The 60,948-nt window shown below is 38.4% G+C and overlaps 1 protein-coding gene across 1 annotated transcript; it reads left to right on the forward strand.

Moving 5' to 3' along the window:
- Positions 1 to 35,676: 35,676 nt before the first annotated feature.
- Positions 35,677 to 56,905, forward strand: LOC138105901 (desmoglein-4-like). The gene is made up of 16 exons (XM_069005948.1): positions 35,677 to 35,724; positions 42,432 to 42,467; positions 42,838 to 42,966; positions 43,645 to 43,800; positions 43,950 to 44,097; positions 44,996 to 45,159; positions 45,410 to 45,544; positions 46,115 to 46,300; positions 46,477 to 46,736; positions 47,706 to 47,848; positions 47,996 to 48,214; positions 49,382 to 49,924; positions 52,037 to 52,185; positions 52,695 to 52,755; positions 54,195 to 54,403; positions 55,934 to 56,905. The coding sequence occupies exons 1-16, from the start codon at positions 35,677 to 35,679 to the stop codon at positions 56,903 to 56,905; spliced, it is 3,558 nt and encodes a 1,185-aa protein (XP_068862049.1).
- The last annotated feature ends 4,043 nt before the right edge of the window (positions 56,906 to 60,948 follow it).

Consider the following 60,948-nt stretch of genomic DNA (forward strand, 5'->3'; position numbering starts at 1 on the left):
TGGTAGCCGTTTTAACAAATGGGCTGCTAGTACTGAGAAATAAATTTTATGTTCTCTATAGAGTCCTTGCTCAAATAATTGAGCGAGTCTCCTCAATGTTCCAGCCGTATCATTAAAAAGACATCCAGGAGAAAAGACTGAACAGAGCACTGCAACAAGAAACAGGATTGTCTCTGTTTAGCTTCAACTTGGTGCCCAGGACAGAGTAATTGTCTCTACAAAAATGTCATTGTTTTTCTTTGCTAATCCTCTGTGTAGCTATGACAAGGACAGATGATTGCAATAAATCTTTTGTCTTTTCTTATTTCAGACTAGAGCAGCCTTGATCACAGTTAATGACTCATAAGCAAATAAAGGTAGAGGCCATCTTTAAAAAACGATCCCTGAAAGTGATTTTTAAAAAATGATGATAGTTGGTACACTCTTAAATGAGTTATTTTATTGTATGTGGTGTAATGTTTCACACATTTTGGTCATGATCAAAATAAATATTTTTAGTACGTTTCATCATAATGAAGTTAAAACATTGAGCCATCTCTACAGTATTGTGCTTTTGCCTATTCACTGAAATTGGTTTTAATTAGAGCTCAGCATGAGCTCAAGGTCTTGGAAACTCCTGTCTGCTTCTAGGTAACAAAATTACATTCACGTGTAATCTGCAGTTTGTCAAATATCTCATAAAATCTGTGAAATTGTTTTAGATGCTGTAGTGTGTCATACAAAATAGCTGAGCTTAGGTAGTGTCTTCTCTAAAATGTCTACCAGCCAAAAGGTAAACCAGCCTGACAGGTCTCTAGGGTGGGGACTTTTTGTGAATAATTAGCCTTGAGCAATGAAACTCCAGAGCCACACCTGGGCTGAATCTTTGATCTGTCTTTATACAGCTAGAACCAAGTTAGAGAGTTTATGCATTATCTTGATGTTGCAGGTGATAAAATCTTTACTCTTGCATACATACTGCAACAAATATACTTGTGTGTATATGTATACATGTATATCTATATATATATATATCATAAATATATATATTTATATAGTAAAAATGGATATTAAGGATCACTATTCAATTATGTTTTTTCATTGTTCATTCTGGTATGGCTTAATCACTTTTAGGATTTGTTATTTTTTCCTTTTTCATGTAAAAGATGAGACTCAATGACACATTCTCTCTTGATAGCATCAGAGCAATATGTACAACAATCAGTGTGCTGACAGAGCAGAATCTTTGCCTGACCTATTTAGTAGGCACAGTTGTCAAAGGCTGTAAAATAAAATAAATCAATCATTTACAACATAGTTTGTTTTTTTCACACATAATATCCATTTTTCATACAAGTTTTATTAAATAACAGAAAGAGTCAAATTGTCTCATGTGTCTGATCTAGCTGCATGTGGTCTTTATTGGACAGTCTACAAGAAGTGTGAACACAATGATAACCAGTTTGTCCTCCATTTTAATCCTTGATGCACTTCCAGCTCTACCTGTGGCTTTGGGCAAATCCTTGAACTTCTCTGTCTCTCTTACACGTGCAATAAGGACTATAATAATAATGAATTAATTGGTTATTTGTTTGCCATTCTGAGGATTGTTAGCTACATTCTTCTCTTGTTTATACTAATGTAATATCCCAAATGAATGAATTTGTTACTGTAATTCAGAAAAATTCAAACACAGATTGTAGCCTCGTGCTTAATGTTGCACATCTTTTATATCATTAGGTTCTGCAAATACAGATGGGAACTGCCCGTGTTTTGAAAACTGTCAAGAATAAAAGACTTTGCTTCTTCTGCCCTGTGTAGCTATAATTGCTTCTGATTAAAAAAAATAGTAACTGTGCATTCAGCTAATAAACTAGACTCAACACATTGTTGTGAGTGTTAAATCTTTGCTATCTGTAGTCCTTCAATAAAATCAACATGTGTCTGTATGGCTGGGCTGTTGAACTTGTTTTAGTCACACTCCTCACATAAATATTTAGATTTACTGAACTGATGTGGTTGATACCACTAAGAAGTAACCATCTGACTAGTGGACAAAACATCAGGAAAGTACCTCTGAATTGCAGTTCTTTCATATGTTATGGAGTGTTGAAGTCAGGCTAATTTGAACACTCAAAGAGAAATTCAAGATGAGGGCACTTTATTTTCATCTTGTTTTCAATATTGATATATTAAAAGAGTAATTTTGTTACATATTCTGACATTTTATTGAAATTAATCTATTTTAAAAGACAATACTTATGAGCTAGATTAATTCAGAATAATAAATAACCCTTCCCTTCTATATTTTGCAGAAGTTTTAATCAAGTAAGTGCTTCACAGGCAGGAAGAAACTGCCTTTTAGCAATGCTGTCTGAGTATTTTGTAATGACGTATTATAATGCCTCTGATGAAAATACACTAATGTCTTTCCTCATAGAAAAAAACATGGCATATATTCCTATTTTCAGGTAAAAATCATGAACATGCATGGGTTTCTCTTCAACTAAACTTTTACGTGGCTGTAGCAGAAACACAGCATGGTTTATTCTCTGATGTCAGCTATAGAGAGTTCCATACTAGGCTTAGGTTAAATGTCTAAAAAGCGATTAAAAGAATAATAATGCTGCTTTAACACATTAACTTTCACTTTTGTTTAATAGATAGTTTCTAAATTAATTTAATTGTTTTGTCCATTTGTATCTCAAAAAAAAAAAAAAAAAAAAAAAAAAAAACAAACAAAAGGGACTACTCTGATGACCAAAAAACCCTGATTTTCTGATCCCATTGATGACGGGACGCCCTGAATGGAAAACTTTCCCTATTTTTAGACTTCAAAAAAGCTGTGAATCCTTCTTCTTGCACCCTCTCCTTAGCAATGATGGCTCCACCAAATGGACTCTCAGGTTTGGGACTTGTCAAGTAAAAGTTGAGCCAGGAGGACCGCCCTGGGTGGGACCCTGGATTTACATTCTCTCATCACCCAGGTTTGTTTTTGTGCTCAGACTCGTGGCTGATTCTCTGAGAAAGTCCAACAAATCTCACATCTAAGGGAGGTTTTAGTCAAAACCTCAAATAGCATTGGTTAGCAATGTTTACAGTGCTGTGGTTTCAACTACAGGCTGAGTAAACAAATATTTAATGGGCAATAAAATTTTTAAGATCCTTGAAAAGCAGGGGAATGTGGTTTTGCTTGGCTGCATGCTGTGTCTCATGCTGAGATACCAAGCAAAATGTTCACTATGTGGTTTCTTTTTAGGACCGACGCAAGATGGTTTTGGTAAGCTGTTACGGGGCTAAAATTCACTTAATTTGGCATTTTAGTTCAGGACTCGTATACAAGCACTTTAAAAATTTTGCTAACAGCGTTGATGGCAGCAGAACTGGAGGACCAGGTGATTCTTCCAGCATGTAGCTCAGCAGTAGAGTGGTACCCAGTCTCCTCATTAGCCTTATTTCCAATCACACTGTACAGCTTTTCTTATAGTCCTCTGTCCTGCTGTGGGTGTGTGTGCTTCCCTATATCTCAAGTATGGTTTTAAAAGCTGTGACTCCAGCATGAACTTTTCACTTGCATGCTTAAAGAATCACTTTTCCTTTCCATTTTTCTTTCCCCCTCATTTGCCCTGTTCTGCCTAACCCCAGCCTACAACATTCTGTGTTAGTAAGACACATGCTCCAGTGAGAATCCTGAACAAAACACAATTCCTGCTTTGTTATGGGTTTGAGAATGATGGTGCCCATCTGCAAAAAATCCCAGTGGGAAACAATGAGAAACCTCCATAATCTATAAAGAACAAGATAACAGGTGTAAGAATTTCTTCTCCCCTCAGATTTCTCACAGAGTCAGCAAGACTGGGCCCACATTTGGCTGCTCTAATTCACGGTTGGGTGCATTAGCCAACATCCACTTTGGTTGACATTACCACGCTGGGCTGTGAACTGCCATGCCTGAGGAACTGGTTCACATCCACTTCTGTGACCCAAACACAATCAGAAAGGTGGGGCAGGCATCCCTAGTGCTATCCTTCTAAGATGTCTCAGCACCATTTTTTTTTTTTGTAGCAGATGGTGCTTGTAATTCTAGAAATGGCCAAAAAATAGACACCACAATAGGAGTGAGAAAATACGGGAAAAGAGATTAAGGTTTCAGGCTTCAATGTAAACTTTACCTTTTACTCTAAATAAAACAGAACTAGTTAAACAAGTTAAGCTGTTACTTTGTCCCAGCTGGGTTTTCTGTAAGAGTGTGAAATAAGATTCGCTTTAAAAAGGGCAGACTGTACCTCCCTCACCGTGATTAGCTAGGCCACACTTCATGGCTCTTCTTTACATATTCCCTTTGGTGTAATGCTGTGATCAGCTCTATAAAGAAGCAGGCAGAGCTGATTGTCAAGCTGTGCTGATGTCTGCAGATGGAGGCTTCTGAACACTCAGGTTTCACCTCTGTGGTGGTAAAAGCTATTCAAGCTTGCCAGCTGAAATATTTGTGATGTTTTATTTCCTTAGCTGGTTATCACCTTCAGACAGTAAATACAGCATGTTGGTCACCCGAGTTAGTTAAAATTAGAAATATTTTTATATTTGTTTGAAAGTGTGTCTTTTACATACGTATTTTGTATATAACAGCATACATGTGATATACAGGCAATATATGTGAATAAAAATCACAAATATTATTATAAATAAAAGATTTCCTGCATTGTTAAATACATGCCCACCTGAAAAAAAAAAAGAATCTGCTTCAATTGGTGAGCAAGAATGATTTATTCCAGAAGTATTTCATGCACTTTTTTATGAACAGGAAAGATTTCTTCCGGAAATATTTCTATGCAGTCAGGTGAACAAAAGGTTGTTGTTAATACCATTTTATTGGGCTATTTAAGACTGATAAGTAGATTGTATACTAACACTCCTCCCACTCCGTTCCTCAGGGTAAACTCAATCTCCAAGTTTTCACCAGGAAAGCACACAGATCCACAGCCAGATTTGTCCTAGCCCACCTGAGGTGCCAGAGCAGGGCTCGAGGTACATTAACTGCTCTATCACCTAATTGCTTAGTGTTGCTTAGTCCTAGGAGGAATGAAGTTTTACACTGAATGTGCAGAGGGCTAGAAACTCTGGAGAGAGGGCTAGGAAAAAACAGAGAGCACTCAGCAAAACACATAAAGCTGCTTCTCTTGTCAGTATGATTCCAGCTTCTCTAAAAGTTAAAGTTCACAGAGATAACAAGCAGTTATTTTTTGAAAGAACGGGTACTATAGATAGCAGAATGATCATATCCCTTCAGAAAACAAATAAAAATTCAGAGTTTCTACAAATGCAAAAATTATGATACTGTAACTTTTTTATTGTATTTGGGATTGTGCATGTAGTTCACAAGTGTGGATTTTTTTTCTTGATATAACAGACGCAGAAGCCCATCAAATTCCCTGTGCTTTTCTTGAAAGCTGGCAATTTAAACTGGCAATAAAAACATGATGAAATGCTTTATTCTCTTTCTGTTGCTAAGTAGATAATGGATGTAAAAACAAGCTCACAGTTGCAGTCCTTTGTGTAGCGTTCTCACTGCTTCATACATTTTTTCATGGTATAGTCAATGATAATATTAATTATTGAGCATATATGTTTGTTCTTTGGTATATAGAATCCTTTCAATACAATTTTTTGTTGTATTAGAGATTACTGGTCAAAGTTTTTTTACATAAACTTGAAAGTAATCAATTAAGCTTGCACTTACTGCAGGAAATCTGACAGTTTCTTTTATGTTTAGTTATTGCTTCCTTCCAGGTATTCAAAAGATAAACATGCCTGTCAAAAATTGATTTTAGTGTTTGTCTGGTTACAGTCCAATGGTATTTCAGTCCTTATCTGTTGTTTGATTACTCTTTATTAGCCTTTAAGAACAGTTGTTTCTCAGCTGAGTCTCCTGGGACAGTTTTGAGGCTTGAGGTGCTGTCTCTTATTTCCAGCCGTATTGCTAAATAAAAGATTTGTTCTCCAAGTGTGACAGCACATTCACTACAAACTGAAGCCAAAAATGGTAGGTGGCACAAACATGATCAAAGATGAAGCCCCTCAAGGGGTGACAAGTTATAGAATAGAATAGAATAGAATAGAATAGAATAGAATAGAATAGAATAGAATAGAATAGAATAGTTCAGCTGGAGGGGACCTACACTGATCATCTGGTCCAGCTGCCTGACCACTTCAGACCAAAAGATAAAGTGTGTTGTTAAGGTCATTGTCCCAATGTCTCTAACACACTGTCAGGTTTGGGACATCAACCACCTCCCCAGAAAGCCTGTTTCAGGGTTTGACTACCTTCTCAGTAAAGAAATACTTCCTGACATCCAGTCAGAACCTTCCCCGATGCAGCTTTGAACATTATCTGACAAGATCATAAACTCTTAATGTGTTGTATCATATATTTAATATTTCATTTAATTATGGTCAACAAAGATGGTTTATTCCCATGCAAGAAATTACTCTTAGGAAAGAGTTAATTACATGTAAGATTATATAACACATTTTATATGAACAATAGTGGCTATTTTTGACCTTACTTTTAGTATAATTACTCAGAATAATGCATAATAAACAATTCTGAGCCAACCAGGACCACTGTTGTTCACACTTACTTTATAATCATGATCACGTGGTATGTCGTTGGTCATAGTAGTCATAGTAGTTTTTCAGGCAAGAAATGCGTTGAAGAATAAAAAGGAAGTTGTCTCCAGAAAAATTTAACTCCTTTTGCAGTATTCCAAAATATTTTGATTGACACAAAATGACTTCCAGAATAAAGAGCTGTAGCTTAGGTAGTCATTTTTTTACTGTGTAAAGTGTGCAGAAAATAATTACAGTCATAGCCACTTGTAATATGAAATATATAATTGCTGCTTCTCACTTTATAAATGACTGTACAAGGAAAGACAGAGGAGAGAGTAATGGAGTAGAGAGTAACTACTTAATGGCACATTCAGTGAACAACTGTAAGAACAGTGGGCCTTGTTTCCTAGTTGTTTGCACCTTTTTTCATCTGCATTATACTGCTGATCTTTTTGAAACAGGTCTTGGTAGCACTGATAGTAATGATGTGAACTGAGAAACAAGCCTACTCACTATCCTTTAAAAACATTAATATGCATGATGGAACACACTGGATTGCATGCCAGTTAAGTAGAAAGTAACTTGTCAAGACTATTTTTGGGTGTTTTCTTGGACTGTGTTATTCAGTCAAACCTAAGCCACAGGCAGTATCTTGTTCTCTATTTAAAGTCTGCATGCCATAAGCTTCTGCAAAATCTCTGAAGTTCTCCAGAGCTCGTTGATATATTTCTTTGCTATTTACCATATTTACACCATATCAAATCACCACATGAAATCTGAAGAAGACAACTTGTCCTTTTCACTGTTTATGTTTTCCTTGTGTGTGTAACACTTTCATATAACCATTCCCCCAAAGATCATACAGAATCCAACTTAGATCTGAAACACTTGGTTGTCCTTTGTGCAGTTAAATTAAATCCAGGAGGAATGATTTAGTGATCCAAATCTACCTCCAGGCAGTTTTGCTGACCCTTATTTATCCTTTTTCTTCAAAAATCCAAACGAAAACAATATTATGTATAAACAGTAAATGTATTCCACCTTCAGAAAACTACAAAGACTGAAAACATTTTTTCCACTTTCTTTTCCTTCCTTTTTTTTTTCTTTTTTAGAGATATTCAGAGGCGTTGTACTTCTAAACAAGGCTACCAGGTACTGAAAAGAGCAAGGAATGCTCTGATCCCTGTGTAGTGGAATGCTATGAAACCCAAGCTGCAACATGCAAGCCGCTGTACAAATGCTAGCAGCGATTTACTAACGTGATTTCCACATACTCAGGTACTGCCACATTCAACCCACATCAACAGATGCAAATACCAAATACACACTCAAGTTTACTACTAGAAAACTTGTATCTATGGAAACAAATTCTTTTTAGTGCCACAACAGTAAGTTGGCCTTCAGTATTATTCAGCAATACATGCAGTTTTTAAATTTCAGAAAAGGTAATATGTAAAAAATATTCTGCCTTTGTATAAAAAAATACTTACTTTTACAAATATGAGTTGGACCATGGTTATCTAAGCAACAAATACGTAGAATAGGTTTTAAGTTTTTGAGGATCACAAGCTAAACCGGACCCAAGGCTTTCAACTGCTGAAGAAAAACAGCCTGTAGGAACAACACAATTATTATTATCCTGGTAACTCCAATATATAAACAGAAGCACTGTTTGTAAAACCTAGAACCAAACTTTCTAACCTCCTAATCTCTGATAAGGCTTTATTCATGTGGGATGTTTGTAAGATCCCTACACAAGAGATACAGGATTGATCAAAGGCCTGGGAAACTTGGCTATTGATAACAGTTTGACAGAACTTGTGTTGCTTAGTCCAAAGAAGAAAAGACCCAGAGGAGAAATCATAAGTTGTTCAAAATTACTGCAGGAAGAAGAGAGTAGAAGAGGAGGAAGGTAATTTCAGGACAAGTGAAGCTGTGAGAGGATCCATGGGAGTGTCTCTATATGAAGGCAAAGTGGTCTGAGACAAAACAGAGAAAGACTTTCTTCCATGATATTTATAAGTATCTCCCAGCCCCTCAACGTGGGTAATGGGCCTGCCCAGCTTTCTTTCCTTACCCTCACCTTGCTGGACCATCCCTCCCTAGCTGCCAGAGAACTGGAGTTTTCCAAGGGCACCACTGGCCCCACTTGACATGGCAACAGCTTCTAGTTGCTTTTCCTTGCTTTGTCCTTGCTAAAAATTTTTTATCCAGGCCAAAAATTATCTCTTGGTTTTGGAAAATGAAAAAATTTGCACAGTAACTACAAAATGTTCCTTCCTATTAGAAGATACTAGAAAGAAAATGGTCATTATTCCAAAGGTTTTATAGCTGATTGGATTCCTGTACCATTTCCACCTTCATTCACACTATTTTTCTTAAATTCAGTCATTAAAAAGAGTAAAAAACATGCTGTTACACCTGAGGTTCAGTACTGCCACAACAGAAGTTGCAGTCAAGTGATAAAGGAAAAGGCAATATTTGAAATCTTACACTGTAATTTATATTTGTTTCAGATTCAGAAGGGGAAATATTTGAAGGTGAGGTTGCATTTATGTATTTACCCCATCAAGGCTCTTCCCTCCCATATCTGTCTCATGGTTCTCTCAAGACAAAGTAGTTGATACCTGATAGCATCCTCCCTTTCTTTCCTGGATCCAGGAAAATTCCTACTGAAGTCACAAGAAAAAATCCCTCTGACTTGAGCATGAAGTTAAATTGGACTTTCTTGGGTTTGTGGTATAGTCTTGGACAAGACAGAAACCCTCTGTCCCATAATTAATGTAACTGCATGCTGCCTTTCAATACTCTAACAAGCCAAGTCACTAGTGCATTTGGAGTGTGCAGTTCTTTCACGCTGCATTTCAAGCAATTCAAAGCAAAGTCTTATTTTAGGTGACTATATATATTTATAAAGCTGTGATCATCAGATGTTAGAGGCATATAAAATCAGTAGGGTACACAAGGATATTCCAGAGTTGTCGGGGTTTTTTACTATATTATCTCGAAAATGGAGAACATACGATAGGGACTGATTAAAAAACAATAATCATTGTTTTCATGATATTTACATTTTTGTCCTTTATAATAACTTTAAAGTTATCATATATGGATGCCATGATACTGCTTTAAATTAAATTTCTAGAAACTGAAAGTAAGGAAGGATGAATTCTACTTTTGATAAAAGAAAAAATACCTTTCATAAGCTGTAAGCCTTTTCTTCTGATATTCACTGAGTTTTAGACAGAGAAGTTCCAATTTGTAAGAAGATTTATAGGAAAAATAAGTAATTTTATATACATATATATTTATGCACATTTTTTTTTCAGCTGAAAGACAGTTTAAGGTACAGGAAAGAACTGAGACAATACTTGCTTACTAACACAAGCTGAAGCTTTATGCTATAAAGAGCTTATTAATCAGATCAAATAGAATCAGGCTTGATGACCAAAAAGTATCTAATTGTTTTTACAATGTGGGCCAGGTCTGTTTGGTTAGGAGGATGTGAGAAAATTGGTTAAGGAAATATTTAATCCTGTTCCCAGGCACCCGAGGTAAGTATCATAACCAATCCCTGAAATTTAGGTAATGTGGGGAATTGTCTGAGACTCATCTGACTAAATCATGTTTTACTACAGCAACACAAACATATGAGCTTGGGCTTTTTAATAGTCAACAGAGATCTGGCCAATAGTTGATGGATATGTCTTATCCTAAACTCAATCCCTACATTTGGTCAGATTAATATTGCATTATGTGGCATTGATTGTATTTACTTCCACTGACTACAGATGGTGTCTAGGTGACCCTGGGTTACCTTGTGTGACTATCTCAGATGTAGACATCTACACCCCAGACATCAAAAATTACATAAATTAGTATTGGTTTTGATACTGCAAACAGTGTTTTTGTAAGGTTCACTTGTATATCAAACAGAGCTAATACAAGTGCACGAGCAAGGCAAAGTTTAAAATAGCCAGCTGATTAGGTTATTTCTTGAAATAGGAAAGACTTTGGGACAATCCTTTGTTCTTAATAATTCAAAATAAGGAATGAAATAAGCATATTTTACATTCTATCAAAGTCTACTAACTATGGGGCTACCATAGTTACTATTCTGATGTGAATGGTCTTGAAAAAAAAAAAAATTAATTCCCCTTTTCATTCCATCTGAATATCTCTAATAGTTCACAGGGATGGAAAAAATGTATTTTTCACATTTCAGTCCCACACCATTTTTCTGCTACAGTGTCTGCCTCCAAAGCATAATTGAACATCGAACACTTTAATCCAACTGGTAGAATGCATTCACAGAGTGGGGCTAATTTAAAAGGGGTTTTGATTTACTGTAATTTGCACATTCATATATCTTTTTGCTATCTGCTTAACATGGCACACCCTTACCCAGTCCCTTGGCACACTAATTAAACCAGCCTTAGATTGCCCTAGAACTTCTTACCCTTAGACAACAAAGGATAAATCCAGAGATGAACTATCAAATGAACAGGGAATTCCATAGGGATATATTTCATTATATTCAGTGGGGATATATATCAGGGGATTCAGTGGTTTACAGGCCTGGAAAATTAGCTAAACTAAGGTTACCACCAGAATTATTTCATTTTACAACTGCAGTTACCTTAAATTTACACAAAACTTAATTCCTGAAGGTGGCAGTATCCTGGCTAAACCTATACACAGACTTCAAAGCATGCAAAACCCTAGAATATGACCATGAAATTATAAGTGCTAGTTTAACAGTAGTGCCACATATGACCTTTTAACACATATAACTGGGAGTATGCTCTGTGCTAGCAGTTGGTTCAAGTATTTCCCATATTTTACTCTTAAGATGTAAAACTTAAAAAGAACATTTTTTCCACTTAGATGTCATTTAGCATTTCAAGCTGCTTGTCTTCATTAGCTAATGTAAGAAATGCATACAAGAAATTATGCATTTGGAATATTTTTTGCCTGGTTCTTGGTTTTGCAAAGGTTATTCTACATAACACAGGGAAAGTAAAAGCAGCCACAACACAGAAGTTTTGTCTTCTCTGTACACTTTAAAACCGTGTTCATAATGTGAAATGAACATTCTAGCAAGTCTCTATTTGTCTGCAAGGGGCTTTGTTTATTTTTGTTGGGTTTTTTTCCTCCACTTTATTCCTCGTAGTTACTACCTATGCCTGTGTAGACTGACTGGTTACAGAAAAATAAAGGATAAGGGTTTCACCCACCCATGTCCGTATATATACAGAGGCATGAATCAACCATTTTTACATAAGCAAATTTTTTTAATTGCCTTTAGTAACACACACAAGAGATCATCATGAAAACATGGGACAAAAGTTCCAATAAGCTTAAAGATTATGGGATAAACCTTTTCTTTGGCTAGACTCATATCAGAAAAAGCCTAGAAGAGTTACACATTGCTGTTGCAAAGTCTCTGGGATAGCCAGAGGGAAATTCACTCTGTCCCCAGAGGAAGACAAGTTCTACTTCACCCCCATCTACTCAGAAAAAACAGGCTTTTCAGAGAGGGTGAGTCCAGGCTTTCACACTTGGGTCAGCAGGGCAAACCACCCCATGCAGGATGGCATTGCTATGTCAAGGTAAAGCAATATGTAGGCACATTCCCTCATGCTTCCTCCTGGAAGAATTTACATCATTCCTTAGTAATGGCTGCACCTAAATTTTGCAAACTACCCCCTAGTTCTTCTTGGCCATTTTCTGGTATGCAAAGCATATTTTCCAGTCTGACAGGACCTTCTCCCTGCTGGAGCACAGGCTTTTGGTTGTCAGGTTCCTGGAGCAGAAACCTTCAGACAGTGTTCTGTATTTGGGTTTCTGCTCCAGGAACCTGACAGCTGAAGAGAGTGGCCTGGATTCCCTGCACTTCTCCCAGTGTGCTGCTCCCTCAGAGGCACCCAGCAGCCATCCAGCTCCATAAAGCACATACCATTTCATTAGAATAAAAAAGCACCTAGGAGAAAACGTCTTAAAAAATGTTGAAATAGTATGAATAATACTTAGCTTACCTGCTTATCATGGTTTTTTCCACATCAAAATCCTTTAGAGGGTTTGTCTCTGTCTTGCTCAGTCTTACATCTCTCAGTGATGAGATGGGTAAAATGCCTTTTCTGTCATGTCAGAAGCAAGATTCACCACATTTTCAGCTTCTCCATCTTCTAACACTTCCCAAACCTGACCAAACTAGTCTAAGCTAGTCCTACAGGGCAATACTTCAAAAGGATTTTTTTCTGCTTAATTTTAGTATTCTAATTTACCCTTATTATTTTTAGTTCCTGCAGAAAATATTCCCTGCATTAGCAGATAAGTGAGGAAGACTTTAACCATCAGCTCTGTAAAAATGTGTATATAACCTCAGTAAAGTCGGGATAGTTGCTATTGAATGTGCTCTGCAATATTAGTACAGGTGAAATGACACTGGCACTGTGGGAAGTTTGTGATACAGGATTTCACTCCAAAAATTTTTTTTATCAGTTCTCTCTGGCAAAAATGCAGCTGATAGAGATCCACTGCATTACCTCCAGCCCCAGTCAAGGTAAAATTCTGCCAAAGCAGAATTAGCTCATCCCTTGTGTGGTTTCACGACTGTCAGTATTATACCTGTGGTTTTGTTTTCACCTCGGCCACTCTGCCCTCCAGACGTGCTTGGAGATGGAGATATGAAGACAACATGTCGGAGTTTATAGCAAGGAAAACTGGAGTAGCTGAGTGGCATTACCTCAGCTGATTGTTACTGACCTGCCATTCTTAGTAATTACTAGCATAAAAATAATTATTTCAAGGAGAAATATTATATATAACAAAGAGCAAAATTAAACTGAGTGGAAATGAGGCCTGTGACTTCCTTCTGTTTCTGAAATAAGCTTAGACTTGTAGAAGAGCCCTGAGTGTAGCAGGGAGTATAGACTGGGCTGTGCCCACACACAGTAGGGTCAATCACTAGAACAGAATCCTTCCTCTGCACCCTTCTGCAGGGGCAGCTTGTCTGTGTCCTACCTCTGTGTCCACTCATGTCTGGTGACTGTCACACAAAGGGGGGAAGCCCAGCTCTCTACTCCTCCTTCCACTCCTTTCTCACTAAAGAGTGATAATTTCAGAAATCTATTTTCTCTCTACCTTGAGCTTTCACTGAGGCTATGAGTAGATAAGCCATAAATACTTTACAGACCATTCAGATCTAGCTGAGTGATATGAAAGTTTGTCAAGTTAGCTGCTTAAAGGCTTTTCCAATGATTGATTTAAATCCTTGCATTTTTAAATTAATTTGAAGTTTTGCCTCTTTCACATGCCAGATGAAACTCTGCCCCTGTACATGATTTGGTATGGGGCCATGTTTTGTGTTTGTGCTCATCATATTTTGATAAGTGGAAGTTAATCTAATTTATTGGAATAAAAAGTCAACACAATTGCACAATGAAGCTTTTCCAGCATTCAGAGGTTAAAAGATGTCCAAGGCTGTTTTAAAAAATGGTAAACGGAAATGTGCATGATATCTTAGTCACAAATAGAAAGCTTTACCTTTACACCTCGTTGTTGAATCTACAAAAAATATTCACAATATTTTTCTGACAATATGAAAGTGTCTGGAATTCATCACAGAGATTTTTTCCTGTTAAAATTATAAATAACACCTTATGAGGAAAGATACTGCAAGAATAATGTAACCTTCATATAAAAAAAATCTTTTTAATGCAGATGCTTGTGCTTGATGATCTAATAAACATAAACAGATACTTTCAATTTGTAAATATTTCCTTTTATTAATGTAGAAGTAACAAAGTGTACTGCAAATGTATTTCTGTTTTCAAAAGCATGTCTGTACTGCTATTATGGACTTAGAGAAAACCTCTGTATGAACTGCTTCAGTTGTATCTGAATCGCCAATATTAAGTAGATATTAGGCTTTCATGGGAACTGAGAGCTTCAGAAAATGGCTTTTAAATCAGGATGACTTGGCTTGGGAGTTTACAATGGCTCCTGTCCAAGCAGAAATATCCAAAAGAGCAAATTACACCTCCACACCCAGTTAGAAAGTCTTCAGGTATTAAGTTGTTTGTTAAGTAGAGTCATTGCGTTAGTAATTTTAGCTGTGTTTGTTCTTTGTGGAAGGCAACAGGCTCTTCCAGATAGTTTCAAAACACAGCAGGGCAAAACTTGATCTTATTAAAACTAAGTTTCTACATGAACTGTTGTTTCTCGCTTCACAGGTTTCCTCTGCTCTTCTCAGCCAAACTTATTGCTAATGTATCTCTCTCTGTAAAATATTTTTTCACTAACATTTGTTTCAGAAACTGCCTTAAAAGCCCTTGCTTCAGGGAAAACAAGCAAAATCACAATTTTCACAACAGACTCATTTGCTTATCTTTTTAGCCTTGTTACTTTATACTTCCCACAAATGGAAGAAAAACTGTACCTCTCTCTTGCAGAAAAGTCCTGTTTGTTTTTGGTTTTTTTAATTTAAAATTACAGGGTCAATAAATCTGATAAATTCTTTTTATGCTTCCTTAGATTTCTAAATAAAATGTATTACTTAAAGCTGTATCTCAGTTTGGGTAAATGAATACCATATTATAGAAGTATGCTAAGAATTTATTTTATTTTCTGAATAGGTTTGTCCTCAGAAAGCAAGGGTGACTTAATGATTACAATATTTAAAATTTGTTTCACTTGGCCTTTTGCTGTTGTACTGGGAAATTTCTCTTGGAGCTGTCATCTTTCCTCTGCATCAGCGATGAAACTTCCCAGCTAGTTTCAGTGAAGGGCAAGAGTTACCCTAACTCATGGAGCCGTAACTGAAGGTAGAGTTCAGTTCAAAGGCTGATATATATGCAACCTACAAGCCCAACTTGTTCCTCTGGCTGCATGGGACTCCTTGCAGGAGGAGGAAAAGCAGGATTGTGTTTTGCAGAGGGAAACAGTGCTTTAACTCTTACCGTATGAAACCACAACGCAACCCAAAGGAAGTCTGCTGTGCAGTCCCCGGTGAAGATAACCTTCCCAACAGAGAACTCCAGTGCAATGCCATGCACTCAGTCACCTGTGTATCTTCAGGGTGTCTGCAGACTACTGACATAACCTTGTGAGAGATGGAGCTGTGGCAACCAGACATGCAGGAATTGCAAGCACAACTCTTTCAAACTTCCTCTGCCTTGCATACCACTGCAGAATTGCCATGCAGGCTCCTTTCCCCTCACTAAGGAGCTCAGCTGTCCCTCAGGCTCAGTGATTACTGCTGACACCAGCCAGGGCAGTTTGAATTATGCCAGCTCTCAGGGGTGATTCATCCTTCTCTTGTACACGTCTCAAAACATGCTCAAAATCAGCATATTTCAACTCACACACATATGACTTCTAAGCCAGAAAAAATCCAGCTGCCATGGCTGTGGCTCATACGGTTGATTTCCAAGTTTAAGAGGCATGAATGCCTCCTTGTTGGCTGAATTTGTAATCTGCAAATGACAGGATAGGTTTTCTTTTGCCCTCTGTGGAATTTCTTGTAAATTCAGCTGCAGCATAGACACCAGAGCTTGTTTTGCAAGATATGCAGAAGTGAGCTGGTAGCATAACTAAACACAGCATAAGCCTTGAGGCTTCTTTTCCAGCCAGCTGTCAAAGCTTTGAAACTATCGTGTGTTTAAGGCACTGAAAGGACCACAGAGCATGAGCCTGATGGAATGCACGGTATTCGTTTATCTCTGGACATTTACATGTCCAGCTTGATGAATTAGAGCTATAAAGTGATGAAGTGAAAGATGAAAGAAGCTGAAAAGGAGTAAGAGCTTCTGCAGTTATAAAAACTGTTTGAAAACTTGTGTTCACCAAGGAAAATTTTGATTGAAAATACTTTAAGGGATGAACAATTGATCTTGTACCTGACCAGATTGAACCCTGATGGTGCTTGACTACAGTATGATTTCTAGCAACTGCTCTAGAAAAGGACAATATTTTCCATTGAATGGATAGTGTGAGCTCTGAAGCTGAATCATGAGTAGATGCCTGACACTGTGTCATAGGGGAAGGGTAACAGGAGAGGGAATGAGCCACAAGTACACCCTAACCACAGAATCTTCTCCTTTTTTAGATGTCAGCGTTAGCTCTGTGCCAAGTGTCCACAAAGTTTTGCAGATGACTAGGCAACAAATTTGCAGCTAATACTGTATGTAAACAGCCTGTATTACAAACTTCTTAAGAGCTAAGAGTGGTTTAATTATTTATGTATTTCCTTTGTATTTAGCCAAAATGGCAATCTGATGATGCAAGGTGACTGAAAAATCTGCTGAAGAATTCATTTAAACACTCAAAACCCAAAGTTTAGAAGTAGATCTGCCATGCCACTCACTTAAGTCATACAACATTGTTTCTGTTGTCACACCATTTGGAATAACTTCTGTAAGTGGAGAAATACATGTACTGTGTATTTCTTCAGAAGGATGGAAAGCCAGCTCACTGTAGGGCTTCAGCTGATGCTCTGTCTTGCCAAATGTCATCACCCTGTGCTCCCTCTGTCGTCATTGGGAGGAGATAAGTATCTCCAGCAAGTAATTGAGAATTTGGACGCTCTGATTCATCATCTACAGGAGACTTCCTCTCCAGTGGCTGCCCAGGGAGGCAACGCTCATATTTGCTTTACCCGGTTAAGTGTTTAAAGTTAAATGAGCTAAAGATTCCTCCAGACTAGCCAGGGAAACTCCAATGTTTTCTTCCATCTTAATTTCCTTTTCTGTCCTGGAAAGCAAGTAACACAGAAATTGTATTTAAAATATGTGCATTCCCTTCTGCAAATGAGACTGGCCACAGTATCTTTTTCTCAGAGAAAGAAACAGGTTTATTTTTCTTATTGTTATCCCCAACTGCACTAAGACTTTACCCCAAATATTTTGAGAATGGTTTGGGCCCACTCAGCTCCTTTCCTCTTATCCATAAATGTTATGCTCCTACAACTGGAGTTTCCACCCTTACTGATGGATTCTGTTTAGGAGGTGGAAGGAGAAAAAAAAAATTACTCCTACTCCTCCTCAGATATGCATATTGCCTTTCTGATTACTTCTTTCTGGGAGACATAGTTTCTCTAAGGGATCATTTTTCCAGTGCATGGTTGATTGCATGGGGAAGGGAGAAGGATGAGCAAAGCAGACTGTGGCCTGGAGTTCAGGGGATTTATGGTGGGTAGAAAGGGAGTGTTTGGATACCAAATCCAACATCCCCTCATCAATCACTCTTTGTCACTTACATCGATAACCAGTTACAAAGAGTTTTTGAATGACTGTTGCCTACCTCTTTTCTCTCTTCTCTTTAAGTCTGTTGTAGGTAGCATGTAATCAGCCATCTAGGTATTTAAATCTAATTGCATATTTTAGATTCAAAGACAAGGAAAACTGGGAGCTCTTGATTAAAAGATGGAGACTGCTTTTGCAAACAGAGACTGAGGAAAATGTCTTGCAGCTCATGACTTCCAGGAGGAACAGCGAGTTGCACCTGTTGCTGGTGTTACCACTTGTGACTGGGGGCACAAAAGTCCATAGATATTTTCATAGGCCATAATTATGTACATGAGTAGAAAATTTGGTCATTAGAGGATTCTCTAACTTCAGTAAACTAAACAAGAATCCAAAGCTGAAATCTGTATACTAGAAAAACACAAGCTGTAAATACAGTACCAATTTTTCAGATGGAAGTAAAATAAACATTAAACAAATAACCATGGGGAGCAATGGAATCTCCAGCATGCAAAAGCTTTGCATCAGGACCAGATATGTTCTGAATTATGTACTTTGTTTCTAATGCATGACAAGTAAAATTATTGTAATGGTCCCCTCTAGCCTTAAAACTATGAACTGCTTCCTCTGGTGCATCAACCTAACTCAGAAGGCCAAGGGGAGAACGAGTTTATTGCACCAGCCACTGCTCTTAAAACCACGCCCCAAAGGAAAGGTGCTTGCGAGGAAATTGGTGTGGTAGGTTAATGAAAGGCAACAGTGACCAGCACAGAGAGAGGATTCATTCATCCTCCTCTCTGAACAAGTGCGGTTTGCACCAGCTGGGGCAGGACGACCAGGAGAAGCATCTGGAAAATCACAACTGAGAGTGAAAACCAGGTTTTGAGAATGTTCTTCCATTGGTGTTGGTGGTCCAGCTCTCTAGTTTTGCATCCTATGTCTGTCCAAATGCCACCTTTTATGAAGGTGGTGCCTTTCTTCACCAGGAAAATGTTTCAAGTGCAAACTCAGCTCACGGCACCCACCACAAACTACTTATTTGCAGATTCCTCAAACTTTTCCATATAGCTTCCTCAAACTTTTCCATATAGCTTCCTCCTCCTCAAAAACTGGTTGAACATGCACTGTATACTTTTCTGAAGTAAGGAATAAAATCAGATGTGATTTAGAAAAAATTGAAGGTTTTGATGACCTCTCTTCAAATAATTTAAACTTTATGGTAAAAATGTTAATTTTTTTCCATAAAAAGAGAAACTCCAAGACTGTGCCATTTCTTATCTGAACTGCATCAGATAAGATTTTCCAGCCATTTCTGGTGATCAACAGCAAAGAATAGCTGACATAGTGTCCATAGTGGGAGCTGGTGGGTTTGGTAGGGCTTGTTTTTGAAGAATCGGCTTTTTATTCATGATAAATCATGATTGAATTTTAACAGGATTCTTAGAAACATTGTTCCTCCCTCTAATCTAGGGATTTGGTATAAGTGGAAAGAGCTGTGTTTACTAGAGGATGACAGTCTGCTTTTTGCTTTCTTAGCAATTTCCATGCCAAACTACCAACTGCGTCAGTGTCTTTCTCAGCCGTTTCCTAAATCCGGTTGTACCAGTAGAGTGAGGTTGACTTATTACCCTTCTTTTAGCTTTTTGACAGCTTTTAAGAAAAGGACTATTAGCTTATTGTTGAAGAATGGTTAGAAGATCAGGGACACAGGTCCCTGGAAGAGCTGTACAAGCAAACACCTTTTTAGCTTGACACAAGTAGGCCTCTTGCTAACTGCAGAAATCAGCAGGCCTTTGTAAGCCTCTTGCTAGCTGCAGAATAAGGAAATCGTGAGAACAGAAATCATGAGAATAAAGAAAGAAGGCAAGGACACAAACGCAGTGTTCTTGACAATCCTGTTATAGATAAACAGCAGGACGTGCTGACAAGATGTACTGACCATGAGAAATGAGGAGGAACCCTGAATTGCAACATTAGCAATATATGTAAAATGTAGCTTTTTACCCAGCATCAATAGACAATAGAGAAGTGACAAGTATGCATATTTGAGTGTATAAAAGCAAAGTCTTGATTTCAATAAACTGAAGCTTGCATTATCAATCACATTGATTGTCTGCATGTCTTCCCTCACCGGAGTCAACATCAGCTTATTTTAGAAGATCATGTGTTTCACACAGAGGGAACCAACAGCATTCATAATATACAAAGTTCTCCTATAAGCTTATTATAGGCACCTAGTCTCATTATCTGATATATTCAGCATTCCTTTATTCTGACAGGGTTGTTTTATAGATTCTTCACATTTCTGGTTTTATTTGCTGCTCCTTTCAAGTCTGAAATATCTGAGCAATTGCTTGGAGGGAAAAAAAACCCAAATATTTCTTTTAAAGGAAGATTCTATTGCACACCACACAAAAATTTTCATGTTTCCAGGGCCAGGACCTGGACTCAATGATCCTTGTGCAACCCTTCCAACTCAGGCTGTTGTGATTCTATGATTTCCCATTTTTATTACCATTATTAATAATATTGCTACTACTATAAAACAATTATACAACACTGTGTTTTTTACGAGCATGACTAAACCCAAATTCTTTTCCACAAAGAATAAAAAAGAGGTGTTAAAGATGCGCACGTGCCTGCAGGCAATGATCTTACTGGCATAATGGAGACCAGAGATGTGGTGAGATGGATCCTACGACTGTAGGAAAGGAAGGGAAGGGAAGGGAAGGGAAGGGAAGGGAAGGGAAGGGAAGGGAAGGGAAGGGAAGGGAAGGGAAGGGAAGGGAAGGGAAGGGAAGGGAAGGGAAGGGAAGGGAAGGGAAGGGAAGGGAAGGGAAGGGAAGGGAAGGGAAGGGAAGGGAAGGGAAGGGAAGGGAAGGGAAGGGAAGGGAAGGGAAGGGAAGGGAAGGGAAGGGAAGGGAAGGGAAGGGAAGGGAAGGGAAGGGAAGGGAAGGGAAGGGAAGGGAAGGGAAGGGAAGGGAAGGGAAGGGAAGGGAAGGGAAGGGAAGGGAAGGGAAGGGAAGGGAAGGGAAGGGAAGGGAAGGGAAGGGAAGGGAAGGGAAGGGAAGGGAAGGGAAGGGAAGGGAAGGGAAGGGAAGGATGGAGGTTCTTTAGGAAGGACAGGTAGGGAAGACAAGGAGAGGGTGTTGTGCTCTAAGTGAATGACCAGTTGGAGTGCATGGATCTCTGCTTGGGGATGGATTAAGAGCCACCAAAAGCTTAATGGTCAGGATTAAAAGGAGGGCAGGGGCAGGTGGTTTTATAGTGGGGGTCTGCTAACGACCATGGGACCAGAAAGATTGGTAGGTGAGACTCACTATGGACAGATAGGAGCACTCACAAGCCCTGGTGCTCATGGCGGGGCTTCAGCTGCCAGGATATCTGTTGGAGGGACAACATAGCAATTCAGGAGGCTCCTGGAATGCACCAATAGTAACTTCCTTCTCCAAGTGACAGACAAGCCAACAAAAAGCAGTGCTGTGCTGGACCTTGCTCTACAAACAGGGACGGGCTGGCAGGGAACGTGAAGCTCTGGGGCAGCCATGAATTGGTGGCATTTGAGATCCTCATAGCAGTGAGGAGGGTACACAGCAAGTTCCCTACCTTGCACTTCAGGCAGATTTTGGCATCTTCAGTCATCTGCTTCATAAAGCACCAGGGAATATAGTGTGGAGGAAAGAGAAGCTCCAAAACATTGGTTAATATTCAATGATAACCTCCTCTAAGCTCAGGAATAAGGAAGTCAGGCAAGAACACCAGAAGCCCTGTGTGGACGAACAAGGAGCTCCTGGACAAATTCAAACACAAGAAGGAAGTCTATGGTGGGTGGAAGGACAGATAGGTAGTCTGGGAGGAATAAAGAGAAAATTGTCCCAGCAGCCAGAGATCAGGTTAGGAAAGATAAACCCTTGAGAGAATTAAATTTGGCCAGGGACATAAAGGGCAACAAGAAAAGTTTCCATAGGTAAGTTGGTGATACACAGAAGACTAGGAAATATGTGGGTCCTCTCAACAAGGAAATGAGAGATCTGGTTACCTGAGATAAGAAGAAGACAGTTGTACCCAAGGACTTTTGGTTTCAATCTCCATCAGCAATTGTTCCCTCCACACCACCCAAGTCACTGAAAGTAAAGACAGGAACTGAGAAAATTAAGAACTGCCAGCTGTAGGAGAAGATCAGGTTCAAAAACAACTAAGGAACCTGAAGGTGCAGAAATCCGTGGAACTTGATGAGACACATCCCCAGGTCCTGAGGGAACTGGAAGTGGCTAAGTCACTATCCATCATATTTGAGAGGTTCTGGCAGTCCAGTGAAGTTGCCACTGATGGTAAAATGGGAAACATAACCCCAATTTTTAAAAAGATAACCAAGAAAGACCCAAGGAACTACAGGTCAGTCAGTCCTACCTCAGTGCCCAGCAACACTAAGGACCAGATGCTCCTGGAAACTGTGGTGAAGGAAATGAAAAATAAGAAGATGATTGATAACAGTCAACATGGCTTCACTAAGGGTAAATCATGCCTGACAAATTTGATGGTCTTCTGTTACCAGGTTACAAAGTTAGTGAATAAAGGAAGAGCAACTGATGTAATCCACCTGGACCTGTGCAAAGCATTTGACACTGTCTAGCACAACATCCTTGTCTCTAAACTGGAGAGACAGGGATGGATGGTCAGTTGGTCAATAATGAATTGGCTGAATGGTCACAAATCAAAAATTATGGTCAGCTGTGGCCTGATGTCTGCGTGGAGACCACTGATGAGTAGCATTACTCAGAGTTGATACTGGGAACAACACTGTTTAACATCTTTGTCAGTGTCGCGGGCAGTGGGATTGAGTGTACCATCAGCAAGTTTGCTGCTGATACCAAGCTGTGGGTGCAGTCAGCAGAGGGAAGTGATGCCTGCCTCTGGATGGCATCCAGAGGGACATGGACAGGCTTGAGAGGTGGGCCCATGTGCAACAAAGCAAAATGCAAGGTACTGCAAAGTGCAAGAACCTGGATCAGGGCAATTCCAAGCACAAACACAGGCTTGGCAGAGAATGAATTAAGAGCAGCCCTGAGGAGAATGACCTGGAGCTTTTAGTTGATAAGTTCAACATGAACCAGCAATGTGCGCTTGTAGCCCAGAAAGCCAACTGCAACCTGAACTGGATCAAAAGCAGCATGGCCAGCAGGTCAAATGAGATGAGTCTGCCCCTCTGCCTGCTCTTGTGAGATACCACCTGGAGTGCTGCATCCAGCTCTGAGGCCCTCAGCATAAGAAGGATGGGGACCTATTGGAGAAAGTCCAGAGGAGGGCCATGAATATGATCAGAGGGCTTCTCCCATGAAGACAGGTTGAGAGAGTTGTTCAGTCTGGAGAAGAGAAGGCTCCAAGGGATGCCTTATAGCAGCCTTTGAGTGCCTGAAGGGGGCCTTCAAGAGAGTTGGAGGGGACTTTTTACAAGGGCATGTAGTGATAGGACTAAAGGGAATGGCTTTACACTGAAAGAGGGTAAGTTTAGTTTGGATATATAAGAAATTCTTTATTGTGAGGGTGGTGAGACACTGGAATAGGTTGCCCAGAGAAGTTGTGGACGTCTCATCCCTGGAGGTGCTCAAAGCCAGATTGGATAAGGCTTTGAGCAACCTCATCTCATGGAAGTTTCTCTATCCATAGGGAGGGTAGAATTAGATAATCTTTAAGGTCGCTTTCAAGTCAAACCATTCTGTGATAAGACGCTTGCCAGTAATTAACAAAAAAAGATAGACACAGTTATAGACAGCCCACAGTCCAAAGGTGGGAGGGCAGAAAGAGTATATATGGTTAGCAGAGTAGCCTATCCTTGCAGAACACACAGTACCCTCTGTGCTGCCTCCTGGAGTTGCACTCTCCCCGTCAGCTTGAAGTCAGTGCTTGGTTGAAGTAGACTTAGGTTTCACACACCTTTCTAAAGCTAGTTTGGCAGACCTGCATTTCTCAGGTACACAGCTGAATCAGTGGATGAAGCATTCTGCCTTGCTGGAGCTCAGCTTATCACCTTGGATGTGGGGTACAGAAACTGTTTATCAGCTTCCTGAGTGACTGGTTGTTTTCTTAGGTGTGTGCCAGTACTCAGTGCACTATAAAGCCACACCTCTCCATTTTCACCACTCTCATTCCTTGTCTAATTACATGTGCACTGTCATATCTTGTGAAACCAACTGGATAACTTGCTAATATTATGACCATGATTCCTTTTTCTTTTTTTTTTTTTTTTTTGGGGTTGTTGAGGCATCAGTTTTATATTTAACAGTGATTGAGACATTTTTAGTGTTTAATCTTTGCTTGTTCTGACAACATCATTTATGCATCACAGTCATAAAGGTATAAACTGCTGGTAATGATTTACTTTTTACAGAACTAAGTACTAGTGTGAAATCCATTATTTGAAGACTTATTCTTAATATCTGCTTTTCTTTTGTTGGCTCCACCTTCCCATCTTATGTCTTTGTGTAAAAGAAACCCAAAATATCCTGGAAGCTCAAAGATAGCATGTGGGGGGGTTGTGGTTTTTTCTAAATTGGCTGCAAGAGCCAGCTTTGTCTCAAGGTCAAATTTCACAACATCTCTAGCTGAGAAACAGATGCAGAGGAAAGGCAAGGAGGGGATGACTGTGAATTCAGTGAAATGGCAGACAACGTAATATTGTCTGATGTTGCATGGGTATCTCAACATCTTTTGGCAGATGCAAGCTGTTTATACATTCCCATCATATTGATTAATTTCTGAATGTGTGTTCAAGTACAGTGTCATATTTCATGCATGGATTAGTTATACCAAATGATCAGAGAGAGCACCTGGAAAAACTTGTGTATCTTCCACAACAGCAAGGGAGCCCTCCTCAGCAATGACACCAGAAGAGGAAGCTGGAGGTGGGGAAGGGTGGAGGGCATGGTAAAGGTCTGGAGAATGAAAATCCCCACTGCAGGTACCACGGGATGATCTACCACAGTGACAAGGTCTGCCCTGAGGGACACCCCTGAGACACCCCCTAAGATGCCAAGGGGCTCAGCACCAGTCCCTACAAGTACTGCAAATTCGTACTGCCACTGGGGGTGTGTACCAGGCACGAGTGGAAAAATACACACTTTTAGATTTGTATGGCTCAGGTCTGAAGCATTTTAGCCAAAATGCCATGCAAACAAAATTAGAAAAATACATATCAGCTGGTTTAAAAGGGTTTTCTAGAGGCAATTTTCCCACATAAACCTCCAGAGGGGGGGAATAGCAAAAAAACGCCAACCAACCATCTAACCAACCAACCAAACAAACAAAAACTAGATTAGTCAACATGGAGAATACCTATTTCCCTAGATTTTGTCATATACCTAGAATTCTTGTTCAAATGATTTAAACTAAGCATGACTTAAAATTTTTCATGTGTCCTTCAGACATCATACACAAGGTGAGTGAGCACTTGGCATTAGTCTCTGCAGTCCTGTTGGCTCCCCCTATGCTCAGAGGCAGCGCTGTTGTCACCATGGGTGTTGGGAGTTGTGGTGTCTGTGAAAACTGTGAGTAGACAACAGAAAGCAGGGAGATTTCACAGGTGTAGTAAAATATGTGTTAATTAAACTGGAGAGAAGTAGGATCTTAAAGTTTTCAGAGTTTCCTCCATGTGGTGGTGACCAAAACAGAAAATTAGCCTCTCAAGATTCAAAAGGAAACAGATCTGGATAAAATGCAGAACTTCATAAGAAATCTAAATCTCTGTATTGTATACATAATTAAGGCAAATTAATAGACAAATATTTTTGTAAGAAGTATTTTTCAAAAGAAGCTTCAATAAATACCGAAGTGGATATTTGCTTGCACAGAATCTCAGTCGTATATGTAATCCCAATAATTGCTTCCTTTTAATTAGGCTTGTAATAGGTACCCAACCCAGTCTGGATGTTCTTCAGCAACTTGTCTGAAATGTCCATGGGCCAGATTGCAACAGAAGCTGACAGAGGAACAATGGAATAACACACTGTGAGCCTGCCCATCACCAAGTGACCAGCGCAAGGGTTGGTCACATCTTCAGTTCACACAGAGTTTAGAACTCAGGCACAGATAAATCCCACCTGTCTGACTAAGCGCCTGCCCAACAAAGGCACCACAGAGCGTGATGCTAGAAGCACAGTCATTTCAACTTTCTAAAGAGTCAGAAAGACCCATCTCTCGAGGCTCATCTTTGATCTGTCTGGAGCAGGTGACACTCTATTGACAATAGAGGTATTTGTAATGCTTAACTTAGGCAGGTTATATGAACCCAGGCCTTGGAGGGATGTAAGGGAAAGCTGGTCCACACAGTAGGTATGATAGGCATGGGAAATAGTAGACAGACAGCTTATTAAATGCTGCTCCAGCCTCAGGCGATCCCCTTTCCACCCTGGGGGGATTTATTTCTTGGACTTAGAGATGTGAGAAATCTCCACCATCTGCTCTTCAACAGAGGGTTTGCAAGGCCTAACAAACTAGACAGGTGTACAAAAGTGCCTAGATCAGGAGAATAAATTAGAAGCCTGATTCGCATAATTTAGCTTCATGGATGCGGATTCAAATCTCCTGTAGAGAGGCTTCTTGCTATACTATATATGGGGAAACCCATTTCACCTACAGAAACAGATTTCCCCTCATGGGACCTATTCCAAAGTTCAGGAAACTCAGAGACATCCATTCCCATGAATTCAATAATCTCTGGGTCAGTCACTTCCCAGAGATGAAAGACAGAATCCAGAACAACTGGAAAGATAAAACAAGCTGATCTTTATTTCCAGCAACGCACCACATTAATCCTTAATAGTACATAATGATGGTTATTTGCAGGGAAGGCTTACTCTTGATTAAAAGAGAAGTTTAGTTGTCATTCTTAGAAGGTATGCTCTTTATTTTGTTGTGTAAGGCCCCATCATCCAGTAAGATGCCAGTAAATGACCTGGAGAAGGCAACTAATGAACGATAACTTATTGCTCTCACAACAGACTGCATTCAGTGAAAAAGTCTTCATGTTTAAAACAACAGAAGGAAGAACTTCTTCACATTGCACCCAACCAAATCGGAGGAACTCACTGCCACAGGGTGTTTTGGTGGTATAAAAGTGTTCAATTAATGAAGCATTAACAGTGCATCAAATACTGTTAGGCATAGCTGTATGGATGCAATTTCCAGCTCATGAAGTTCCACACCACCAATGACCCTCTTTCATGAGTTCCTTTCTCAGCTTGGCTATTACACCAAGCAATTGCTGTTGGCCACTCTCAGATTCAAGCTGTTAGGCTAAAGGGAACTATGGTCTGATATCTATGGCTAGTGACGTGATACATATTTATGTCATTGTGTCCACTTAATATTTTTATTAAGACATCTTCTCATAAGTTCAGTATGCAAGCACAGAATATACAAAGATCCTCAGCCAGACATAATGCTTGACAGGCTTCTTCTGAAACATAAAAAGAGTTCAGATGCCGACATTACCAGTGCTGATATAAAACCAGAAAATAACAATGCCACTGCACTAAAGAAGTTGATGTGTAATATATAATATATTATGTAAATAAAATATAAAAGAGAAGTATTATATTATGGAAAATATTAAAATACATATTCCAGGCTTAAGCCTATCCATTGGCTTTTTCACACAGAAAATTATTTTAAAAAATCTGACATCTTAAAATATTTTATTTTACTTAGTGACTTTCATGTCTAATTACTAATTTTTAATAAAGCACTGTGTTAGAGAGGTGATATTAACCTTACTGGTTACTGTTGCCAATGGCAACACAGCAATGATGATTGCTGAACCCTATGACTTCCACTTTCTCTTTGTGCCTTAACACCCAGATGCAGGCTGCACCACAAAGATATGCCTTGAAAAAAAGACACGAGTGTCCATGCACCAAAATAATTTGGAGGGGCAGGGCACCACCTGAAGTCATTATCAATGTCATGATGACTAAAATGGTAAAAACATCCAAGCAAATGGCTACTTCTTCAGGGACCCAGTTCATACTTGATTAAGGCTGGATCAAGAATATCTTTGTCTATTAGTCATGCAATTCACACAGCAATCACTGCCTGAGCAGTCAGATTAGACAAGAAACTGCATGCTTTGCTTGTAGCTCACATACCTAGACTATAAAGTCAGTTGAAAAGAAACGATCACACTCCCAGTACTGCCATGAGAGCTGGTTTGTTAGTGCTGTGGAAGTGCAAATGCTCCCTGAGCCTCAGCAAAGGCAGCAGGCGAAGATTGCTGACCATGCCCTACAGTAGCATCTACAAATACCTGGTCATTGCTATAAAAAGGCTGCACTGGGACTTCTCTAATCACCAGACATACCCATTAATTAGAGTACAGGCTCTAAGGGCTAGAAGGAAAGGCACTGCTTTCCTTTCTCTCATCTGTCCTTCTTCTCAGGAAGGAGGCGACGTTAAGGGATTAACTCTCCTTGCAACACGTTTGAAGGCATTGCGAGAAGCATCCAGCCAGCAAGACTCCTGCAACCCCTCCTCTAGCTCCACTGCAGTGAGAGCTGGATTAAGAGCAGGCCTATCTGTCTTTCTGCCTGTCTCTCATCTGCCCATCCTGCTTAGCAGTTTTCAGGGGGAAGGAAACACATCAAGGTATCAGAGATAACAGAGCTCTCCAGAAAAAAGGACTTTGCTTGAACGAAGATGGGAATGAGATGTCTCTTGGCCAGAGTGGAAAAAAGTTGACAGTAAAAGCAGGATGAGAGCACTATGCTGCAGGAGTTTACTTGCTTTTGGGTACTGAAAGCATTAAGACCAAATAAAAATATAACATTGCTCAGGGTTTCAAATCCATGGATGCTTTAATATAATATATTTAGAGATGGTGAGTTTGTTTGTGTTAGTTTAGACATACATTCCTGGCTCATTTGGGGCCTGAACATGAATTTGAAATATAAATATATAAATATATAATTATATATCTATGAATATTTATCTAAAAAATCTGAATTTTCCTGTCATGAACTTTGAGCTTCTCAAGATAATATACAGACTTCATCCTTGCTGTTATCTTCTTATTATTTACAGAGTTAGCAAGTCAGCTGAGGGAGGAACACCAGAAGAGTGAAGAAGGGCTCCAGACACAGTTTTATAGCTTTGCCCGTTATGCCCAGACATGCTTCTGCTCTTCCACTTGCTTACCTGAAGCCAAATGTTTTGAAACTGATACCTAACTTTTCACCATCTAAATCAAATTCACCTTTAACTGCCATAAGTATAAGGGTTCATGCTTCAGCTTTACAAGCCAAGATTTTCTGGTTTTTGGTTTGTTGTTCTTGTTTGGGGTTTTTTACTAACTGCTGAAATTGGACTCAAAAGCATCTTCTTTTGAAGTGATGCTGTGATGCTGTTGCCCAACAGGGTTTTCTAATTAAGCAGGCCTGATTTTAGCAGCACTACTCTGGTGTGCTTGACATGTTTCAGTGTCATGCCACTTAGATGCTTGGATGTGACTTCATGATTCTGTTACCTGGTAAGAGATTTTGCTTGAAGTTCAGCCTCTGCCTGTCACAAAATTGGTCCTGGGTAGCTCCATATTGCTCCTATCCTCCTAGATCTATACTTTCTTGGCACTTTCACCCTTAAATCTAGGATTATAACTGTTCTTTGTCCCAGCACAGAAGTTCTCTTCTTCATCTCTAAGCAGGATAGCTCATGAGATTTCTAATTTATTTTTAGTTAAACAAAATAAACTGCAAAAGCAAAATTTCCAAATTAATATTAATGTTTTACTCATTAGGCACTGAAAAACTTGGTCTAAATCGTAAAATAGAGAACATATTTCAAACGTTATGCCAGAGTTTTATTTATCCACATTGCTTTATCCATCCTACTCTTCCCCAAACTAACCTTAACTTCCCTCGCATGTACTTCACTGGGTTTTTTAGTTTGGGGTTGGGTTTTTTGGTTGCTTGGATTTTTTTTTAACCTCTGGAGATATAATGTAATCTTTTGGCATTATTGAAATTCCAGAAATGTAATCAGATACCACTAATTATCTTTCACTTAACACTGATGATTCAAAAAACTGAAATAAATAATTAAAGATATAATAATGTTAAAATATTTGCAATATAAATAGTAGATTGTTTCTGGTTTCAGATGGGTGTTTCAACTAACATTACAGTCTCTTCAATTCTGATGATCTTTCATTATTTACCTAGCTGCCAATATGTATGTCACAGGTACTGCAAAGAACGACTTTCCAATATCTTTTAATGAAGTAACATGTTTTATTAAATAGTTCCGGAAGCATGTTGGGGTTTCTTCATATCCTTTTTTTATGAAACTGCTTTTTACTTTTTCATGTGTTTTAAGGGAAGACACTGATTGCTCTCCAGTGCTTGTGAAGTCAAATAGCAGTGTTTCCTTTGCTCCTGAATTGTGAGTGTGGTTCTTTGTCTCCTTTCTTTTTTTTGACTTTCAAGTAACAGTTAGGCCAAACTTTGTTCATCTTGGATGCATTCAGAATTTCTCTCTGTACCAGGAGGCCATTGCCTTCACCTATCTGCAGCACTTCTGCATCCTGCTCAGAGCAATGATCCTGATCCTGTCTGTTGCTCTCTCTGGTGAAAGTGAGATAAGATCAAGGCAGAGTCCATTCCCCACAAACCGATACTCTTTCACCAGAAACAAAAGCAAAATCTAGTCTAGACAAATACCAGAAATCAGACAACTGTGTCTACTGCTTTGGAGACCCAGGTAGCTACAAAGCCAAGGCCAAGCACCCTTAGATCTTGCTGGAGGGAATGGGAGCTGCTGCATTTGGTTTCTTAAAACCAGTAGTAATCAATCAGCAGTAAAACCTAGAAAACCAAATTAAGGTGATCATCATCCCCATCTTTGAAGGAATAATTTGTGAGATTGGCCACTACATATGAAACTCATTACCTAAGCAAATATCTTGTTGATCTTTACTGCTCCTGGATTGCTGCTGCTTTTCAGAGCCTATTTGATGTCTATTGCCCTGTCTTCAGTTCTTCCTTTCTAGGCACCAAAGATAGGCTAAGTAAACTCAAGGAACGAAAAAAGATCTGCTTAGCCTCTTTTCCTCTAAGAGGTAAAAAAGTGAGGAAGCTTGGGACGATTTCAGTAATAAGTGTATTCTGCCTTCTCAATTACGTCTTCCTTTTTAGGAGATAATAGTGAATGACAGAGGATAACTTTGGGGTTTGAGAGAGATGGGGAGGGCTATATTCTCCAAAGAGTTTCTTGACTTTCCAACATGGCACCTGAAGACCTCTGAAGAACTTCTCTGGTCAGCACATCGTGTATTCTCTGATGTCACCTCCCAGATGCTGCCATGCCAGTGAATGTTCTATTCTACACCAGAAGTCTGTGCTGCAGACCTGCCTTACACAGAAAACTTAAGGGAGTAGTATGGTTTGGACATAGGCCTCGGAGAGATCCTGGGCTGTGCAGTCAGGCTCAGGAGCTGGGAAGTACTCCCATGATTGTAATAGCAGAGAGATGGCAAGACTGTCTTTCAGTGGGATTCATCACTTAGGGGGACCTGTGGCAGTAACTCATTCAGGCATCCTTAACCTGCATGTAAGCCTAGACCCTACTGCAAACCCCTGAGCCACTGAACTTGGCTTCAGCAGAAGATGAAACTCACTAGCTGTTCATTAAAAATAAAAGGAAGATTGTACCCCAAAATGGGAGAATAAGAAGCCAGCCAGGAGATGCTAATTGCTCGAAAAAAATAGCAGGTGACTGTGACTCAGGGCTCTTATGAATCCAAATATTTGTCTGCTGCTGTTGAATCCAAAGGTTTGACAGAGATGACAGGCATAATCTCAGAGTGAGCAATTTCATGATTGCATTGCTCTAATCATTCTTATTTCTGCACACTTTTTCTTACATACATTTTCTAGTTTAGTTGCAAGGCTGTCTTTCTGGCTATATTTCTAGGTTTGCCCCACACATTTTCAGCAACTCAGAAATTACATTTTTATCATCATGATTATTATTATCAACTGTCACTAGCAGCAGTAAGCTGAATGAATAGGCTCCAAAAATCATCTGTTCTGAGGAAACTGAAAATTGCCTTTGGCATGATTCTGTGAAAATCAAATTTTAACATTCAATTTCATACCCAGACAGATGGTTGATAATATGATGAGAGAAATTCTTTTGGACTGATACGTATGCTTAGCAATCTGAAATAATGTTAACAGGTGAAGCCCATACTGCATAAAAGTTTTATCAACAAAAACAGTGGTCCTGCTGACATTTAAGTGAGATTCTCAAAATATATCAAAACATAAGTATATGATGAAACAGAAACCTGTGTATAATAAGCATCGCAAAGTGTGTCTGTGTGCCTTACCTGTAAAACAAGTCCCAGGAGCTTCAGCTCCATGAATGTAAAATAAGGTATATCAGAGGTGAGTGCTTTGCCATATGCCACTCATAAGTTATCTTCAAGTGCACCAGGTGAGACCTGGTGCTCTGTCCCTGCTTTGCCGAGATATTTCAGACAAGTCATTGCATCTTGCTGTGCCTTGGGTTCCTCATATTAAAACAAGGTAAATCTTACCAACCTCATCACACACTGCTTTGACAGAGCTCATGGCATTTCCCATTTTCCTTCCCCTTCTATTACAGAAACTCTATTTTGTAGTCTCCCATATAGGTCTGAATATACCACTGATAATATAATTTAAAACCATATTCCTGGGTGTTTGCCAGAAAACAGATAGTCCGGGATTTAGGCTGGATTTCTCTTTCAGAATGGAGGTCTTTGTTAACTTAAGTATGACAGATTCCCTAGGTAACTGCTGGGTAAACATGCTTCCTTTCATCAAGGGGGTAAAGCTAGAGCAGAAAAGTTTAATTGTTTCTGTTGTTGGGGTTTTTCACTTCCCACACAGGAAGGTTAATTTGAGAGTGCAGTATTAGGGTGTGTGTTCATTATTATCTCATGTAGATACAAGACCCTCGAGGGGGAAATTGCTCATTGCTGAGCTGGATCAAAAGCCTCCTCTCCAAACCTCACAAGAGGGGCTGTGCCAGGGAGGGGTGGAGAACCAAATATTTTCCTGTAAGATGTTCAGAAAGTTGACGGAAATGTGTGTATATGTATATATTTGTCTGAAAGGAGACTGCATCAAATATGGATGAAGCAGGTTTGAAATCAGCTGCAGGCTTGGGCTTTTGCACTATTGGAGACCCATTTTAAAAAACTGACTCAAGAACCATGTTTTAAAAGTAACAAGACCACTACCATAGAGAAAGGGTGCTTTCAGAAGCACTCAAATACATCAGATAATTCCTGCAAATGGGAGTCACTAGGATGTGGACTCTTAGCTAGCTCTGTAATATCAGTAGGTCACTGGTCGAATTTTTGGATGCCAAAAAAATATTTAAAAAAATCTTTCCATGGAAATAAAAGTTTTAACTGCATTATATGCCAATTATATTTTAAATTATGTAGCTCTGTTTCCAAAATGATCCATGGCCCCTTCCTCTACAGTTTTGTAAGGTGCTAATAGTGGTAAGAGAAAAAAGCACAAAAACATTCATCCAGAATATAAAGGAAGAAAAGCACCAAGAGCACAAAATGACTGTTAGGTGGATGCCAATGGTACTGTTTTATTAACTCCAATATTCCAAAAGGGTAATGTCAGCAGATTAGGATTTCTTCTTCAAGCTGCATCAATTTTTTAGTCATTTTTACTTAGAATAAACTCATTTTTAAACATTGTAAATGTGCAAACTGTATTTTTTGAGCATTTGTTTGGAAATCCTATTTGAAATTTCATGACAAGTTTTCCCACTGAAGAATTGTTCTTATTTATCTTTTCTCATATGTCCACATGTACTCTTTATAATGAGGTATGGCACAGAAAGAGGCAGTGGTAACAGCTGGTACTTCTGTTTGCACTTCTGCTGAGGCTATTATTGTTGTTTGAGGCATTTCATCATCTTTTTCAAATTGTCTTCTGTTATAATAAAAAAAATTGACACAGCAAGGGATATCTTGGTCTGTAAAAGAACATGCCTATTTTACATTTGCAAGAAATAACTTCTTCTATTCAGTGGTCAAAATAGAATTTCAGCATTGCCAGGAGCAGTTTTGAGTGATACATACTGTCAGTGTTTCTTGGCTATCAGTCTGATATGAAAGAATAAAAAATAAAAAAATAATGTTTCAATTCTGCAAACAAAAACCAAAAATCCATCCAAAAAGAATTGAAAAATCTAAAACAAAAAGTGTTTTTAAATTGACTTTTTTTTAAATGATGATTGATATGATTAAGCAAAAGTTCTGAAATAAGCTAATTGGATTCATAAAAGAATATGCATATTTTATATGTAAAACAATTAACTTTTTACTTAATCCAAAATCAAATTTCAGATTGTTGAGAATTTCCCAGAAAAGAAAATCCAGATATGATCCATTTAACACAGCCTGTCCCAGTCTGCCTCACTGACTCACTGCTGGGCATGTTGAGCTCAGCACCAAGATCTGAGTGACCATGGGGACATGCACGACTGGCTTTGGCAGCCCCAGCCAGTTGCAAGACAGCAAAGTGCCCATGCTGAGTGGCACAGGGACGCAGCGTGCTGCAAAGCTGCTTACCCAGCAGGAGCATGGGACCTCACCCTGGCAGGGGCTGAGCAGCCACAGAGGTGCTGAGCCCTCTTTTCCCAGCTCAAGCCAAGCCCTGGGAGATGCCAAGCACCATGGAGGGCTCAGAAGCACACCAGTGGTGTTGCACTTTCAGGGACAAAGTGTGCACCCCCCTCCCAGCTTCAGTGGAAGAGCAGAAGGTCACTCTGACTTTTTCTTGCCCGTTAAGGAGTGGTTCAGGTGTCCCAAAGATAAAAGGAGGCGCTTATAACACCTGTGCTGCACAACAGAGAACAAAGTGGGGAATCCCCTTTGATTTCTTTGTCCCCCACAAAACTGTGCTCCTGCCATCCAAAATGAGGCCATGAGAGAGCTGTGCAGAACATCCTCTCTCCCCTCCACTACCTGTTGTTTTGAGCAGCTCTACAGTCTCCCTCTCCACTGTGTCAGCAAGAGCACAGCCCATTGGAAGGGAGAAGTATGGCATGAGGAGGCTTTGCAGATGGTAAAGGCAGAAAATCTTCTTCCTGTGCTTCAGATATTCTTGCAGCCTCATGAATAAAGCACTATTTTTTCCCCAAAATTAATGATACCTCTTTAGCGACAACCCCATTCTGCTTTGACTGCTTCCCTTCTGTGAACAAGGTGCATGGAACTGACTTCTTTGTGCCTGGAAGTAAACAAATGGACTTCTAATTTAAATGAATAATTTCTTAAAGTCCATATTCTTTATGGTAATATTCATGAAGTTCTTCTATTTTATAGGGTGCAAAGATAAAACTGGAAGTTGCACTCAAAGCAATGATAAGTTACCATTTTAATGATTCCTTATGTTGTGAGTAATTTATAAATCACTCGGTATCTTCTCAGCAAAGCTTGCCTTCTGTTTTTAAAATGTACCTTCTCGTATCCAACAAAGGGTTTCAGTGCAATAAGAATTTAGGTGTGTCTCCTAGCTTTTACCTGCAAGCAATAATGATGTTGTCAAGCGTTTCAGGTGAGACCAGCCCAGGATTTTGGGGTGGGGAAAGACACTCTGTTATACAGCATCTTCAGTTCTTCCCTCAGAGGGAGGCAGAGACACCTTGAAGGGCCGAGTATAAGGACATATACGGAGCGTCTTTCCAAATAGTCACAAGCGCTGGGGGGGGAGGGGTACAGGAACAGGCTTGTAACCACAACTCAGTTGGACTTGTTTCTGAGAAGTCAGATGCCATGGATTGGCTCCCTCACCGAACGGCTGCTTTTCTGTTCCTTTTGTTGGTAAGTCAGATTTTAAAATATTATTTGTAAATTCTGTGACTACAGTAGTTTGGTCTCAGCAGGCGATTACATTTTACAGTGTAAACTATTCCCCAAAAATATATAGTGAAATTTACCATAAAAACCAAAGCTCTGCTCATTCTAAACAGCCCTTCTGAACATTCTATAGAATTAAATTAGCTTTTCATTAAATACTGACAAATGTTTCTTTTTAGACTATTGGCAATCTGTTGATGTTCAAGATGTGACTTTCTTTGTTTACGGTATAACTTTTCAGGCAAATGTCTTCTGTGGCTACTATTTAGGGGTCACAATTATTAATAAAATGCTCATCATTAGAAAAATTTAATGTTTGGATACAATTTGGTTCTATGTCTTTACTTTTTTATCAGTTGAGGAAATATCTTTTTCTAAAATATTCAAATCTCTTTTTTCTAAACTGATTAGCAAGATTGCTTCAGAGCTGACCAAATCCTACAGCTATATTTGAGAGAAAAAAATGACAAAATTTAGTGAAGATCTCAGTTGAGAAAAAATCAAGACTTGGCCTATTATTTCACATTGCAAAGGGTTCCTGTGTTGTAGTGCATTAGTGTCTGAGCCGCCATGTGCTGAGCGAGTGAGTGCATGATGAAAGTGTTACTCTTTGGGTTTGTTTTTCTCACTGTAAAAGGAAAGTTGTGGCTATGGTCAAGTGGCATAGTTGTTCGATGTGCTCATCAAGGCATGGAAATTACCCAGAAGGGACTTAAAAGGGCTATGGGTGCCCTACTGTTCCTGCAATCTGATTTTTGTGTGGATTAATTTTACTCATCTGTGCTGACCTTCTGAAATTAGGTAGAGGTTTAAGGCCCTGAAGATTGAGAAAAGTGAGATTTCTACTATAGTTATGCCCTGTGGTTTTCATGCAATTTTACATTTTACACAGTGTATTTGTAAGGGTAAATGTTTGTTAACTTCTCATTACTGACTTTTCTAGAAATGTTGTAGTCTGAGAAAAAGTTTGTGTTATAGAATAAGAAATCCTAAAACCATTTGGAAAATGTAATCCATTAATTTTAGGTGACAGCTCTGCAATCAGTAAAGTAGAACTAACTAACACAGAGTAGCTGCCAAGCAAACAAGGGCAAAACTTGGCAAAAGCAAGTTATGGTTCGGATAAGTTTCTGCTTGTTCAAGGCAGCACAGAGGTGTCTGAGACTGGCCTGTTGCACACCACACTCACACTTCTGGATTTTCATGTAGCACTAGTAACTATTCATTTTACTCAGTTAACTGGTGATGCACACTCCCAGTGTGTTGAGGTTCAAAAAGTTTGACTGTGTTGTGTCTAAGATCTGTCCATTTAAAAGAGACTTTACTGCTTTACTCCTCTCAGCAACTCTGGAGCCATTTTCTTTCTTTCAGTGTATTATTGTTACAATTGTGAGTGATGGAGGGTAGGTGTTGGGTGAGAAAAAAAGGGGGATTCTGAAAAATGCCATTGTGTTCTGATGACTATGAAATATTTGAACTTCTACAACCCAGAGGAAACCCTTGTTCTTGTTATGCGTTGCTCTGCCCAGCAATGTTCATGATGGCCTGTGCAGCTTAATAGCATATTTCAGCACTTTATAGAAAGGTGGCAGACAAACTGTAGAGATCATTAAATTATAATGATAATGTAGAGATATAAATTATAAATTTATGTATCCAGTGTTAGTGTATTCTGAGAAAGGATTTTGATTTTCAGCTTGACTAATCATTCATGAAAATCACCAGTCTGAATGGTGTGTCTGGTTAGTATATTGTTAATAAGTTGCATCAAATAAAATTACCATGAAGTTATACATATTTTAGTACACTATTGCATTGTCAAAAAAAAAAGGAAACTTACCAGCCCTGAAACAAATAATTTTCTCTATGGATTTCACCATTGGTGGGACTGATTCTGCAACCCTTGCTCATGTGACTTCAAAGGCATTATTCTCATGAGTAAGGGAGTTCTGTTTGTGATACCAGCACAGACACGTTTTATGGAAATAACCTGTTTGATCGGGTATGACTCTTCTCCTGCCAGCTATCATGTGACAGCCAATAATTTTAAATTCACCACATCTCTTATGCACTTTTGTCTGGATACATTTTCCCATGTGTTATCTATGCTTATTTCGCCCCCCCCCCCCCCCCCCCCCCCCCAGTTGTTAGGCTATGGTTACACATCATACTAATAACTTGGTTGCACATAAAAATAGTCAGGAGCTAAATCCTCTCCATGTATATTCATATGAAACATCTGCCAGAATTGAATCAGGAACCTATAGGTTCTTCTGCCAAAAATTTTATTGTAGAAATAGAAACTAAAGCAATTGCAGATGCAGGAATTATCACCTAAGACTAGGTGCTTAAGCCTGTAGTTTTACATTCCTGAGTAAAATGGCCGTTAAGCAAACATGCATTTGCAGCCAGAACGCTCAAAGTCATATCAGAATTCAGATTTTATTGAGGAGGTTTATTGAGGGCACTTAGCATGACTAATTTGAAAAACTCAAATTTTAATGATAATGGCATACACCCTATATTGAAATTACTTTTCTGTTCATTTTTCTAATGGTTAAGCTCAGTTACTCTATGGAAATGTATTGTATCTACATACAATAAAAGACACAACAGGACAACAGAAACAATCTCAGTGGAAACTTTCCCAAAGTGTTCAGTTCTTTGAAGAAACTTATTTTAAAATAAATAAAACTTCAAAGTATATTCTTCAGCCTGACATGAGCATTGTCATAATTCCTGAATAATTCTGTTGTTCACAATTGTTGAAATAGTAATGGGTTCTCCATCCTGGGTGAAATTCAAAGTATTGCTAACACAGGAAACACCTTACCTCCTCTGAATCAGAAAACAAAAGGCCAGAAAAATCATCTAGAAAATCTTCCTCTTTAAATTGGATGAAGTACATTCATTAGTGACATATGAAAAGGCAAAGTATAGAAAAAGAAAATTGTGTTTCAATTAAAAAGTGATCAAATGGCATATTTTTAAAATATGAGTGCTTGTCTTATGTTTGAACTCTGCTTCTCATTATTTCATATGCACTGATGTATCACTTTTTAAAGAGATGTAGAATGAATAAAGGGAAGGGTTCATTATTGCAACTCTTTTCTAGTCAGGCCTGTGGATGAGTAAGAAAGACGTAAAAGTCCCAAAACGCTGACAGTACCAGAGCTACCACTGCAGCCTGATGACTAACACAATACGTGTGAGTTCTCAGCACTCCTCCCATCCAGGCCAACAACAATGCCACTGTTGACTTCAAAGAGAGAGAAGCAGATCCCATATGAATAATGCTGGGAAGATGTTAAAGGCGTGTTCAGTCATTTAGATTTGAGTAGGTGGACGAGGGAGGATTCTGTAATTACCTATGATATTGCTTGGTACTCAATTAATGATTAGTTAATTCTTGTTTGTAAATTGCTTTGAAGGTGTGAAGAACCATACACATCCTATGGGCCTAATTCTGTCCCCGGGTACATCAGAATAAATCCAGAATAACTCCAGTGTGGCTCTAAGTTGTCACTTTGGACACAGGGTCCAGGTATCCCTACAATAAAAGACAAGCTTTCAGACAGACACTGTACAAATGACAGAAACCACAGACTTGTTTCCTGCCTGCACATCTCCCAACCCAAAAGAGAAACAGCTTGTGCAACCAGCCTCTAGATTCTCTGCAGCTTCCTTTTTTCACAGTCTCTCAGAGACTAACAGGACAGCACATCTTGGTATCATTCTGACCAGCTTGCCTACCCCAAGGTCCTCAGGATGCATCCCACACATTCCAGTGGCTCCTATTGCTTTAATTATTGTTTATCCCTGTGTCTGTGGAAAGTACTGTACTTGGATACTGGTTTAGAAGGGAATTTTTTTAACTACCTAGAAAATTGCTGGAGTTAGCTGCTAGGAGACAGAACTTATCTGCTGGAAATAGCACTAGAAAAAAAATATTTGCATCCCAGAAAAATATTAGAAATAGACAGCTGGGGTAGGGGAAGCCTTCTAACTGCTGCTGACAGTAGAGAACTGGAAGGCATTAGCTGGGGAGGCAGAGGAACCTCTATCCCTGGATCAAGTTGGATAAATGCAATTTCAAAATTGTTCAGGTTTATCTGGTGAACTAGACATCTTTGCCTGATGTCTGCCTGCCCTCCTTCCTATACCACAGCCATAAGAGAGAGACATATCAAACACAGACATCAAGTTCATCAGATTAGCCTTTTCAAATAATAACACAAACTGTACTAAGGACTCTGAATTCAAGATCTTCCATTACCAACAAGTAGCAGAATGGGGTTTTCCTTAGCTATCACAGGACAACTGTGGAAATACAGGGCCTAAATTTACAATCCACAGCATCACCAATGGACAAATTCCTGACATTCCCATTACAGGTGCTCAAAAACAAAGGATGAGACGGCAGTGTAAAATATGTATTTTTCACTGCTTGAAAACAGAACTCCCTATAGGCTGGAATCAAGAGGTTTATGAATATTCATGTCCTTAAGTAACAGAATTCTTTACAGGCATAATTCTTATTTCAGAAAAACTCAGAATAGTTTTTCAGAGTATGAGAGTGATGTGGCTGGGTGTGAGGTATTAGTCTCACTGTTAAGTAACAGGGTAGGCCACAGGACGCAGACAGCAGACAAGATTCACTAACATTGCACTGGCAGGTGTATACCCATACTTTGCCAGGTCAAGACAATTGTTTGCATGCCAGAAGGGATTTCAGCCTAAGGGTGGAGAGGATTTCATTGTGCTCACCAAAGGAGGCCCTGCCTGTGGGATAGACTGATAAGAGATGTTCCATTAGTGTTATTTCTGGTGGACCTCATCACTCAGGTTCTCTAGTGTAGTCTGCCCCTTTGACTCTTCCATGTTCCCCAGGCTCCAAGGGGGATTATAAAAGAAGAGGACTGAGCTCCCACTGGGGCAAACAAACCCTGCTGTTCACATGGAGTCTGATATTGTCCCTTCTAAGATGAGGAATGGCTCCACATGAATTTGAATCCTATTCTGAAGCTGAAGATTTAAATAGTCATAAACTCAATGTCAATTAGAAGATGCATTGATGCTTTTAGCACAACATGAACATATTGTATTGATTTTCCTGCAGAGTACTTTTCTTAACCATTTATGTCAATAGCTTGCTCAAACAAACAAGGAAAAAATCCTTACTCTGTGGAGTCCAATAAATTTCAAGCTATATGCACATCAAATGGGCAAATCCACAGTCTAAACTCCTTCATTCAGAAGCAGATTAGGGCATCTGTGGTAGGCCACGGTTTCAGGGAATGTTTTGGGCAAAACCAAATCATTGGAAACACTGTTTTGTAAATGACAGATGGTAAACTCTTGCAGCATAAAGGTAAATGGGGAAAAGAGAGAGAGAGGAAGGAGGTGAAACTGCTGTTCATTCTTCTGTTGCATGTAAGAAGTCGTCTTAATATGAAGTAAGTGGAAAACATTCTGTGTCCATGTTCCAGCCTTGCCAGTAAAACTCAATGAATTTGAAGTGAGGAAAGTCCCATGATGTAATGATAGGATAAAAGATTGTCACCGATTTTATCCAAGTATAACTGACATAAAACCCCACAGATAAAACATATCAGATAAAAAGCAGCCAAACCAAACCAAAACAAAAAGCTATTGGAAATTATAAGGAAGTGAAATACTCATAACTGCAGCCATTAAAATTTGTTGAGAAAAGAGAAACACCGCAATACTTTTTGAGTCACCTGGATATTTTGTTTCTTCCAATGATGAATGAAACAAGCAGCCAGTCCTGCAAATCCCACATTCTTCACCCTTTACTGTCTGAAGAAAGCAGAAGATCTTAAACCCGAAAGAGATGCTCTGAAGAAGTACATTCACCAAGCGAACTTCATTTTCACACCCTATTTAGGAATAAAGTTAATTAAACTGTGCCTTCTTTTAAATTGTGCTAATCAAGAAATTGAAGCTTCTCTCATTTAAATTTTAATTTTAAAGTAGTTACATACTGCATCTGATCCTGCCACCTTTATTTACTCAAGAGTAGTTGCATAGTTAGTCTCAAATCAAAATCTACTGCACTCCAGGGAAATCTGCCTGAAAACTGCAGGTGGGTTTCCATCTTACATTAAATCTCTTCAATCTCACTGGGAAGTTCCAAGAATACATTTTCATTCTTTTTGGTTAAATTACACAATTAAGTACTCCAGGTTTATTGTAGACTTTGTAAATAAGAAAAAAAAATAATGAAAAAAGAATAAATTATTTAGGATAAATACTTCTCTAGTTTCCTAGACAGTTTGGTAACAACTCTTGCAACCACTTCCCTCTTCAGCTAAGGTGTTAAAAATCTGTGTGAAAGCTTTATTTTGATGAAGGTATAGCTTGAAAACTTCTCTGGCATACCCATTCAAACTCAAAGTTCTGTCTTGAAAGACAGAATGGATTTTTAAGGTCTTAACTGTCTAGGAATTCAAGTGCTGGATATAGAAAAAATTGAATTTCACCGAGTCATTTGTGGAAATCTTGTAGCTAATGTCTAGATAAGCTATTGCAATAGGCTTGAAAAAAAGTACTGCTCCAGGCCTGCAGTATAGCAATGTCTTACAGTTGGGTTTTGCTTGCTGCATTTTGCCTTGCATTTTTACATGCCAATCTTATTATTGTTCTTGTAGGTACTCTTGGATTTCAGCACAGGATTTCATGTAGAGGTAATACATATTGCTTAAGAAACTGTTTTTCTGATTAAATTAAATGTAACAAATGAAAAAAAACCATGTGGAAAATACTGAACTAAGACGCTTCTGAACCTGAAGATTGAAAACATATTTAAATGTTAAACAGCTGCAGGTAATAACCTGCTCACTCTCTCAAGAGAAACTCACCTAAATCTAAATGAGTATCTCATACAAATGAGTAATTTTAAAATAAACATGTACAGTCATAAAGTTTGGGACTCACAGACGTAAAAAAGCACATGGTCTACAAAAATCTCTTTTCTCCTTATTGTTGGAAATTATAATTGTCTGTATTTATTTAAAATGGATTGAGGTCATATGATACTGGAACTCTCTGTCAAAGGTAAAAGAATGGGATGAAAATGGAATGGCAAGATGGAAAACCTTTAGAAGACAAAAACGTGAATGGATCAAATTTGCTGCAGCTTGTAGAGAAGGAGAAGATAATTCCAAGAGGAATCCAATTGCCAGAGTAAGTAGAAAAAAACCCACAAGTATTCACTGACAAGGAAGTTCTTCCAAAGACAGGCTGATAAAAGCAGAGGGATGTAAAAATATATATGCTTAGAGTAGTCAAAGCAAGGAATGTAGAATAAAAGAAAGATGATGCAATATTCCCAGCTCTGCTGAGACAGTCTCATAAAGTGAAGCCGTGTGGCTGCTGAGGAGTGACCAGAGGCTTCCTAGAACATTGCCATGAGTCTACTCCCCAGGCAGCTCTAACCAGTGTTTTTGTTCTAGATCATGACATTTTTCTTCTCTCTCTCTCCTCCTGAAAAACCCCTGAGCAGAAGTTCAAAGATAGTACATGACTTGTGGGAAACAGAAAAAAGAAAATATCCTCCTGTTCGCTCACCGTGACCATGCCCTTACTGAGGTCCAACCACAGTGTGACACCCTTGGAGGTTTCTCTCTCCACCTCCCTGACAGATTTAGGAGAAATAGAAAGCCTACCCAGCCCTTAAGGGGAGATGGATCTCTAGGTTAACGTTTTGTAAAAGACCCTTCTACTGATTCTGTGTCAACTTGTAATAAATGGTGGAGAAACTGAAGTTATATAGAATTTTTTTACAGGAACTAAGAACAGGAGAAGAAACCCTGCAGGTGTCCTCAGTAAACTGGTATAAATTATTATTGTCTGTTACTGCAGATCCGATCAGATTGTGAAGAAGACAATCCAATCACATACAGCATCTCTGGAGTTGGAATTGATCGTGCACCCTATGGAATATTTGTTGTTAACCCAAGAACAGGAGAAATTAATATAACATCGATAGTGGATAGAGAAATAACACCAGTTTTTGTTGTAAGTACTGTCTTTTTTTTTTTTTTACCTTTATGATTATGGATCCAGGGTGGGGCAAAGAGAGCAAAAGACAGCAAATTTGTTTGTTTCAGATTGCTACTTTGCTTACTTACCTTTTGGTTTTAAAACAAGTAAATCTTTTTATTTAGATACGTTGCTTTGCTAAACACTCAGTGACGGGTGTAGATTTGGAACCACCTCTTGAACTTCGAGTCAGAGTTCTGGATATAAATGATAACGCTCCTGTATTTGCACAAACTGTATTTACAGGATCTGTTGAAGAGAGCAGCATGGACAGTAAGTAACTATGCTATGCCTTTTACAACATTGCTAGTGAACCTCACAGAATACAGTTAATATAAACCTGGGGTGCTCTTTCTGCTTTTCTTCGGCAATGACATATATTGGTCAGGGCCACTGCAGAGGAGGGAGCAGCAGATGCTTCTGCAAGTGCTCTTTGAGCCAGGGCCTGAGCTAATTGCTGTAAATTAAACAGCAATGCTTCCTTCTCCCTTTCCTCCCACACATGAGTGTTGAATGTTCCAGTTTCTAACCATACCATCATGCAAATTCCTTCAGATGTGAAAATGTAAAATAAATTATTTCATTCCTTCTCATGAGAATAAAAATATCATTACACTTACTTCCTTTGAGGGTATGTAAAACACACTTTTCCCCATTTTTCTCTTTCAAATATTTGTACTTGCAGCCTGTGTGTTTGTAGTTGCAGCGGATTATTACTAAATAATTCCATACTTAACTATTAAAATGGTTCTTTTTTGCCAAAAAGTACAGCAATCAACATTAGACATGCAAATAGCACTGAGGCAATGGTGCCTAACACTCATTTCTTCTTTCTAGAAATTCTCATTTAAAGCTGTGGAGATTTTTTATAGTAATGTCTACAAGCTCAGTACTTGGCTGTATTTTCATATTCCCTATGGTGATTTAAAGAAGTTCAGTGAACATCTGCATTCCTTCTGACCTTGATTTTTAGTTCGTTTAAAGTCATTAATATTGTCAGAATCAGTATTACAAAACTAAACTTCTGGTTTTCTTTGTAAATGTCAAGGATTAGATAGCCTTCTGTCATTTTCATACACTAAATTTTAGCACTGTCTTGATGAGTTGTTTGCAGGAACTCAAGAGATTTTCTATTGGGTTTTTTCTATTATTATTATTTTTTTATTTTTAGACACACTGGTGATGAAAATCATTGCAACAGATGCAGATGAACCTAACCACTTGAATTCTAAAATTGCCTTCAAGATAGAGAGTCAGGAACCTTCTGGTCCACCCATGTTCATTATGAATAAATACACAGGAGAACTCCATCTTGCAAATTATCTTGACAGAGAGGTAATATTTCCCCTTGCAAAGCTAAATAACATGATACGTGGTGATGTAAATGTGCCATGAGAGCAAGAAAAAAAAAATAGAAGAGAAAGGTTTTGGTTTTTACAAATATTAATGGAGAAATGCATGTTTTCAATGCGTTACAATAAAATGTATGAGTCAAAGTCCCGCATTAGGAAATAGTAGCAAGCATGAGTTATTTATAAGATGCACAGATGGTCTTCTAACATACCCATTTCTCTTTTTGTGACAGCAACATAGTAGCTACACTCTTGTTGTGAAGGCATCAGACCGGGATGGGGCTGCAGATGGAATGTCATCAGTTTGTAGCTGTAACGTGAAAGTTATCGATGTTAACGACAACTTTCCAACTCTTGCTCAAAGCTCTGTAAGTTTCCAATAACAAAAGCAGCAACACTGATTTAAAACCCTGTTTAAAAGCCCCGTTGATAACAGAGCCCTTACTAACCCATAGAGAACTTTCACAATTACATGGTCCACTGGAATAACCGGGTTGTTCCCTTGAAGCAAGCTCAAAATACAATCCATGACTTGTGCAACAATTCTGGTAACATACACATATTATTTTTGTATTCAGAGACGTCAATCCAGACACTGTCAGGACTGACTTCCTTGTATTCAGAGAAATCCTGTCATTCAGGTGCCCAGACCCCTGCAATACGGCCATATTATGTAGATTAACCCAATTTTTGGAAGATCATTTCTTATGGAAAGCACAAATCCTTTTACTCTACGATGCCTCTGCCTTTGAGCTGATACAGTTTTTCAAATCTGTAACAATAATCACAATTTGCCCAGAAGACATTTTTTTTTATTGTATTGGCATGGACTGTGCTTTTGAAAGAACATCTTTCAAAAGAACCTCTGCAGACAGCTGTGTTTTCCTCACATTATATATATATTAATATTGCTAATGGGTATTTATCTGTCATTTCAGTTTTCAGCAAGTATTTCAGAAAATTCACTCAGTTCAGAACTGCTACGAATACAAGCTCTGGATGCTGACGAAGAGTTTACAGACAATTGGTTAGCAGAGTTTTTCTTTATATCCGGTAATGAAGATAACTGTTTTGAAATTGTTACAGATCGAGCTACAAATCAAGGAATCCTTAGAGTAATTAAGGTATGGAAAAATACTGTGATTCAGCTCTTGAAATAGTCATCTTAAAATTTTAATTAATTGTAACAATTAAACAGGCAGTAAAAACACTGTCACTCAACCACTTAAAATAAAAAATATTTTTAAAATATTAAAGGAGCTTTTATGTATTATCTAGTTCTCTGTGGTTTACCTTTTAGGAGCTGGATTTTGAACATATCCGAACTCACTCACTGATGATTGGTGTCAGGAACGTAGCTGCCTTCCACCACTCTGTTGCACATGAGTACCAAATATTTGGAACACCCCTCACAGTAGAAGTGAAAAATTTGATTGAACCACCAAAATTTCATCCATCTTCAGTTGTGTTTTCCCTGGCAGAAGGTGCAAGAGCAAATTATGTTATAGGAACGTACACAGCCATGGATGAGGACACTAGAACTATTGCATCAAATGTTGTGTAAGCTCTGCTCTGCTTAACTTCCTGGATGGAATAATTCTTTTGAAATTTCAATGGGATGAGGAATAGGTATTTTAAAGGATGCTTTAAAAAACAATGTTTATTGATTAACAATAGAAAAAATGGCAATAGAATAGTATTATATGGTATCATATAATATTATATATTATATTGTATTATATTCTATATTATTATAGAATAGTATATAGCCCATTTTTTGTGCTATAATTGCTTTTCTTTCCTGACTACTTTCCTTAGCCTTATGTACAAGACAAAGAAAATATCATTTCTCTAACAGGCTGTAACTTGAATAAATTAGAACAGGGGGCTTTTCTTACTCAGCCTAAGAATGTGTTTTCTTGAAACTTTTGCTACAAATAGGGAATTCATTAGCATCTTGAAAAAAGCAGGCAAAAAAATCCCAATAATGGTCAATATTATCCAATCAGAATAGATGTCACTACCAGTTCATTCTATGGTTAAAAAAATATTTACACTTACTTCTCTTGAAATCAATGATAATAAGTGGGACCATAATTTGCTTTACAGTGTATGTAGAAATAAATACAGCCTATTTAAAAATATTTTTTAAAAAATTCATAAACCAGAGAAATGTGTCAGCAAATACAACTAACTGTATAGTGTTAGAGGAAGAGCTGTGGATTTAAGCATTGATGTCAACAATGATTCTAGTTAAGGTTTACAGGATCAAAAAAAATTTTACTTTTGGACTGTGATGCCACTTTCAAACTAAAATGGGCTTCTACGCATTTGCTTTATTCCTAATTACTTTTCTAGTCTACATCTTTTGGAGTCTGTGTGGATTTTGCTTGAACTGGGTGAAATGCAATAGGACTTAGCATAGCCTAAAGAAAAGTGTTCCAAAGTGCCAAGTTTCATCTGCAATATAAATATGTAACACCTATATTCATAGCATAATGCTGAGTATTTTCACTTCACCAAACACAGATATAGTATAGGACGTGATCCAGCTGCCTGGTTCAGAATCAATCAAAACACTGGTGAAATCACACTGAACAAAGTTATTAACCGGGATTCAGTCTACATAGTCAATGGGCAGTACCAAGCAGAGGTCCTGGCTATCACCAGAGGTAAGAAAAGAGATTAAGTTTTGCAAAATAAACTCTTTCTGTTCCGGATTTCTCTCAGTGTTTTTCCTGTTTCTAGTTTTCCAACCCTAATTGCATTATTTATAGTGTCAGTATTCCCTCCTGACCACAAATATCTTATTTTTACAGGGGTTCCTCGATACACTGCTACTGGCACAGTTGTGCTTTCAATAGATGGCATCAATGCCAACTGCCCAACTATTAATACTGAAATGAGGAAAGTATGTATGCATTCCCCATCGGTGATTATCTCAGCAAAGCATAGGGATGGTGATCTCTATGCTACTCCCTTTACATTCAGCATACATGGTGAACCTCAGACTACATGGATTATCAGGCGAATAAATGGTAAATTAACCTACATTTTATAACAGAATAAATCACAGCAATAAGCTCTTATCTAAGATATCTGACTAGGATGTTATTTTATTAAAAAACAAAACACTTATTAGAATCTATTCAAATCTCAGTTAAATATGAGTCTAAGAAGTTACTCCAAATTCGAATATATGCATGCATACATATATATATAAATCATATTAAAACTAGAATCAGAATTATTACATGTGTTATCATTTAAAGGAAACTGAAAAATTACTGATAAAAATAGAGCAGCAAATCTGTACTTTGAACATAACTATGACAAGAGCCTTTACTGGTCTAAACATAATGAGGTAAATCAAAAGGAGTAATTTGATACTTTTTTATTTCTATGTTATCTAAAAAATCATAAGCATATGAAAAAACTCTCACATTTGTGTTAGAATATAAAGTGTATAGTTAGCAGAGCTTTACTTTTCTGAGAGGCATATGAAAATGGCAAATTAAGATTACAACTTTTGTAATTTATTGTAGCAATCACACCTACTCGTATTTTAAAGAAAATTGGTTTAGTCAGTGTCCAGTGAAGCTATGCCAGTTTCCTTCAATAGGACATGACAAACTAATGAGTTCATCAAATTTCATGCATTACTAATTGACAGAATTTGCATAACTTACTGTTTACATAGAAGACTACATTAAATGGCAAATATCAGAATTGCGAGTATTCTTGAGTCTCCTACCTGTCCTCAACAGTTGCAAATATGTAATTTTAAATATTTTAAACCTACTGAAAAACTTTTTGAAAAACATATATGAGCTCCTTGAGAGAGGAAAAAGAAATGCATAAAACTTTCAACTTTTATATTTACCATTGTGCAAATAAAATTCAGGAAAAGCAGCAGTATAAATAAAAAATTTCATTTTCCCCTTTTGTATTTCTCAAGTGTAAAAGTGATAACTAGACTGATTTGGCTCAGGTTTTCCACAAAAAAAAACCAGGCATAGATGACTATTATATGTTTCAGCTTTGCATAAGTACTGTAGATGCATAAGTAATTGAGGTGCTTAGAAAGGGAACAGTTTGTTTCATTCTGTTCTGTGAACATAACACACGAGTAGTATGGATTTGTACAACACTTAAGTCAATACATTCATCTAAATATTTTTCTCTTGTTTTTTTCCCCCTCCAAGATTCCTCTGCAGAACTAGTGGGCCAGAACATAGACTTTTACCTTTACAGGATCTATGTCGTTGTGAGAGATAACCAAGGCCGACGCTGTGCTAGACCACATATCATTCCTGTGCAAGCTTGCCAGTGTGATAGTCGGAATTACTGCACCAGTGGGGCCACAAGAATAATTATCATCGGTGGTGGTGGCGCTGGTGGTGGCGGCGCTGGTGGTGGCGGCGCTGGTGGTGGTGGCACTGGCGCTGGTGGTGGTGGTGGCACTACTGGTGGCGGTGGTGGTGGCACTGGTGGAGGAGGCTGGGAAGAAGGAGGACAACAAGGTGGTGGTGATTATGGCGGTCAGACTAGACCTGGAGGAGGAGATTTTGAGGACCACACAGACTGGCAGGGTTATACTGATGGATACGATGGAGATGAGGAAGGATATACTGCCTCCATTGATGGCTATGCTGGAAATGAAAATTATGGCAGAGAATACCAATCAAGTACCACACTTAGCGGTGCTGCCATTGGCCTGATGTTTCTCGGTGGATTAATATTTGTTCGTAAGTATAAAATTAAGAAAACAATTTTATTACTTTTCTAAATAGTGTAAATAGTCTATTTTTAATTCGTCTAAAATGAGGTTACTTTTTCAGTTGACTGTTAATCCATGGGCTTGTATTGGCCATTTGACAGAGAAAAAAATTGTCTTTTAAATTAAAAGAATTTCTATATATTCTATGTTATACATACATACATTTTTCATTCAAAATTAACCATTTCCTTTCTAAGACTTGTTATCAAATTCTTAGACAGAGCTATCCTGTCACTTAAATTTTGCAGTTTATACTTCCATTACACTACTAGAAGAAATGTGCAACTATCAGCTCCAAGTTGGGTATGAAAGGATCTAAAGAACAAGATTCCTTTGAACTCAAAGCCAGATTTCAGTAGTGGAACAATAAATCATCTCAGATTTTGAAACTTTTGGCTACTCCTTCCAAACTCTACATCTAATAAAAAACAAGTAGCATTTATGATAACAGGATCGAAACAGAACATTAATTCATTTGTCCTAGCATTCATAAAGAATTATGAGCTTCACGGATTCAAGTTAGAATTTATATAAGCAATGATTTCTCAGACCACCACAATCATAGGTGATCAACCTTCTTTCATGGCCTAGCCATCAAGTAATCAACATCCAAAATTTCCCATTGAAGAAATACTGACTATAAAACCTGAGGAAACTGAGGGGTTTTCCACTGATTTTTTGAGGAGGGGTGTTTTGTTTGGATTTTGATCTTTCTTTAGTAGGAACAAACAAACACAAAATCTTGAAGCTTCAAAAGGCTGTTCAGTTTGTAGTGCCCAGATGGTTTATCTTACAGGACAGACTGTCTCTGCCTTTGGAAATCTCCCCTGGTAGCCTGGAGTAAATACGTCCTTAGTCATGCAGCATGAGACAGCACTTTGTACATGGTATAGCCCCTTCCCGTTTTCATTTCACTTTGATGTTCAAGTAATCAGAGGGCTGGAGCAACTCTCCTATGAAGACAGGCTGAGTTGGGACTGTTCAGCCTGGAGAAGAGAAGGTTCCAAAGGAAACCTTAGGGCAGCCTTCCAGTACCTAAAGGGGGTCTGCAAAAGACCTGGAGAGGGACTTTTCACAAGGGCATGTAGTGCCAGGACAAGGAGCAATGGATTTAAACTGAAAGACAGTAGGTTTAGGAAGAAATTCTTTACTGTGAGGGTGATGAGACAGAGGCACATATTGCCCAGAGAAGTTGTGGATGCCCTATGCCTGGAAGTCTTCCAGGCTGGGCTGGATGGGTCTTTGACCAACCTGGTAAGTTGAAAGTGTCCCTGTCCATGGCAGAGGGGTTGGAACTAAATGATATTTAAGATTCCTTTCAACCCAAGTCATTCTATGATTCTATGAATTAATATTGCATTGCCTTTCTAAAATAAGCAGTGTTTTTGATGCTGGCCATTACAGCATTCTGCAATTTCCAGCACTGAGTTCTTTAAACTACTAAGTATAATACAGCACTCTGGGAAACCTGACTCACTCTACATAAACATTTGGTGAAACCAGGGCTTGGGATTTGCCCCTACTGAGTTTTCAAATCGAACATTATGTATACGTGATGTGAAAATTGCAACTGGAGCCTTAGCCAAAGATCGCTGTAGTCGGGTGGATTCTCCACTGACTCTCATATGTCTATTATTACTAATGTGTATTACTTTTCAATTACAATACTTGAAGAGACAAATGTATGCTTATATATCAGGGAAGAATAGCACTGAATGCTATACATAGCAAGACTTGTTCTGTTTGTTTAATTTTCATATGTATGCAACTTATATTGGTTCAGCTGAGATAGATCAAAGTCTATTCCCAGGTGCATAAGCATAAATTTGGAGTAACAGCCCCACCCACCCCTGTGTTGCTCTGCTATAACTAAAGGTATAAATTATTCTGAATTTCTAAATACATGCATCTCCATAAGCAGCTAATGATTCTGAAAGCCAGACTTACAGGCTGCTTGGTTAGAAACATTTTAAAGGTGTATTTTCAAAAGTTCATCAGCACCTGCCCTCTGGGGAAAGCAGCTATTTCTGTACTAAATAAGATGTACTAAATCCTTGTTTCCTGTTCCTTTCCTGTTAAGTGATACCAATTTTGATGTCAATGAGCGACTGTTGTGGCTGTGGACCTGGCGCTGCAGGTGGAGTTGGAACTGGATTTGAACCTGTACCTGAATGCACAGAAGGGGCAATTCATCCATGGGGAATAGAAGGTGCACAGCCTGAAGACAGGGTCAGTACATCCCATGTTTCTAAAATCAGAAGAAATTCATATTTAGAGAGAAGACTGCATTTGACTATAGAAAGTGATAGTAGCACTGTGTCATCTAAAACAAGTCTGGCATTGTAAACAATTGCCAGGCAGATATGACAGGTGATTCTTAATTACATTCACTGTTGGAGTTTATGTGTTTAAAGTTGTGCTCAGTTAGCTTGGCACAACAGCTTGGTGTTACTATTCTTTATGTTCACTTACAATGAAACAATAACTAACAAGCTTCTCCAGTGCAACTTTAGGAGAAGGGAACACAAACCATCTTCACTGATCATTGTTTGTGTTGACAAGGAAAAACCTTGTAGTCTCTTTTTTTGTTTCGTTTTGTTTGTTAATGGAGATGGTGATAATGAATAACTGTCATTAACAGTTTGGATTGATAATTCCTTAACATAATTCACAAAGTCTTGGTCTTCATATGGGAATTTCAAGGTAATCATTCAAGAAGTCAAAATGTTGTTTTCCAGGATGTCTCGCACATTCTTGCCCCAACAACAGCAGCAGGAGGTGATTTTGGTGAACCTTCTGGTAAGCAGATCCTTAAATCTTTTATTTTATGCTGTCATAAACCTATCTTTCAGAACCTCATTCCTTCTGATCCATGAAGTCCTTTGGTTTCCTAACTATAACCCAACTCTTCCAATCTTACACCTGCACATAGTCAAACTAATGCTGGTAAGACCTCCAGTATGAATTAAGAATCTGGGGTTTGAGCTTTTGAGCAGATTCATTTCAGCAAACTACACTTACTTTGAAATATCTGCCAAGGCTTTCAAATCTCAGGCATTATTTTTTTATCAGTGCAGCTACTGAATGGAGGGTGTTTTCAAGACACCAGAAACCAATCTTGAGCCAGAATAAGAATATTTGCTTTCATAACTTGGGTAAAAGGTTCAGTTCTTCCCAGTTTCCAGGCTCTGCTTCCCATAAGGGAGCACATCAAATAGCTAGTTAATTACTGACAATTTGTGTGTTAACCTAGACAAGCTGGAACATAGCACAGTAAATTTATGCTTCTGAGATAAGGTTCCTCTAGGAAGTCAGCGATCATAGTGAGTAAGTCAAGCTGTGCAGTGCCACTTTCTCCCCCATTCCTTACTTCAGAAGAGGAAGGAAGCATGCTGGCACAGATCCATTTTCACTACCTTCTGACAGGAAGAAATATTACTCTGTGAGACAACTTCTCTGCTGACTATTATATAAAAATGTTCTCATATTTCTCATTTCATAAAAAAGAAAAAAATATTTAATTTAGCCTGTTTCCTAGCATAACCATAGTCAAGGCTTCTGTACGCAATTCTTTTCTTATAATATGTGCTGATCATTAAGAAAACTCTTTCCTTATTATCATGTACTAAAAAAATCTGGAGAAGATAAAATCCTGTAAGTATTACTTTATAACTTATTGTAAAGACCATTTTCATTCTGGATTTTAAACTGGTGGTTATTATGATCCATTGTTGTTCTCCCCTAAAAAATCTCACTACTAGAAAATGTGAAAGGAGTTACAAAACTCTTTATTTTCTAGGATTTACAAAACTCTTTATTTTCTAAGTGTGTAAGGGAAAAAAATTTCTACGCTTATGTGATCATAAATATACATTTATGTATTTTCATAAATATCCATAATTATCTGGTTTTCTAGTACAAACCCCATGACAGCATATATATACACTAGACAGAATAATCTTTCCAGCCAATAATAGAAGTAAATCACTGATTTTCTAAAACACATGTGCACATGCTGCCTAGCCAGGAATAAAATCAAAGGCTTAGATATCTGTTAATATGAATGTAATTATTACTGCAGTTTAAATGTTTGGTACCTATGCATATACCTGTGACTGAAATTGATTTAAAATACCATCAGAAACTCAGTAGTTTCCTTACAGCATTTGTAAAAGCAACTGAAAAATTGTGTGTAAATTTTCACAAAGCACAGGAAGGATAACTTTTTCTGTTTTCAGAAATATATAATAACACATATGGAGGAGGAGGAGTAGTAGCTTCCGGTGTTGAAGAAACTACAGGGGTTGGCTATGGCACTGGTACAGGCTACGGAACAGCTGGAGGAATTTCTGGAGCAGGGGAAGCAAAAGGGTCCATTGGAGGAACAATAAAAGAGTATCGAGAAGGAGGAGTGAACATGGCCTTCTTAGACAACTATTTCTCTGAGGTAATTAGTTGTTTTCTTTGAGCATCACCTGTGAGCATACTTTCTGTTAGATTCTCCTCCACAGGTTACATGGTGGAAATCCAAATTAATTCTACTCAAATTGAAACTTCCATGATATAAGACTGTTGTGAGAGCAAAGTTGACCATACTGACAGGAAAAGTTGCAACACTAGTAGTAGTACTGTCTTTGAGCTGCTGCCATAGTAGATTGATTATTCAACAGCCTTATTGTAAACATTTTTAAATTACAAATTTTGTAAAATTTGTACACTGCAGGTATGAGTAGGAAGCAATTACATGATTTCAGCTTCATAAGTACCAACGAAATTTATGTATTTTCCACCTTTTTCAGTGTATAAATACATATCTTTGTGAAATTGTTCCCTCCTACTTCTTGTACAGCTTGTTTGATGAAGTCATTTTAATCCTCAAAGAACTTTAAACATCCATTCTTCCTTATTTTTATTGCCCTTTCTGCTCCCTAAAAGACTTGTGAACTGCCAGTGACACCGATATGCAGTTTTTTCAATTGGCAACACCTTAATTAGCCTTTACATATGGGATTAAAAAAATGGTATGGAATTTACATGATTAATGGTTTCATGGGCTATATTTTTATTCATATGCATGAACTGTGAGGCATAAATGTTATAATTGCCTGTCACCAAAATATCAATTAAGATATAAGGATTGCTATATTTCAAAATCCAAACAAGGTTCAGTAGAGGAGAGAACAGAGCAGTCTGTTCTCTCCTCCACTGACATCCTGAGCATGTATTTCTCCCAGACTGCAATCTTCCTGCCTTTGCCTGGAGCCCTATGTATTAATTGTCTGCTGGCCATAGGCCTCCACATATTACTCCTGCTATCCTCCTGGACCATCTCAATCCCCAAACTCTCTGACTCTCCCTCCCAGGCCTCCCCTTCCACCCTTTCCTGCTTCCTTCAACCTCATGCTGCACTTGTTCTAAATTCTCCTCTTTCCTGCCTGATCTCTCTGTAATGACCACTCCAGGATCCCCAACATCATCCCCAGCTGGTGATTTCCTTCTTCCTCAAAATGGACTACCCTCTGCACTCACCAAGTCTCCCCCACTGTGGACAATCTTCCATCCCATCTCCTCTATCCTGGTCTCTCCACTGCTCCCCTCGCCATCCTGCTCCACTCCTCTTCCTACCATTTTGTTCAGAAACTGCTGCCCAAAGAAGGCATCTCTTTGCCTGTCCCTTTTGCCCCACAGACAGAACCACTGATGACAGACCAAATTTGAGATGCTACGTGCTGGCAGAAACAAGAATAAAACACAGTAATATTCTAATATTTTAATAAAGTTATTTCAAGGTTAAAAAATGTTGATGGTATAGTCTATCCTGGTGATGTCCTATGTTTCAAGTCAGCTGGGCCTTACTGTGGTTAGGGAAACTTTACTGTGGTTTGAGTATTCATGGTTAAAAACCTGACAAAATGAATTCTGTTCTTCTGTTCTTTTTTTTTTTTTTTTCATTTTTTTTTGTTTTTGCAAACTACAGAAAGCATTTGTGTATGCAGATGAAGATGAAGGTCGGCCGGCAAATGACTGCCTATTAATCTATGATCATGAAGGAGTCGGTACTCCTGTTGGCTCCGTGGGTTGCTGCAGCTTTATTGGAGAAGATACAGATGAAACATATTTGGATACATTAGGACCAAAATTTAAGACCCTAGCAGAGATCTGTCTGGGCAAAGAGATTGAACCTTTCCCTGATGTCAACCCACCCTGGCCAGGCGTCAACGTTGCCTTCCCCAGCCCTGAAAGTGATCTAAACCTCCCGCCACCTGGTACCACCATTGTTGTCAATGGAAGTGCACCTATGCCTGCCCCAGTAGGCACTACAACGGTTGTTACCGAAAACACCTACACATCTGGTGCAACCATACAGCCCCCAAGGCCGATGCCGGATCCCTTGCTCCACGGCAACATGACAGTGACCGAGACCTACACCTCCAGCTCCCCCTCTTTTTCCGTTGACCCTCTGCGTGCATCCAACGTCGTTGTGACAGAGAGGGTTGTTGGGCCTGCGTCTGCCTCTGATTTGCGTGGCATGCTAGATATCCCCGATCTCACAGAGGGCTCCAACGTTATCGTCACGGAAAGAGTAATTGCACCTAACTCCCGACTCCCGGCATCTCTCAGCATTCCTGATTTGGTAGATGGGTCAAACGTGGTAGTGACAGAAAGGGTGTTCAGGCCTGCCTCCGGAATGCCAGGCAGCCTAATAAATATTCCCTCAGAGTTATCGAATGCCCACAATGTGGTGGTCACCGAGAGAGTAGTGTCAGGGTCTGGGATGAGCAGCCTGGGAGGAACAAGTCTAGGGGGAGCAAATCTGGGTGGCCTGAGCAGCACGGGCCAGATGCTCAGTGCTGACTGTCACCTTGGCCAGGGAATGGGAACAGCGTCTCCAGGCACCTCCCGGAGGCGAGTGACAAAGTACAGCACCGTGCAGTACTCCAGTCAGTAAGGCCTCTGCCGGCACCTTCCCGCTGAAATCGCCATTTGCACCGACACTCATTAGCTGCCACCCATCAAGAATATTGTTATTATTTATAACTAAGAAATAGCGCTAAAATTTCAGGGATTCCTACTTATGTGAGGATCTCCAAAGGGTGCCCCATTTTGAGGTCAAGTAGAAGTTAGCTTTAAATTTATTTCTTTCTCTCCACCTAGCACTGCAAGTGTATAAACAGACTCTAGTACTTTTGGAGAGATTTCTGATGACCGAGGATAGCAGTGAGAGGGGATCCTTGCATGCACACAGTTCCAGCATGAATTAATGTTGTACAAAAGCATGTTAAAATACTGTGCAGCTGAGTGATCTCTCACAATAAGCAGATTTTGGTTAATAGCCCCTCACTGACAAGAGAGGAAAAGAATGTAGTTAATAATTAGTCAACTCAAGACTAAATAAGCACTTTCAAACGCATCATTTTACTTTGCATGTAATTCAAGAAGCGCTACAAAACAGCACTTTCAACCATTTCTCCCATCACCAACAATAGTTATAAATAATAATTATATAAACATAATACACTTCCATTGCTTTCTGAAGTTCTCAGTAAACAAACACTCTGCCACAGCCTGCCATGCTGTTACTGTCATGGTGAGGAGCATGACCAGCGATTCGTCACAGCTGGTGCTGCCACGTTGACACTGTCACCCAGGAAGATGTTGGCTTCATCCTTTCTCCATTGCTTACAGCTTTGCTTAAATGTAAAAGGACTTCAGTGACAACCAGGAACTCTTAGTCAGATTTTTGTGCCAAACTATGACACCCATTTAAATTGCCAGTGTCAGGTTATATTAAGAGGGCTATAATATACCATGCCAATTCTCGTTTCAAATACTGATAAGAAAAGAAAATCTTAGAAGCTTTGTGATACGAAGAGCCAATAGCAAGTATTGTATTACTGACACTGGTAGCTGAAGTCTTCCTGAAAAGAAAAAAACACTTGGAAGCAATATAGATTTGCTAATAAGCAATGTAGAGAATTTTTATTTCATATGTCAATGTATTTTGCATTGATATTTTGAAAGTTTATTTGAATGTATTAATTGAAAAAGTCTTTATGAGTCTATAAACTTAATTAAATCTGGCTTTTATTTTCCAACAAAAACAGCTCTACTTGACTCTGTTACTCTAATAATACCTTAACGTGTCTTAGAATATCATCTGAAGGAACAAAATACTGAAATACAACTTCTATCTCATTTTACTTCTGTACCATATGTATAGTAACCATAGCATAACCAATATTGCTTCAGTGTAAATAAAATAGAGTTATAGGGAGGGACTAGTTTTTTTTGCTGGACCACCAAATCAGTAGTTTTCCCGCAAATTTTGCTTCTCTGGCTTTGACAGATAGGTTAGTGAAAAGTTTAAGAGTTGTCTGTGAACCTTCCACTCTATAAAATGGAAAAGAAACTTTCAGTTGCGTATCCAGGCTAACTTACCTCAGAAGAAATGGGTGACAGGTTTCTGAGTCTGATATCCAGAAAAGGTTTTTTTAAAGATGTCTTTGGAAATGCAGCTAGATCTGCTGTCAACAACAGCCTGCAGTGCCCCCTGAGTCAATGTCGCTGCCATTAACATGAGTAATCCCCAGGAGTCATGACCAAATCCAAGGCTACCTCCAGAAAAAGTCCCTTCCATAGCTTCAGTTTCTTTTCTACTGCAGCTGAGCATGCCAGATGCTCTCCCCATAAAATCTGATGTATTGCTGGTTTTGCTTCTTTCTGTAGCCTTGATTACCTTAAGTGTCACTAAAATTGCATTGACTTCAAAGGGATTAGTCTTTCCTATAAGTTGTGTACCAACTGTAATTATGGTTCCTGGAACCATTCTTTAAAGAAGGAAAATAGGTACTAATATATAAAGTTGTATCCTTTCATATCTGGAGAATTTGTGCAGAAATTCACTAAAATGCTGACAAACTCCCTTTCATTTTGCTAACCACCTGTTTACATTAAAAAAAACCAAATATTTAAAATATATATGACTATCTGGATATATAAATAGCCTATGCAATATAGCCAAAGCCCACAAAAAATATTTTAATGTAAAAAAAAAAAGTCTTGTGTAAATATTTCTATAATCATCTTAAGAAAATCAGAAATATTTTTCTGAATTGTGTTCAGAGTAATGAAACTAGTCTTCAGGAGCACGTGCTGAATTCCTTGAACAGGAATGCTGTGTGAAGTGTGAGTGTCTGAACTATGGTCTCTTGCATGTCTAGAAATAGGGGAAGAATGAATAGAAAAAAAAATAGGGAAATAGAAAACTAATAGAAAAATAGAGAAAAAATGTTGTTTCAAAGGACATTTTGGTTATGTGGTGGTTGTCTACTCATAGTACTATCTTTTACCAACTTTTTAATTATCAATTATTATGTAATACAATTTCTTTAAATATTTCTACCATCTTTTAATATTGGTTTCTCACATCAAACAGCAACTGCATTATCCCTCAATGCATTTCCAGTGCACTTCTGAATATTAATTCCTACTGATGTGTAAGTTTTACAAACTTCCTAAAAAATGTTTTCTTTGTGAATTGAGGATTTTTTTAGGTTACTACAAATTGTGGAAGAAAAAAAATGTATTTGAAGATGTGAACAAATACTTGGTTCATTAAAAATTCTGTGCAAATTCTTTTTCCAGCCTTATTGGTAAAAAAAAATAACATATAGTTTAATTCTGACCAGCAGAAATTAGTTTTGTTTCTTTTCTTCCAGTTGTAATTTAGAAGCCTGTTTGCTGCCTTACCTTTAATCATATTGTTTAATAATGAAGTAGGAATGGTTTTCAGGGAAGAAAGACAGTAGTGATATCAATTCTGCTCTAAACCATTCAAGGAAAACGTTCTTAAGAGTCAGCAGCATGCAACACCAAGTGTATGGCTTTCTTTTGTTTTTTTAACTCGGGTTAATTTGGGAGTAGGATCCTACAGTTTTAAACAGGCTCTTTGAGACCTTGGCACAATGACAAGTATACTGACATGGAAGAAAACAGAGCCACAAGCTGAGGGTCTCGTTAGATTTCTATCTTAGGAACACTGTCTCAATTTGAACTGCAAGTTTCAATACTTTTTGCTGTGTCCTAAGTCTGTGGTAATAAATAACACTTTTAAACTGTTGTGAGCAGCGCTTACTATGCACAATATGAAAAGACCACACAATCTAAGCAACAATTTTTTAAAAATTCTGCTGTTTTGCTTGAATTAACTTAACTGCATAATTCAAATCCTCCACACTATTGAGTCACCAAATGCATCATTTTAATTTCATTTAAAATATAAGTAATATTACTGTGGGCTTGTGTTTTCATAAATAAAAATATTAGAGATTTGTTTGTAATAATTTCTAAATGGCACTGAAAAAATATAATAAATGATCATTTGGAACATCATGTTTTACATAGAGTGGCTTGGGATATTTTTTTTCCATTTATCAGTAGGAAATACAGTTTCCTTAAAACTGATGGGTTTTTTTCAGAAAAAATGTCATTCTTTCAGGAAAAAAAAAAAAAAAAAAAAAGGAACAAAAGGTGTTGATTTAGGAAGACAGGTCATCCCAAGACAAAATTACTTCATGTGTCAAATTGACTACAATACTTTGTTTCAGCTTGTCAAGCAGAAATGTGTGTCAGGTCTCACAAGAATTACAGTACAATTTCCTCAACCCATCATTCTCTGCATTATTCTCTCTCTTTAGACAGCCTTTTCTGTGACACCTTGCTATCCTGCAACTCTGAAACAGTGCTTCAGAGGAGCTATAAATTAATGCTGGACTACAAGCCACAGAGAAGAAGGAGAGCAGAAGTCTCTAGAAACAGTATTTGGGCAGAACAGACATCACAGGTATTCACTGCAAACTGGTCAATATGAGTTGAACCAAGCAAAAACACTTTGGTTCTAAAATCAAATTTCTTTCTAATGTCCCAGACTGGTGTTCATGATAATAATTATTTTTTGTACAGAGATTTTTTTTTTTTTTTAAAGCTTTATCT

The sequence above is a fragment of the Aphelocoma coerulescens genome, chromosome 2, assembly GCF_041296385.1.
Source record: "Aphelocoma coerulescens isolate FSJ_1873_10779 chromosome 2, UR_Acoe_1.0, whole genome shotgun sequence".
Taxonomy (NCBI): Eukaryota; Metazoa; Chordata; class Aves; order Passeriformes; family Corvidae; genus Aphelocoma; species Aphelocoma coerulescens.

Coding starts and splice junctions, on each gene's coding strand:
- LOC138105901 (XM_069005948.1), top strand. CDS start 35,677: ATGGATTGGCTCCCTCACCGAACGGCTGCTTTTCTGTTCCTTTTGTTG. Junction 47,849..47,995: donor GGTCCTGGCTATCACCAGAG/GTAAGAAAAGAG, acceptor TTATTTTTACAG/GGGTTCCTCGATACACTGCT. Junction 48,215..49,381: donor GATTATCAGGCGAATAAATG/GTAAATTAACCT, acceptor TCCCCCTCCAAG/ATTCCTCTGCAGAACTAGTG.